The sequence below is a fragment of the Dermacentor silvarum genome, unplaced genomic scaffold (assembly GCF_013339745.2).
Source record: "Dermacentor silvarum isolate Dsil-2018 unplaced genomic scaffold, BIME_Dsil_1.4 Seq505, whole genome shotgun sequence".
NCBI lineage: Eukaryota > Metazoa > Arthropoda > Arachnida > Ixodida > Ixodidae > Dermacentor > Dermacentor silvarum.
Genome location: NW_023606343.1, coordinates 1 through 60,001, shown reverse-complemented (window position 1 = coordinate 60,001; position 60,001 = coordinate 1). Strand labels below are relative to the sequence as shown.

At 44.9% G+C, this 60,001-nt stretch overlaps 2 protein-coding genes and 1 long non-coding RNA gene across 3 annotated transcripts; 1 reads left to right on the top strand and 2 right to left on the bottom strand.

Annotated features, from left to right (window-relative positions):
• Nucleotides 1-8,067: 8,067 nt before the first annotated feature.
• Nucleotides 8,068-53,928, bottom strand: LOC119435180 (uncharacterized). Its single transcript, XM_049659733.1, has 3 exons — nt 53,335-53,928; nt 47,295-47,779; nt 8,068-8,210 (listed from the first exon to the last, which is right to left on the bottom strand). The coding sequence occupies exons 1-3, from the start codon at nt 53,508-53,510 to the stop codon at nt 8,200-8,202; spliced, it is 672 nt and encodes a 223-aa protein (XP_049515690.1). The 5' UTR covers nt 53,511-53,928; the 3' UTR covers nt 8,068-8,199.
• Nucleotides 31,023-58,425, top strand: LOC125941869 (uncharacterized). Its single transcript, XR_007464654.1, has 2 exons — nt 31,023-31,391; nt 57,412-58,425. It is a non-coding gene; the product is annotated as an uncharacterized LOC125941869 (long non-coding RNA).
• Nucleotides 36,262-41,129, bottom strand: LOC119435181 (uncharacterized). Its single transcript, XM_037702107.2, has 3 exons — nt 40,380-41,129; nt 37,666-38,583; nt 36,262-36,998 (listed from the first exon to the last, which is right to left on the bottom strand). Exons 1-3 carry the CDS (start codon nt 40,581-40,583, stop codon nt 36,630-36,632), a joined length of 1,491 nt encoding a protein of 496 aa, XP_037558035.2. The 5' UTR covers nt 40,584-41,129; the 3' UTR covers nt 36,262-36,629.
• Nucleotides 58,426-60,001: the final 1,576 nt, after the last annotated feature.

Genomic DNA, 60,001 nt, shown 5'->3' with positions numbered 1-60,001 from the left:
TCCCAGCGTGGCTGAGGCAACACCTCTCTTCATGAGCTTGCTGTGGGCCGAGCTGAACGGAAGAAGGCCCATCTTTGAGCGAGGAGCATACTCCCAACAAACGTTATCCTGCTTGCACGTTAGCTTGAGGTATAGGAAACGAAGGCTGCCATCCTCAGGATACTCCTTAGTCAGTGTGAAGACATTGAGGACTTCACAGAACTAGGCGTGCAGCAGGCCACACAAGGCTGATTCCACAGCTCTCATAATCTCGTCGGGTTTGCTTGTAAATATTGAGCATATAGTGTCCTTTAATGACAGATCAGCTACCTTACGGTATTTTGCAATCTGCAAGAAATTTGTAATAACGCCAACGTTAATGACTGCACATATCTTCAAAGCACACCAGCTGGCGAAGAAGAGCCTTGTAGAAATACTCCCAGGGGCTTTGCCAAGTATATATTGTAACAAGAGTACTTAGGAGGTAGACTTGAAGAAGCTTGACGATTAAAACAAGCTGGCTCGCTGAAAACTGACCTAGAGCGAACCACACGATCGTCAACGTCTTCTTCCACACTGGCTGGCACAGAGCTGGTGCCGATGTGCTCTGGTACAATCACTCCCCACCCAGAAAGGAACCAACCTCGTGACTTAGGGGAATGACAGCACAGGAGGGTCGTAGCACGGTTTCAGCCGTGCGAGGTGAACTGTTTCACGCCCTCGGCAGCGGTGGTCGGAAGATGGTTCAAGCGGCTCGACGATATAGTTGACGAGAGATGTTTGTTCTACTACTCGGTAGGGACCGTGGTAATTTCAGAGGAGCTTGGTGGAAAGGCCGGGAGTACTGGACGGGATCCAGAGCCAAACTAGCATTCCCGGGGAATAGTGAGCACTAGATGCGGATTCGTCATGGCGAGATGTTTGGTGACATTGGTCTTGCGCGGTAAACGAGCGAGCCAGTTCAGCATAAGCAGCCGCTTCGGAAAAAGGCGTGGCTTCAGAAACATCGGGTCGGTAGGGGAGAATGGTGTCCATGGAACTTGATGGTTCACGTCCATATAGAAGAAAGAAAGGACAGAAGCCGTTGGTAGTTTGTGGTGCAGAGTTATAGGCGTACGTGACGAAGGGGAGCAGCTAGTCTCAATTCTAGAGGTCATCGGACACGTACATCGCAACCATATCTCCAAGGCTACGGTTGAAACGCTCCGCCATGCCATTTGTTTGAGGATGGTATGCAGAGGTGGTGCGGTGAACAATGTGGCATTCTTGGAGCAGTGTCTCGGTAGCGCTTGAGAGAAAGACGTGGCCACGATCGCTAAATAATTCACGGGGCGCACCGTGTCGCAAAATGAGGCGGCGAAAAAGGAAGCGTGCGACGTCTATCGCGGTGGCAGCTGGCAGCGCAGATATTTCAGCGTACCGTGTGAGATGGTCGATGGCGACAATGATCCACCGGTTGCCTGCAGGAGTGTTCGGGAGGGAACCGTAAAGATCAATGCCAACACGGTCAAATGGTCGTACAGAGCACGGTAAAGGTTCTAGAAGTCCCGCGGTGGTATAAGGGGGAGTCTTGCGGCGTTGGAACGAAAGGCATAACCGCACGTACTGGCGAATGTATCGATACATGCCGCGCCAGTAATACCTCAGGCGTAGGCGGAAGTAGGTGTTGAATACGCCAGCGTGGCCGCATTGAGGATCGTCATGGAAGGCGGTGCATATGTGTGAGCGCAGATGACGGGGGATAACAAGCAGCCACCTGCGGCCATCGGTTTGGTAATTGCGGCGGTACAAAAAGCCTTCATCAACGGCAAAGTGTTGCGCTTGGCGACGAATGGTGCGTGAAACAGATTCAAGCGAACGGTGAGTGAGAACGTCAAGCAGAGAAGCAATCCAGGGATCCTTGCGTTGCTCGGCCGGCATGTCGGTGATGCTGAAGGATGACGAATCGCAGGTGGAAGTTTGTAAGCAAAGTAGGTCAGAAGACAGCGGAGAACGGGATAGGGCATCGGCATTTGAATGTTTGCGTCCCGAGCGATAAATGACACGTATGTCATACTCTTGAAGGCGTATAGCCCAACGAGCGAGGCGGCCAGTGGGATCTTTAATAGATGACAACCAGCATAAGGCATGGTGGTCAGTCACAACGTCAAAGTGGCGTCCGTAAGGTAAGTACAGAATTTACCGATCGCCCAAATAATTGCCAAACATTCTTTTTCCGTTACAGAATAGTTTGACTCTGCCTTTGTTAGGGTACGGCTGGCATACGCAACGACATACTCGTCATAGCCGTCTTTGCGTTGGGCGAGAATGGCACCAAGACCGACACCGATAGCGCCCGTGTGAATTTCAGTAGGCGCATTGGAATTGAAGTGGCGCAGCACTGGAGGGGACGTAAGGAACCGGCGGAGCGTCGTAAATGACTCGTCACAATCGGGAGTCCACGCCGAGGAGTCAGCGCTGCTGGCAAGTAGCTGAGTCAAGGGGGCGATAATAGAGGCGAAATTACGGATGAAAAGCCCAAAATAAGAGCACAAGCCGATGAAGCTACGGAGCTCTTTAAGAGTGGTTGGCTTGGGAAACTCGGCAACGGCACGCAGTGTGGCAGGGTCTGGTAGAATTTCCTCTTGTGAAACGACGTGGCCTAGAATCGTAAGCTGTCTGGCACCAAAATGGCATTTTTTCAAGTTTAATTGCAAACCGTCGGCCGTGAGACACCCAAGAACTTGCTCGAGGCGATCGAGATGAGATTCAAAATTGGGAGAAAAGACAACTATGTCGTCTAAGTACTACATACAGGTACGCCACTTAAGTCCCTGGAGGATAGTGTTTTCATCCTCTCGAAAGTCGCAAGCACGTGATGATGATGATGTGTAGTGTTTAATGGCGCAAGGGCCAGCTATGGCCAAAGAGCGCCATGACACATGGTGATGGGTTCTGAATGTATTATAGATGGAGTGGACAGTAGGATGCAAATGGTACATAAAAGGTGGCTGTAAAGAGGCCTAAAACAAATCGCTATAAATTGCGTAAAATATATGAGTGTTAAAATAATGACAAAGACTAATGATGTGAGCTATGAGCGTAAAGGTTTCATTACAAAGCGGTGACATAATAAAGTATATGCAATAGCACTATTGCCTCAAGAGGTCCTTGAAATCAAGGACTGAGTGGCACGTGCTGTAAAATGTTTTTCCACTGCAGCTGCAGCCTGCAAGTCGAGGCTGCGCTACAGATACCCTGGCCAGATGACTTGTAACGTGTTTACATCTGCTAAAAACTTTAAGACGGCATTAAAATCAAAAAGCGGCTCATGGCTAAGAAAGAATGCTGGGTGAAGAGGGATGTGCTCACGATACGCGGGATAAAAGTACTTTTTACGCTGAGCTTCTATTTCTGGGCACTGGATAAGAACATGGAGAACTGCAAGTATGTCGCCACACCTATCACATGTCGGAGGATCACTTCCTGTAAGGAGATACGAGTGTGTTCCATAGGTATGTCCTATCCTTAACCTGCAAAGAAGCACTTCCTTGTGTCTTGTTGTTTTCTGAGATATCCATTTCCCAATTCTTGGCTTGGTTACATGTAGCTTATTTGACACTTGATTGTCCCACTGCCTTTGCCAATATTTCCGTAATTCATGGCGCAGGAAGGGCTTTAGGTCAGTGAAAGGGATGGCTATGTTTGTGTTTGTATGTTCAAAAACTACTGAAGTGGCACTTTCGTCTGCAGCTACATTGCCTTTGATACCTCTATGGCCAGGTACCCAGCATATATTGATTACTTGGTTGTCCTTGTAAGCTGAGCATAGCAAGCTGTACAGTTCGTTATAAACTGAGTTCTTGTGTTTTCGTAGACTCATTAGAGCTCTAACGACACTCAATGAGTCTGTGAACACAATTGCTTTTGTAATATTCATTTGTTTTATGTGTTTGACTGCTGAAAGGATTGCGTATGCTTCCGCTGTAAAAATGCTTGTATGCGGATTTAGTGCCCCGGACACTGTAAAAGATGGTCCCAAAGCTGCGTAAGCAACACCAGTAGAAGATTTGGAGGCGTCCGTATAAAATTCACTGCAAGAATACTTCTCCCTAAGTTCAAGAAAATGCGAGTGTATGTGTGCTTCAGGTGCCCATTTTGATATTTCTACAAAAGAGACATCGTACTGGATAGTCTGCCACTCCCAAGGTGGTGGAAGCCTAGTAGAAGCCATCAGGACATTCTCTAGAAGAGAGAAGCCTGTTTCTTCCGACAGGGCTTCCAATCGGAGGGACATAGGAGGCCTAGTGGCTGGGCGGTTACGGAACAGCCTGGCCGTGGACAAGTCCTGAATAATTGAGTGGCATGGGTGGTCTACTGCAGATTTTACCTTCAAGGCATAGGAGAAACGTAAATATGTCCTTTGGAAGAATAGAGACCATACGTGTGACTCGACGTACAGGCTTTGTACAGGACTAGTCCTGAAGGCACCTGTAGCAAGGCGGATGCCTAGGTGGTGAATAGGATCCAGTATTTTCAAGACACTAGGCCTCGCAGAATTATAGACTACTGCTCCTTAGTCAAGACGCGATAATATAAGACTTTTGTATAACTTTATGAGGCATCTCCTGTCACTTCCCCATGATGTGCGTGACAAAAGCTTCAGCAGATTCATAGTCTTGAGGCACTTTGCTTTAAGATACTTCAGGTGTGGGACAAAATTTAACTTGCAGTCTAAAATGATACCTAGAAATTTATGTTCACGGCTTACAGATAGTCGTTCTCCATTGATATCTATTACCGGGTCCCGCAGTACACCCCTCTTGTTAGAGAAGAGGACACACGTACTTTTTTGAGGGTTTAATTTAAAACCGTTCTCGTCCACCCACTTAGACAATTTATTTAAGCCAAGCTGTACTTGTCGCTCGCAGATATTTAGATTGCATGATTTGTAACCTATTTGGATGTCATCCACATACACAGAATAAAACATACTACGTGGCATGACAGTATACAGCGAGTTCATTTTGACGATAAATAAAGTACAGCTCAGCACACCACCTTGAGGTACCCCAGCCGCTTGCATAAATGGACGAGACAAGACGTTACCAACTCTCACACGGAACGTGCGATTGGAGAGGTAACTCTGAATCACAATCAGTAAGTTGCCTCGAACTCCCATTCCAGAAAGATCACGGAGGATTCCAAATCGCCAAGTTGTGTCGTATGCCTTTTCCATATCTAAAAATACTGACAAGAAAAACTGTTTGTGCACAAAGGCATCACGAATATTTGTCTCGATGCGGACAAGGTGATCTGTTGTGGATCTACCTTCCCTGAAACCACACTGTAAGGGATCGAGTATTTTGTTACTTTCAAAAAAATGGATGAGGCGGCGATTGATCATTTTCTCAAAGAGCTTGCATATACAACTTGTCAGAGCTATAGGCCTATAGCTACTGGCCGAAGAAGGGTCCTTGCCATCTTTGAGAATAGGAATTACAATTGCTTCTTTCCATGCAGTCGGAATGTAGCCGGCAGAGAACATGGTGTTAAAGAGTGACAATAGTGTTTTGTGGGTTTCAGGGTGTAAGTGTTTTATCATTTCATATAGTATTCTGTCACTTCCTGGAGCAGACGCGTTACTACAATTCAGTGAAGCCTGAAACTCCGCCATGCTAAATGGACGATTGTATGCTGCATTGGCTGTGTCTTTCCAACCCAGAGGCTGTCGCTCTGCTTGTCGCTGATATCTTAGAAATGTATCTGTATAATGGGAGGTACTGGAAATATGCTCGAAATGTGCTCCTAGACAATCAGCCTGGTCCTCAAGAGTGTCTCCTTGTGAGTTTACTACAGGTAGAGGATGAGTTTCGCGGCCTTTTATTTTGTTTACCCTGTTCCAGGCTTTGCGTTCGTCTGTATAAGAGTTGATGCTGGATATGTACTTTTCCCAACTTTCTCGTTTAGCGCTGCGGCGTGTTCTTCTACCTTGTGATTTAATCGCCTTAAAGTTAATTAGGTTTTCTGTGGTCGGGGAGTTACGAAGGAGATTCCAGGCCTTGTTTTGCTGTTTCCGGGCTTCCCTACACTCCTCATTCCACCATGGAATACGTCGTTTCGAAGGCGACCCATTTGTTTGGGGAATACATACTGATGCAACATCAATAATAAACGCTCTAATGTATGCTACTGCAGCGTCAATATCAAGTGAACAGACATCGTCCCAGGGCAAATGTGTTTCTTCGCGAAACCGCGCCCAGTCAGCTGAGTCGACTTTCCATCGAGGAACGTGTGTAGAGCACTCAGATTGTTTTGTAAGGTTTAGTAGGATGGGGAAGTGATCACTTCCATAAGGGTTATTGATCACATCCCATTTCAAATACGGCACAATTGTACTGGACGCTATGCTTAAGTCTATGGAAGAAAATGTTTTGTGTGTAGGGCTGTAGAATGTTGGTTGTTTTTTGTTAAGCAAGCAGGCACTTGAAGAGAGTAGGAAGTTTTCTATTAGTCGTCCTCTCGCATCACAACGAGAGTCGCCCCACAGTGTACTATGTGCGTTTAGATCACCAACGACTATGTAAGGGTGATGGAGTTCATCAATAAAGCTTTGAAATGTTGTTCTAGAGAGTTGATAACCTGGGGGGATGTATACAGACGCGATGGTGACTAGTTTATTGAACAGCACTGGTTCGATAGCAACTGCTTCAAGAGGAGTTTGGAGTTTCAGTTTCCGACATGCAACGCCTCTGTCGGCAATTATAGCTGCACCGACTGACGCTGTAGCAGCATCGTCCCGGTCGCGTATTTACAAATGCTAGAAGGTACAGCGGGGGCGTGGCACTGCGGGTCATGTGACTTCCGCTTAACACGGGTTGTCATGGCAATCGTGAAGCTCCTAGGTGCCTAGGGACGTAATCGCTTAGGGACTTTTGAGGCACTGGTCTGGCCCACGCCGACCGCAATTCCTTGGTAGTGACGCCGTGTCCGCCCTTGGACGTAACCATGTGCACTTGCTTGACGGAGTTCGAGGGATGTACTGCATGCTACAAGTCACATATCGGCGATTGCGTCGACGGCGCGCTTCACAACGCGAAATGTGTGGTTTGTGTACTGTGCTTCTTGAAACGAGTGGTGCAGTAATTCCTTGGTAGTGACGATCGAAATATTCGTGTGGCTCGCCGTGTCCGCCCTTGGACGTAACCATGTGCACTTGCTTGACGGAGTTCGAGGGATGTACTGCATGCTACAATTCACATATCGGCGATTGCGTCGACGGCGCGCTTCACAACGCGAAATGTGTGGTTTGTGTACTGTGCTTCTTGAAACGAGTGGTGCAGTAATTCCTTGGTAGTGACGATCGAAATATTCGTGTGGCTCGCCGTGTCCGCCCTTGGACGTAACCATGTGCACTTGCTTGACGGAGTTCGAGGGATATGTACTGCATCCTACAAGTCACATATCGGCGATTGCGTCGACGGCGCGCTTCACAACGCGAAATGTGTGGTTTGTGTACTGTGCTTCTTGAAACGAGTGGTGCAGCCGTGCAGCTCATTGCGTCGACCTCGTGCTGTACAACGCGAAACGTGTGGTTTGTGTGCTGTGCTTCTTGAAACGAGTGGTGCAGCCGTGCAGAGGGGGTGGTGGAGAAGCTTCGGGTCTCCATTTGCGCCTTCACAGACATATGGTCCCGTTTAGGTCTGATTGGCGGCCGGTTGTCGCGAGATTGTGCTGTGTACCTGGCGTAGTATGAAGTTTACGATACTAACACAGCTCGTTCACGTTCCTCCGTTCTAGATGTCATTTGCATGACGATTGAGCTGAAAACGAGACCTATATCTTAAATTACTTTGTATTATACAAGTTATGGCGATCTTATTACGAAGGGAGTACGGGCGTAAATATATGAACATATTTGTGCATGTCTCAAATTTTGAATTATGTTTCTCTGTATGTCGCATGTTTTGAATTCTCCAAAAGTGGGAGGAGGCTGCCATCAATTGCGTCATGCTACGAAGGGTGCAAATAGGCAAGAATTCCCCGCAATTATAGTTATTCTTTCAGGATAATAGAGTACTTATTCGAGAAATCTTTTATTACACAGTTATTGAAATGAGTTCGTCTGTAAAACAAAAATGAAAGCTTGCACCAAGTGGTCGTACAGGCAGACTGGCTGCATTAAAATTGCTGGCTTTACCCCATTGTTCTGAAGAAGACCTCCGAAGTCCATGTGCATTCTTAATCAGAATCTGCAAGGAGTGCAGAATTTGTGCAGCTCAAGACCATGGAAAACAAGGCACTTGTGTAATAGAACATTTGTCATAATTAGCAAAGTGGAACAGAGGCAAATAAGCTTCACCACTGATTAGTTAATTCTAATCAAAATAGAATGAAAATGTAAGCTTCACCACTGATTAGTTAATTCTAATCAAAATAGAATGGGAATATAAACAGCCTATATCCTCCTAGGACCTGAAGAGAGCTTAGGGCCTTCAAGTCGGTTATTACTACTGCGCGATAGGCTTTGCATTGGAGACTCAAGATAACGAACCCACTTGCACTGAGTGAAGCTCCATTGTGCTAGGGCGCTCCATTTTCTTCTATGTCACTAAATAATGCAGTCAGGCATTGTTGGTCTTCCTGACCTTCAAATTCTTCACTAATTCAGCATCAAGCAGCAGAAAAGTGCTACACTTTGTGGCACGTCTCTCTTTACTTATGTAGTTTTTAACAAATTCCAGAAAATGTCAGTTATGCAGGTTCATTACACAGGACTGACCAACACCGTTTGCATGATACTGCTAAACGAGCAGACAGTATTTTCTGCGAAATTGCTGAAGTTGCAAATGGTGCATATTGTCAAACAGTTACAAGAACATGAATATTTGAGGTAATGTTGCGGCTTTCGAAACATGATGAGTGAACTTAAGTTTGAAACACATTTGCTGGTGGTATGTATGCACTGTGTTTCCCAATCCATTTCATTACTAGGTTTGAACATGTCGCATATTCAAATGATATTAGAAATGTCTGTAAGGAAGAAATATAATGCCTTGTGGGTGATCATAGAAATATTTGCCTGAATTAATAAAATGTGCCTTATGGCAGCTTTGAAAGAAAATGTGTACAGCAATAGTTACGTTGCTTCGTGCAATGATGCAACTCACGTGGTCATGAATGGAACAAAGGGGAATTATTTCTGGCGCTAGCCCAGGGGTGAGTCAAATGTAAGATGCACTGTTTTGGGGTCTCTTTGGGCCACAGAAGCAGCCAGCAAATATTACTCTGTTGATCACCACAAGCTCCTTTCCACCAGCTTCTGCAGAAGCCTCCCCTATGGCCTTTTTCCCTTCAGATTGCAGGCAGGTAGCTGTCCAATGTGAGGAACACACCAAACTTCGCGGGAAGTGCGAACATTCCCACGCTCAGGAGGAGTTGTGTGTAGCATTGGACAGCCAGGCACAGGGGTCACGTTGCCAACATACGTGCCGAGACAGCGCAACCATAATTCCAAGTTTTACTTACATTTGGCCCTGGGTAGTCCGACGCATAGTAAGGTGGCCAACGGGTGTGAGTGGCTGTTCAGCTGTTTGGTTGGTTTGCATGAGTGCCACCATTTTCACTTGGCAAGGTCGCAGCCACCGCAGTGTCTCCACGTTTGCCACGACAACAGGTGTTAATTTTAGCAATGCGTGTCATGCTCTGTATTTTTTGTCACTTTATCAAATCTTGTTTAACATTACATACGCCACATTTAGCTTTTCGCCGACTTTTTAAAACCGATGAAAGTCATGGGACCTGCTATGCCGAGCCAGGCCATGCCCTGCTGTGTAGACATTTGGGCTTGTTGGTGTAACATGTTTGCAGATTTTCTTCTTGTACCGCAAAAAACACACGGACGTAGAAGAAGAACGGCAACACACACAGGTGCTAACTTCCAACAACAACGTTGTTGGAAGTTAGCACCTGCGTGTGTCGCCGTTCTTCTTCTATGTCCGTGTGTTTTTTGCGCTACAAGAAGAAAATCTGCAAACATGCCCTGCTGTACTGCCTAGCAATTGTAAAATGCCCACTTTTATTAGGCAGAGGGTGTATTCTGTAAGAGTCTACCTAGTGGACTGTCCATGTCAGCTGTCGCTGATTGGCTGCAGCTGCACCAGCGAAAAAGGAGACTGGCTGGGGGCACCTGTCTCCTGCTCACATGTGCAGCTGCAGCCAATCAGCGGCGGCCGAAATGGACAGTCCACTAGGTCGATTTACAGAACACCCCCCTATATAATTTGCAAGTGAATCTGCAGTCGTAGTAAGCTTCACTGCATGGCAATTCTTTGTTTCACCGCATTACAAATTCATTATTGTGGTGAAGCTTACTAAAGCACATTCGCCATTGTAGACCACATTGTTTACCTTTAGTGCAGGAGCACAATGCCGATTCATGCCTATGCTTCTGGTTGGACTACACATGCTGTTTAAGAATTGATTCTTTGTTCATAAGTGCACAGGTAGTCTGAAGTTTCTCCTTCACCAGGGCACTGCTCATTCATTACATTGATTACTCTATTTGGGAGGGCTGAAGTTAATATAGAAGAGCAATTTTTATTAAGGGGACAAGAGGTTCCTAAGATAGTTGCAGCACAGCTTTTCTTTTTTCTGGCACCTGTCCTGCTAAAAGCTTCCATTTCAATATTTGTAGCCTCTTTTAGCCACCAGTTAGTGTATATCAAACGCTGATACTGATTTGAGCTTGGGAACATCATCTATCCTCTGTGCAGTGAGTGTTATCCTTCCCTTTTGTTTTCTGTTTTTGTGCTTATTTTTATTATGTATTCTGCACACTAACCGCACGAGTGCCGAACTTGAGCTTGTTATTATCGGGTCTCATGGTTGTTACTAACAGAACAGAGTGAAAAACAAGGGCTTGGAGGCATCCAGTGGCCTTGCTTGTCGTCTCATGGTGTCACTCCATGAAAACACCATAACGTTCCTAAAAACCAACTAGGAAGGGAGGTTTGTTAGAATTGCTTCTGAACTGTATTGCCATCAAACCAACAGTGCTCTCAATGACAACTTTTGGACGGCAGAAGGCTTGCACCCAGCAAAGGCTAAGAAGAAAGCATTCAGGATATGCGAAGAGGATGTGCCAGGACAAACCTCGATCCTGGGACAGGTACCTTGCTCCACTGCTTTTCGCCTACAGAGAAGTGCCGCAAGCAAGCCTGGGCTTCTCGCCTTTTGAGTTGATTTATGGTCGACACGTACGAGGACCACTGACGGTGCTCAAGGAGCTGTGGACCAATGAGGATATCGACGAAGAAACTCGTACAACCTATACCTATCTCGTCGATCTTCGAAATCGCCTTGAGGAGACATGCAAACTCGCCCATGATGAGTTGGAGAAGGCACGCGCAAAGCAAAAAACCTACTTTGACCGGAAGAGCCGTCCTCGCAAGTTAAACGTTGGGGATAAAGTGCTACTTCTACTGCCGACTGATTCTAACAAATTGCTAATGCAATGGAAGGGTCCATTTGAAGTCATCGAACGGAAGAACGAGGTCGACTATGTTTTGAACATAAGTGGAAAAACCAAAATATTCCACATCAATATGCTCAAGAAATATGAGGAACGCGAACCTTCACAAGTGCAGCAGGTCTCTGCCATAAGCGAGATCACCAAGCCTTTGACAGAACTCACACGGAAAGGACCAAACAACATTCTCGCGTGGGGACCGGCTCAAGAGCAAGCGTTCAGCATTTTCAAGAATAAGCTCGGCAATGCTCCCATTCTACAAGCACTCAACATGACAAAGAGTAGGATAACATCGGAGCGGATTACCTGAGCCGTTTCTAAATCGCTAAACCATAGAGTTAAAATGTTTAACCTTTGGAGTGCTGAAGGACAAGAAGACAATTACCAACTTTACTTTTAAAGCAACAGTTGTATATGTAGTGGACTCGTTGTAAAAGTGTACCTCCGCGCAACACGTTGGCCTTTGTTTTCCGCCTTCTTCCCCATTAGAAAAGTTGTAAACAACTTTCTTAAAACCGGGGGTTGTCATGATATGGACGGAAGCGCGCGAAAAACAAAAAGACATTGCCGTGTTCGCCGTGCGGGGGCGATGACGAAGTGGTGTGATCGCGTGGCGCGTGGCGCGTGGTGCGTGCAAGTGTTCTGAGCTGCTCGGCGTTGAAGGCCAGCCGGTTCTCGCTGGACGCCCGGTCCAGAGAACCCAGATCGCCCACTACGCCGTCCTCGGACGCAAAGGACCTGTGTTCCTGCTGGGCAACCGGTCCAGGAAGCCAGGCGAACGGGACAACTCGTTCTCGGATGCCAGTGACCTGCGTTCCTGCTGGGCAACCGGTCCAGGGAGCCAGGTGAGCGGGGCAACCGCGGTCCAGAGAGCCAGGCGAGCGAGGCAACCGTTCGAGAGAGCCAGGCGAGCGGGGCAACCGTTCGAGAGAGCCAGGCGAGCGGGGCAACCGTTCGAGAGAGCCAGGCGAGCGGGGCAACCGTTCGAGAGAGCCAGGCGAGCGAGGCAACCGGTCCAGGGAGCTTGAAGGGCCTGTGTTCCTGCTGGACAACGGGTCCAGGGAGCCAGGCGAGGTGGTCGCTTTCCCGGGCCACTGTCACGACCAGCCTGCCGTGCGGAGGCGAGAGCAGTAGCGAGAGCTGTTGCACGGCTACCACGGCTGTGTCTGCTACCGTCGCTGCTGCCACTGCAGATTCCATGATGCCGTGGGTAGGCCCATGGTGACGTCGTCCAGCCGTCAGCCGACCCTTCGGGACCGACATCGGCCTCTACGCGTCAACGGGCTCCACGCAAAAGGAACGCACGGCGAGAGACTTTATCATATATAACAGGACACTCTAAGTAGCAGCTTCGGGACTGCATGCATTAACAAACTTAAGTACGTGTCCATCGTGATGTCTGTACGTCTTTGTGCTGTTAATATATATTCTGTGTTTGTGTGCACTCGAGCGGTCGATTGCGTTCCTTGGTGAGTGGTCCTGGGCCCAAACCTCACTACAGTCTCATCACCAATCTCAACGTCACTACACCATCAACTCATCACAATCTGGCGAGCTTGCCAGGATACCGCTCGTAAAATCATCGAAGGAAATTATCCTCCCTCGAGTGCACGCTCACAGAGAACTAAACGATGGATACAGAAAGATTAGCCACTATTGGATCACAGCTAGGATTGTCCGGTGTGGAATTGCGTACGTGGATTGAGAACGAACAGGCAAAACAAAGAGCGGAACGAGCTGCGGAGAGAGAAGCAAGTAAGGAAGCCGACGAAAGAACTCGACAAATTCTTGAGCTCAAATTGAAGCTTCAAGAAGGAGCTCAGAGTGAATCCGCACGAATCAACACTGATTCGATGTCTCTTCCGAGTGCCGCCTCTTCAGTTCTCAACCCGCAAAAGTTGCTTCCGTTGTTCGATGAGCGACGCGATGATTTGCATGCGTACTTGCAAAGGTTCGAGCGCGTGGCAACAGGACAGGATTGGCCACAAGAGAAGTGGGCATTAGCTGTGAGCATGTGTTTGAGTGGTGAAGCACTCACAGTAATTGGCCGAATGACTGCCGCTGATTCATTAGACTATGAGAAAGTAAAGAAAGCTTTGCTGCAGAGGTTTCGATTCACTGCACAAGGTTATCAGGAGAAATTTCGCAAGGCAAGGGCAGAGGATGGAGAAACCGGGAGACAGTTAGCTGCTAGGCTTTCAGGGTACTTCGACCACTGGATTGACATGGCTAACGTATCCAGAACGTTCGACAGCCTTCGAGATCACATGGTCACCGAACAGTTTCTCTGGTGTTGCCATCCAAAGCTTACTATATTCCTGAAATAACCAGAATGCAAGTCACTCCAAGAGCTAGCTGATGCGGCTGATCGGTTCATTGAAGCTCAGAACTTATCGAATCTCGGGAAGGTTCCGGAGGACGCAATAGACGTCACTAGGAATCCCACCAACGCTCCAAGAAAACCACCACCAAGGTGTATGCTTTGTAAGCGCCTGGGGCATCAAGCTCATGAATGTCGCAACCAAGCTAAAGAAGTGACAAAGTGCAAGTTCTGTGGGAAGGTTGGTCACAAGAGCGATGACTGCTGGAGCACGAAGGCGCATAAAGAAAAAAGTTCAGCCTGCGTGGTCAACGAGAACCGCGATGATTTTTCTTTGTGTCACCCAGCTGGAAAACACAAGAAAGGGAAAAATCGTGACACTTTTGATAAAAAACCGGATCAAAGAAAACCCATTTTTCTGGTGGAAGGAATGCCAGTAGTTGAAGGGCAAGTGCTCGGTCGAACAATTAGGGTTCTTCGTGATACGGGCAGCAATACTGCAATTATCCGAAGAGACTTAGTTCCTGATCAGAGCTTGACTGGAAAGAGTAGCAGAGTCCTGCTTATTGATGGCTCTGTAATTGATGTGCCAGAGGCCAGACTCCACGTAAATACACCCTACTTTACTGGAGAAATCACAGCCTTATGTATGAACAAGCCGCTTTATGATCTTGTGCTCGGAAACCTACCCGGCGTCAGAGGGCCTCACGAGCCAGATATTAACTGGAAGCACGCTTCAGTCGACCAAAGAGACACTGCGTCGCTAAACACCAGTGTGCAAGCGATACCTGTGGAGCACCCTCACTATGTTTCCGCCATGGTCAAGCCACAAGAGGATAAGCCGACTCCATTGTGCGCACCAAAGATAAAGTGGTGTGACGTTACCAAAGAACAATTTTCAGAAGAACAGCAGAAAGACAAAACGTTGAAATCTGTGTTTGCTAAAGTGGACAGAAAGTGCAAGTCACCAAAAGGCCACTGCTACTCGTTCCTTGAAAAAGGTGGGCTTCTCTACCGACAGTACTGTCTTGCTACCGGCAGGACATTTAACCAGCTTGTCGTGCCGAAGATGTTTAGAAGACCTATACTTGAAGTCGCACACGAAGGTCTTATGGCCGGACATCAAGGCATTCGGCGCACGACAGATCGAGTCTTGGCGGATTTTTACTGGCCAGATCTGCATGGCGACGTGAAACGTTTCGTCAAGTCCTGCGATAAATGCCAGCGAACAACACCAAAAGGCAAAATAGGTGTTGCGCCTCTGGGCAATATGCCTATCATATGTACACCTTTTGAGCGCGTTGCGGTCGATTTAATCGGTCCTTTCTCACCAAAATCGGACCGTGGCAACCATTATGTTCTCACCCTCATAGATTTTGCCACACGATATGCGGATGCCATTGCTCTCCCTGCAATTGATGCCGTGCACGTGGCAGAGGGAATGATTGAGATCTTCTCTCGCATTGGTCTACCCAAAGAGATCGTAAGCGACCAAGGAACAAGTTTCACATCGGAACTCATGGAAGAGGTGGGCCGTCTACTTGCCATCAGGTTTCTACGAACAACTCCTTATCATGCCATGGCGAATGGGCTCGTGGAAAAGTTTAACGGGACCCTGAAGACCATGCTGAAGAGGATGTGCCAGGACAAACCTCGATCCTGGGACAGGTACCTTGCTCCACTGCTTTTCGCCTACAGAGAAGTGCCGCAAGCAAGCCTGGGCTTCTCGCCTTTTGAGTTGATTTATGGTCGACACGTACGAGGACCACTGACGGTGCTCAAGGAGCTGTGGACCAATGAGGATATCGACGAAGAAACTCGTACAACCTATACCTATCTCGTCGATCTTCGAAATCGCCTTGAGGAGACATGCAAACTCGCCCATGATGAGTTGGAGAAGGCACGCGCAAAGCAAAAAACCTACTTTGACCGGAAGAGCCGTCCTCGCAAGTTAAACGTTGGGGATAAAGTGCTACTTCTACTGCCGACTGATTCTAACAAATTGCTAATGCAATGGAAGGGTCCATTTGAAGTCATCGAACGGAAGAACGAGGTCGACTATGTTTTGAACATAAGTGGAAAAACCAAAATATTCCACATCAATATGCTCAAGAAATATGAGGAACGCGAACCTTCACAAGTGCAGCAGGTCTCTGCCATAAGCGAGATCACCAAGCCTTTGACAGAACTCACACGGAAAGGACCAAACAACATTCTCGCGTGGGGACCGGCTCAAGAGCAAGCGTTCAGCATTTTCAAGAATAAGCTCGGCAATGCTCCCATTCTACAAGCACTCAACATGACAAAGAGTAGGATAACATCGGAGCGGATTACCTGAGCCGTTTCTAAATCGCTAAACCATAGAGTTAAAATGTTTAACCTTTGGAGTGCTGAAGGACAAGAAGACAATTACCAACTTTACTTTTAAAGCAACAGTTGTATATGTAGTGGACTCGTTGTAAAAGTGTACCTCCGCGCAACACGTTGGCCTTTGTTTTCCGCCTTCTTCCCCATTAGAAAAGTTGTAAACAACTTTCTTAAAACCGGGGGTTGTCATGATATGGACGGAAGCGCGCGAAAAACAAAAAGACATTGCCGTGTTCGCCGTGCGGGGGCGATGACGAAGTGGTGTGATCGCGTGGCGCGTGGCGCGTGGTGCGTGCAAGTGTTCTGAGCTGCTCGGCGTTGAAGGCCAGCCGGTTCTCGCTGGACGCCCGGTCCAGAGAACCCAGATCGCCCACTACGCCGTCCTCGGACGCAAAGGACCTGTGTTCCTGCTGGGCAACCGGTCCAGGGAGCCAGGCGAACGGGACAACTCGTTCTCGGATGCCAGTGACCTGCGTTCCTGCTGGGCAACCGGTCCAGGGAGCCAGGTGAGCGGGGCAACCGCGGTCCAGAGAGCCAGGCGAGCGAGGCAACCGTTCGAGAGAGCCAGGCGAGCGGGGCAACCGTTCGAGAGAGCCAGGCGAGCGGGGCAACCGTTCGAGAGAGCCAGGCGAGCGGGGCAACCGTTCGAGAGAGCCAGGCGAGCGAGGCAACCGGTCCAGGGAGCTTGAAGGGCCTGTGTTCCTGCTGGACAACGGGTCCAGGGAGCCAGGCGAGGTGGTCGCTTTCCCGGGCCACTGTCACGACCAGCCTGCCGTGCGGAGGCGAGAGCAGTAGCGAGAGCTGTTGCACGGCTACCACGGCTGTGTCTGCTACCGTCGCTGCTGCCACTGCAGATTCCATGATGCCGTGGGTAGGCCCATGGTGACGTCGTCCAGCCGTCAGCCGACCCTTCGGGACCGACATCGGCCTCTACGCGTCAACGGGCTCCACGCAAAAGGAACGCACGGCGAGAGACTTTATCATATATAACAGGACACTCTAAGTAGCAGCTTCGGGACTGCATGCATTAACAAACTTAAGTACGTGTCCATCGTGATGTCTGTACGTCTTTGTGCTGTTAATATATATTCTGTGTTTGTGTGCACTCGAGCGGTCGATTGCGTTCCTTGGTGAGTGGTCCTGGGCCCAAACCTCACTACAGTCTCATCACCAATCTCAACGTCACTACACCATCATTCTCATCACAATCATGCACAAAGATGATTCCCCCTTTGAGGGGATTTTTTCAGAGGTTGCTACCTGGCAACAGTGTTCGGTGTTTAATAGTAGAGAAGCTTGTATTTGCCCACTGTCAATAATCCGTTGTCTCCAGAGTCCCTGTGAAGATGCAATGCACTTTCCATGCATGCATACATTTTTAGCTCATAAAGATGTTGATTACTCCTTGCCTCAAGCTGGTCCTCACTGATGTCGCCCAAGAAGGGATCGGGAAGTATGGCGATGCACTTGGCAAAACACTGTTGATACCAGTGAGACCAGATTGTTGGAGCTGTGGTTTTTTTATGTCCACTACATCCTCCTCAGTTATAATGAGCCATTATTTGCTCAACAGAAGCCATATGTACTTGCTTGTGCATAGCCTGCGTACTAAGACCTGTTAGCGTGTTATGACAGCGACCTGCCCGAGAACTTTAGCATGACATCTATATGTCAAAACCTTCTAATACGTTGATTACTTCCTTCTCTTGTTTCACACTTTGCCCGATGAAGCCAGCAACAGGGTCAGCCACATGTTCAACAGGCTTCCCATTAGTTTCTCCTTCACCAGGACACTGCTCCCATTGATATCTACGTTTTCTTGACTTCACGCTGCACTTCAACCATGGCCACAACTGCTAAAACCTATAGCCAGGGATCAAAAAAATGCCGTGTATTATGTTTCTCCAAACTCATGACGTGTGCTATAAGGCCTTGAGGAACACCCTCGTTTATTTACGCCATCATATTGCATGAAGCTTTGCATCGTAAGTGCAATGATTAGCATGTGCTGGCTTTCCAGTTATTACTGTCCAGCTTACTGAAAGCTATCCTGAGTGAGTTTCGGATGCAAAAGACTGCTGCCTGACAAGAAGTAGATAAAGCAAAGGTTGCCATAGCCACATATGTCAAACAAAATGAAGAAGGCCGCCAAGTGTACAGGTGGTTTACTTCGTATCCAACAAGCTTGGTTCTCCCTTTGCAAGTGAGTAAACTCAACTTGCCCCGAAGGCATTCCCTGTGACAAACTGCATGCCAGATGCTGTATCCCTTGCAAAGCCAAAGTTTTGTAAGAGATTCTGACATCCCGCAGTGGCTTCTGCACTGGGCGAACAGGCCACTGTAAAAACAACTGCCCGTGCAAACATGCTAATATCATATACATGGGGGTGTTGCGTTCTTTTCGGCTACTGAAGGGCGATAGGCTGGGCCAGTCCGAGATGGTTCTGTGCTTACACCGTGAATGTAACCTGACGGCAGGTTTCCTTATCCATATTGTGTGCAAAATGGTTAAATGATGTCAACTATGATAGCCATTTTTAATATGAAATGCAACAAAAGAGCAAGAATAGGTAAATTGTAATGCAAAAAGATGAAGACAAACAGTACACAGGATAAGTGATAGACTTTCTAATATTGAAAAAAATGTCACACAAGTGCAAGAGTGGCACCAGCAGTGGGTAACAAACTTTCAAGCGTAGGTGAGAGCCAGAACTTAACAAAATTATACAATCGCATTCAAATGTAAAATGGCCTTGGACACAGAAGACTAACATAGTGTACAGAATGAGGGGGCAAGACTCCATCCATGGCACCACATACTCCCCATCCATAAAAAAACTGCAACAAGAACAAAAGCATAACACATTTAAGATATCACTTAAAGTCAGTGATGTCGGAAAATTATTTTCACTGGGGGAGCGAAAAAAAAAAACACTACCAAGACATCAGCATCAACATAATTTATTCACCTCGAGTGCCCAACATTTACTAAATAAACACAATCAACACACTGACATAAAGGCAATATTATAAAACTAAAATTTTGGTTTACTAACTGCCGCAAACAATTAAAAACGTAGTGCCTGAACAGTATGTTTTGTCTGACGTTTTGTAAAGTGTTTGTTACCGATATTGTATAGATTTCGCCAGACTGTCTTTATATACATTCATCATTTGATGCGATTCTAGTTTACCCCCGGTAAACGAGCTTGTCAAAGAGATTAAACATAAGAAAGCTGGCAATGAGACATATATACATCAACATGGTACGCCTGTCGTCCAGGTAGCGTTGGGAGCGACAGCAAACTAGAGTACACATATGATAACACACGTGTATGGATGTAAGTGTAGAAAAGAGAAAAGTAAACCAATCTGACAGCTTTTCACTTGTACAATCTTTGGCGCCATAATCTACTACAGCAGCAACAATAACATATTCCAAACTACAGCCAAAACATGGAATATTATGACACATCAGAAAATAAGAACTTAAATTTCAACCATGTGAGACACTGCTGGCCAGGGGGAACAAACCACTATAAATCGTAAACGAGCCCGAAAAGATTACGACATGCCTATATTCGTCGTAGGCTCACAATAACATTGCAGAAATAATGTGTATGGATGTGTCAATCGCAAAGTAAATTTAATGGAATCACAAACATAATTTACACATCTTAAACATGCTTTCCAAACACAAATATTAATGAATGCTATAACGATACCATGGACAGCTGCGCTAGTTGGTACGTATTCATACTGAAACAGCGCGAAGAAGACACAGACGAAGCGAGTAAACCAGTAAGAACAGCGCTCGTTCTGTCCAGTTTACTCGCTTCGTCCGTGTCTACTTCAAACTGTATCAATATGAACTATACTGTGTAATCAACCTAAGATCCAAATGTATATTCCTAAGTGATGTTTGAAATGCTACAAAGTTGCACAAACGCATTTATGCGCTCTTGCACGTTATGGTCACACTGTGCCAAACATTGACTTCCTTTCCGAGGTTTTTACAACAAACATCTCAATTACGGAGTCTAAGCTCAAAGTGGCAGTTAAATCACCGTGCACTTGCAAAAGGAGTAGATGCATCAACCTTTCCTGGGACATTGTGCTTCGAAAGCACGTCTGCATATGTTCCAGGACACTAAAGGATCGTTCAGATGTTGCCGACGATGCGGGCACCATAAGAATTAGAAGCACTAGTTTGAGCCATGCTCCCTCATTTGTAGGTGAGGGGGAGCCGTCGCTCCCCCCGCTCCCCTTGTTCTGACACCCCTGCTTAATGTGCAATTTGCCGAGTTCGAAACCAAGAACAAACAACCCAAAAAGGCTTTGCTAAGTTTTACAATGATTAAAATTGTCAAACTGTCTCGTCACTTTTAAATAATGAACCTGAAAGCCTGACAGCAGGGTTGCAGAAAATGGCATCAAATAAACATACCTCGCTTACCAAGGACACCTTTGGTTTGGTTGTTCTCCGATCTTGCACAATAATTGTGTATATGCTTCTCTTGCTTAAAATGGTTTAGCAGACGGGGAAAAATGGCCATTGCAACAGCAGGTGTATGCATAGCCTGTGCACGAAAAGCCACTGCTTTCTTTCTTTTTTGTTCTCTACTACTATTCACAAGTATTTAAGCACCTTAATAGCATAGCACTGCTGCAAACATGCTATTGCAAAACACAGAATTGGGCAAGTTGTGGCATAAAGAAAATTGCAGTTTTGCTCGTAATAGCTGGTGAAATGTAATGCACAGTAAGCCTGATTGATGTGGTATCTGTTGGAGTGAACACTTGCCGATGCAAGTGAGTAATCTCCTTTTGAGACGTAAAATAAGTGCGAGTCATATTTGTTTGTGGACGTTATGCCTCCCAGTGATGAAGTGCGAAGACTCGGCTAGAAAAGCCGAGTCTTTCCACTTCATCACTGGGATCAATGGCCAAGTCTGGATGTGAAAGAGGAGCATTTCTTGCTCCTCTTTCACATCCAGACTTGGCCACTGGTCTCTACCAAAACAACCCTTTATGTTGTTAATGCTGAATTCGTTTTGGTTTTCTCAAATCTATATTTGGGCTACCGCATCAATAGGCCTCACTCTGTCCTTGGGGAAAACAAGACATCAGCAGTCCCATACAGTAAGCATGAGAAGCCAAGCACTGGAAAAAGAATAATGAAGACTAAGCAGACTCATCCGATCATTGTCATTACGTGCAAGAAGAAAATTTAACATAGGACTGCCTCCACAAGTGGGACGGTGACGTGCCACAACCTGAAGGCGTGAACGCCAGCTCTATATACAGTACACAAATATTGAACAGGTGTTAGCTAATCATGGCACCTGTTGGATCGCACTCTCCAGGATCATTATTGACCACGGCTGTAGCTTCAGCAGAGTGGCTTAGATGTAGAATTATGGACTGCCAATCTTTCGGTTGCAAGTTCGAATACTCACAGCACAATGAGAATCCTTTTATTTGTAATTTTCTTGCAGGAAATTTGGGAATTCCAGTGACACCACCAGTAGACATCAGAACAACCAAGGCTGTTACAGCCGCTATTACTGTAAAAAAGATGGCACAAGCCCAAGAATTGAGACAAGTACATTACATGCCTTTGTTCTTGTGCTAGTTCTCCATTACTTTTGTGCTGCAGTTAATGATCTTGAATGAGTTCAAGGTGCAAGATCTTAGCCAAGAAAAACATTAGGCTTAACAGCTGTATCTAGTAGTCTAATTTCACCTATGCAGCTTTATACAACCCTGTGCATACTTACCCAAAGCACAGGAGTGGCATCCTGCAGACAAAAAAAAGAAAATATTGAGCTTTTCTAATTGGTTTGGAGTAAATGCATTTGTTTCGGCCTAACTGGTATTGCATACTGCACGTACTTGCACTTGGTATATGTTATCAGCAACTGTTAAGTCACCTTCTTATCTCTGCAGCAAATCACTCCTGCAATCAAGTATGGCGGTCCAGGTTTACGTGCACTTCCGCCTGTCCAGTTGGTAAAAGTCCTTGGCTGTTTACTGCCACTTCATATTTGAAACGTCTGGTTGCATAAGAAGGCTTTGACAACACTGGCAACCCTAACAACGGCAGGCTTCACTAAAAGCCACCAGTACCGCCTCGTTGCAGACTGTGTTGAACATCCATCTTGTCTACTGTGACTAGGATCCCATCCCAGGTACTTTTCTTCCGCAGCGGCTGGTACTGGTGGTGCTTTCAGGCAGAAAGAAGCCATAGTTGCATAAATCAAAGTTGGGGCAGAAACCAATCTGGCACAGGTGGAAACAGTCCTCTTTCTCAGATGGTAGTTCAGCCCCTCTCGCGAGGCACATTTGTTCAAGCAATTTGCATGCTGTCAATGTGAATGAGATTGGTCGAAGGTTGGCTATAGTGTCTGGTTTCTTGCCTGATTTCGGTAATGGCATCACCATCGAGTGTTTCCACTACATGGGGAATTAACCAATATTCCAGATTTCATTGATTACAAGCTGTAGTGCTTGCTTTCTAATTTCAGGGAGGATTCCTCAACATCTGCCAAGTGACTCCATCTTTGCCAAGTGCGTTTTAAGTGTTGACATGCTCGAGAGCAGCAACAGGTTCTGCCATCGTAAAGAGGCTTTCAATTCCTTCCTTGGCAAGTGGTGATTAAGGTGCATATAAGTCTGGGGACGGTCGGTTGCTGTGAGGTGGTTGGGGAAAGCATCTGCTGCTTGTTCCTCAAATTCTTCAGATGTGCACTGTAGATTGAACGTCGTGTTTTAAATAGTATTAGAGTTTTTTAGTTCATCCTGTTATAGTCGAGAATGTGTCACAGCTTACTGAGGGCTATGTGTGCAAATAACGTGCAGCGGTCCATCCACTGGTCTTAGGTGAGTTGCTTAGCACAACATCTCGCCTTCTCAGTCTTGTGTAGAATATTGATCAGGGCTTGTTGCTTGTGGCCACAATTTAAGTATGCAGTAAGCAGCTTGGCTTGCTCACCCCAAAGTTGCAGCAGGTGCTTGTTTGGGTTAGATATTACGCCAGTAAGCTCTGTTCGCATGTCGCTCCTTACATTGTTGCTAGCGATTCTTCAACACCTTCACATTCTGCAGATTCAAGTGAGTCACGGAAATTCTCCCAGCCTGTAGCCATGATTTTGCAAATGTGGCACATTTTCACCTACACTTGAAGTGTTATCTAGATCAGATAACGGTCACTGCGTCTTGGGTCACAATTGCACTGACACTCTGAACGAAGGCTGCAGTCGCCCAGGTTAGATCAGTGTACTGTCCTTGTGGTTTGAGTGGTGGGTGTGGCATTGGGATAGTTGCTGTCATTTGCTAACTTGTTCTTGAAGGTGGCATCCTCTTGGTCATGTGTCTTTGTATCCCCAATGTGAGTGATGTGCACTGAAGTCACCTCCACTGAGTATTCTGTGCTGGGGAAAGTGAATTTGCAGATGTCAAAGTCAAGTGAAGTCTCCTTGAGTGCAGCGGTTGCTTTTGGGACAGAGGTAGACCAATGTCAAAACGGCTTCTTTGCACTACCTTAGCCTGCAGCACACTGCAATTTTCTCATAAGAGGTGCAGTATAGAATAATGTTCAATTATATGTGCGGAGCGTCTACGCAAGGAAATGTGGCCGTTTGAGCCTGCTCTATTGATGCCTCTCCTCACTATGCCCGATGCTCTATAGTCGCTTGGAGTTAGCCTTTGTACCCTTGTATGTCTGGCGTTGTGCCTCTGTTTTCCTGGAGTAGCAGGACGACGGGTTGGCCCTCTTGCTAAAATAGCTGACCCAGCTATTTCAATGGGTTGCATTATTGGGTCGCATGCATTAGGTCGCACTAGCACTCCAGCAGCAGCTTCCGCCGTATAGTAGCGGCCGTCTGTAAGGTTTGAGGGAGGTTAGCAATAGGGTATAGGTGTTGTGGATTTCGCAGTCTTTCAGAATCTCATGAAAAAATTGAGCAAAGATGACTCCGATTATTGAATGAGGATTTGGAGGAGTTTTCCATGCTAATCCATGCACACTGCCATCATCTGTTGTTGCTGCTGGCATTGTTACTGCTGCTGAATGTGAAGCTTTAGCTATTTTGCCTTGTTCTATGAGAACCTGTTCGAGCTTAGCAACCAGAAGTGACATGGCTTCTTCAATTGTCATTTTCTTGTGCACAGTTTATCTTGAGGGAGCACAGCCCTCATGGTACCTGTTGACTGGCGCAGCCTCTTCTGTTGCTGCTTCTTGCTGTGTTTCACTTTCTTTTTGCGCACCGAAGAAGCAGACTTGCAGGATGTGCACCTACTATGAGAATTTCTTGGCTCCAGCGTGGCTGACTGCAGGCGCTGCCAGCTTTCCCCACCTCCTCGGGCTTTCTTCTGCAGCTTGTGGTGCACTTCTTCCCTGCTGCTCATTTTCAAGTGCAAGGAGGCGTGCAGAGAGCAGCTTGCTGCTTGTCTAGCTGTTCTGTTTGATGCAGTACGTCTACTAATGTCACTCTCAGTTTGAAATATTCCATAATCGTTTCAGTGCGATGTCTCAACATACTGCGGTGGCCAAGTTTCCATTTTGATTATTCAGACACTGCTTGTGTATAGGTCTTGTATAGCAGCTTGTTCTGTCTGTATTGTGCAGCATGTTCACTTGATTGTCGTCTGGTGTATTCGCATTCATGGGAGCTGGAGGACGACTGTGCAGTGATCGGCTACGCGGCCACTGCTCTGTGTGCTTCTTCAGTTCTTTTTTGAAACAAGCTTTTTTGGGGTATTTTGGGCAAGGTGCCCATCTTCGCTGTAAACGTACAATGAGGAGCCGTGGTGAGGCAGTCTTCAGGTTCGTGTGTGCCCCACTTTATGCAAACAGGTGGACGCATGCATGTCTTGTTTGTAACCAGTCCCGTGGCATCTAAAGCATGCCAACATTCTGGGTACGTACAGTGACGCAGGCGTCAACCAGCTGCAGTACTTCACAATACGATGACGCCTAGGCGTCGGTAAAGTGAGCAGCGTCATTTGGCTTTCACCCACTAGTAATGCTGCTGGTATCGTGGCTCCTTCCGAGTCCAATGCTTCTTTTATTGATTCAGCTGTTTCTACTTGCATATTACGAACTGCACCTCGAGACATGCCTTTGCTGGGCTGCTGGTAGGCACTGACTTCAAGAGAATCATACAAATCAAATACAATCAAAGTAATGCGAGTTAGCGGATGCAAATAGTGTGTTGCCAGTTGTAAGTGGTTATGGAAAGTTTTGAAAGTTTCAGTAGGTCACGTTGGCCTGCGTGAGCTGTGATCATCTTGTGGAGGCTGTCAGAAAATACGTTTGACATGGCTTGCCTAGCTCTGGCCAGTATAGAGAGCCCATATTCTTCTAGCCCTTGACGTTCTTGCAGGCGTGGTGTTCACCTATATGCCTTTGTATAATGCAGTTGGGTTACATGCAGATCAGCTGGCTTGAATGCCACGCAGAACAATGTTGTCTTCACGCTCGGGAGGATCATTTGCACGTCTGTTTTTTGCTTTAGCGGAGACATTTTGTCCCTCTTGCGCCAGAGGGCATTTCCTTGACTTCATGGTGCTAGCTGAAGTCTAATTGATAGGCAAAATTCATGCAATATTCCATGCCCAGATCACACACAAGCCATAATTTTCCACTCAGTTCTAGGCGTCGTCACACTGCATTGAAAGTGTGCAAAGCAAATGGAAAACAAGATAGTGTGCACAATTGGTCTAGGATTAGAGTTACTGTATTTGCTCCTGGCGAGAGCACCTAGCTCCATCTTGTACTTGAACCATAACTATGAAGGAAAGCCATGCCCCATGCTTGCAATAACTAGAACCAGTGCAACATCAGCAACAGGTGCATGCGCGGCCAACTTTGGGACACTTGAGGATTACCTGATTACAAAATAAACACATTTGAATAACTGAACAATGGTAGGTTGCTGCTTCACAACGAACAGAATAATTTTGTATTGTGGCAGGGGTACCTTTTCGTAAAATTACTTTGCTGTAGACAGTAGAGTAAGGGCACCTAACAAACATGTACGTACATGCCAGCAAACCGGAATGAGAAAGGAAAAACCTCCATCAAATTGACTTTTGTATATTGCATAGAAAAGACAACGCAAATTTCAGAAGCACTTGTGTGCACTCGTCCACGCACAGAAGCTGCAAGCAAGGCGCGCTGTTATCCCCCTATTTGTTTATCTGTGCTAGCCTCTATGTCAGTGCCTTAGGGGTGGCTTCTCTGCATTGCATGACTTGGGTCACCTGACCACACTGGGCAGATAAAGGATCGAGCGACGCATGAAATAACACATATACACCCGCTGCCTTTCCAAAAAAATAATTATGACCAATTCTGCCTCGCGGACAAGCCGCCGGATTTGTCGCAGCCAATTAAACGGGCAGAAACCAAAACGCGATACACAAGGAGGCGCTGTATGCGCTTGGAAAAATGGATGGATGGATGGATGGATGAGGCTGAACCCTTTAAACCGGGCGGTGGCATACGCCACCTAGCCATGACTATTAACATATTTTGTACTTTGTGGTGGGTGAAATTTCACCCCTGCCTTGATTTTATCCACCAATCAGATAACCTCTGTTTGGTTATTTCTACCCGCTTAAAGTCTATTTTGCCTTCACTGTCCCTAAACCCCAATGCTTTGAAAAAATCAGCCCCGTTGCCTTGCACTGTAGGGTTAAGCCCTTTACAGAAAAGTATGAGGTGTTCAGCCGTTTCCTCTTCTTCTCCACACGCACAGCACAACGTGTCTATACCTTGGTACTTGACTCGGTACATCTTAGTCCGCAATACTCCCGTCCTGGCTTCGAACAACAAAGAGCTTCCCCTAGAATTATCGTAGATATTTTCTTTGGCAATTTCTTGCTTGAAAGTTCGGTATGTTCCCAGTGCTGATTTCGTCTGCATCCCTGTTTTCCACAGACCCCTCTCTGTTTCCTTAACTTTTTTCTGAACCGCTGTTTCCTGGTTTGCACCCCTACTGCAGTCCAAATATTTCATTGACAGTTTTCTGGTCAGCTTCCTCCATTTTGTATCAACATTCCTCATGTACAAATAACTGAAAACTCTCCTTGCCCACCGCTTTTATGCCATTTCTCTCAATCGCTCCTCAAATTCTATCTTGCTGCTGGCTTTCCTGCCCTCGAATGACGTCCATCCCATGTCACCCTGTACCCCCTGATTTGGTGTATTTCCGTGTGCTCCCAGAGCCAGTCTACCTACCCCTCGCTGCTTAACTTCCAACCTTGCTCGAACCTCTGATCTCATGCACAGGACCGCATTGCCGAAAGTCAAACTAGGGACCATCACCCCTTTCCAAATCCCTCTCACCACTTCGTACCTATTGTAATTCCACAGTGCCCTATTTTTCATCACAGCTGCATTTCTGCTACCTTTAGCCGTCACATATTTTTCATGTTCCGTTAGGTACTCAGCCCCATTGTTTATCCACACTCCAAGATATTTGTACTTATCCACCACCTCCAGCGTAACCTCCTGTATCCTATGCTCGCTGCCCTGATTATCATTAAAAGTCATGACTGCCGATTTTTCTTTACTAAACTTCAAACCTAAGCTATCTCCCTCTTTACCACAGATGTCCATTAATCTCTGCAAGTCTTCCTTGCTGTCAGCCATAAGTACAATGTCATCCGCATACATCAGTCCTGGTAATGACTGTTTAATCCATTCTCCTTGCTTGAAATAGGAAAGGTTGAAGCCAAGTCCGCTCCTCTCTAATTTTTTCTCTAATCCTTGTAAATACAGCATGAACAACAGAGGTGACAGAGGGCACCCCTGCCTAAGCCCCTGCTGTATCTCTATAGGCCCAGATACCTTGTTTTCCCATTTTATAAGCACCTTGTTACTTTTATAGATATCTTTTAAAAGATTTCTTACTCCATCTTCCACCTCTAGAGTGCCCAGTATGTCCCGCAAATCCTTTTGGATTACACTGTCATAGGCTCCCTTGATATCCAGAAAGGCAAGCCATAGGGGCCTGTGTTCCTTTTCTGCTATTTCAATACACTGTGTCAATGAGAACAGATTATCTTCTAACCTTCTTTGTTTCCGGAACCCATTTTGTAGTTCCCCCAGCACCTCCTCGCTCTCCACCCATGCCTGCAGTCTGTCCTTTATAATTTGCATCACCACCCTGTAAACCACTGACGTCACTGTTATGGGACGGTAGTTGTTTATGTCGGCTTTGTCCCCCTTTCCCTTATATATCATGCTCATCCTGCTCAGTCTCCACCCGTCGGGGGCTTTACCGTCCATTATCATTTTGCTCACTGCCTCTCTTAATGCTTTCTTAGATTTTGGGCCCAATGTCTTTATCAACATAATTGGGATGCCATCAGGACCTGTCGACGTGCTACTAGGAACCCTCTTCTCTGCCCTTTCCCACTCGCTTTGTGCCAGTGGAGCCACTGCACTGACTAGTCCATCCTCACCTGATTGAGCACATGCTATGTTTCGTTCTTTAAATTTTTCTGCCATCATTGTTCTTATATGTTCCATTGCCTCATCTCCCTCTAGTCGAACACCTTGAGCTGTAACTATAAACCTCTGCTCTAGGCTAGTCTTATTACTCAAGGAGTTGAGATGTTTCCAAATTTCTTCGCTGCTTTTCTATCCTTTTGTTTACTTCATGACAACCATTGGCTCCCCTTTCTTCTGATCTTCTCATTGATCAAATTGGATGCTTCCCTTCTACAGTTTAAGAAGTTATTCATTTTCTGCCTACATCAGCTTCTGGTTCACCCCTCTGCTTTGAATATCTGTGTTCCCTGGATGCTTCCTGACGTTTCTCTATGGCCTTCTTAACCTCCTCATCCCACCAGCTCTTGGGTTTACGTCTTCTGTTCCCTTTTGTCCTGACTCGTACCTTAGTAAGCTCTAGCTCAAATAGTCCTGTTAAATTTGCATATGTCCATTCTGTTTTTGTATCCTCTGAAATTACTTCCTCAATTTGCTGGGTTGCTATTTCAAGCTGCTTTTCCGAGTAAAATATCCCACCTGGTTGTTCATCTTGCCTCCTACCTACTTTCATTTCCCTTCTAAAACTCACTTTAATACGTTTGTGATCACTACCTAGACTTCTGGAGCCATATTCATCTATGCTCATTACATTTAGCCTATCGTGCATCCTATGTGACATTAGTGCATAATCTATCGTCGACTGCAGGCTCCCTACCTCCCATGTTATGTGCCCTTCACACTTCTCAGTACTGTTGCATACAACTAAGTCATGCATTTCACACATATCCAGCAACATGTTGCCTGTTGAGTCTGTGTACCCGTCCATGTCTTCTATGTGTGCGTTCATATCTCCTAGTATAATAATCTCGCACCCTTCTCCTAGCTCATTAATGTCACTTGATATGCATTCCAGCATTTTTTTGTTTTCCTCTTTGGCATTTGCTCCTGTCCACAGGTATACAAAGCCAAGGAGTGTCTGCTCTCCTGCAACTTTCCCTTTTAGCCATAAATGCTCCTTGCATTCCTGTTTGACCCTTTGCCAGTTCATACTTTTATGAATGAATGCACCAATTCCACCCCCTTTTCTGCTGCCCTCTGTTCTATTGCAATATTCCCATGCATAGTCAGGATTACAGGGAGGTTGCTCCATGTCCCTAAGATGTGTCTCCACCAACCCGTATACCATCAGCTTTTCTTGCCTTAGTTGCTCGTCTATCTCCTCCCACTTCAGCCTATTCCTGCCACATTGCATGTTAATGTACCCTATGTCAGAATGACCTTGCCCCTGGTGCTTACGTCTATTTCTTCTACCGATTCTACGTTTCTTGAATCTTGGAGCCTCTCTGGGTCCGTCTTCGTCTACACTGGTGGTCTTAGGGCTCTGGGTCCCCCCAAAAAAGCCGTAGCTTGGCGCCCTATCCTACTACCTACGCTCCCGCCCGTGGCACCACTGTAGTGAATGCCATCCTGTGTTAATTCAAGCGCCACCTAGCCATGTTAATAGTCATGGCTAGGTGGCGTATGCCACTGCCCGATTTAAAGGGTTCAGCCGCATCCATCCATCTATGTAAACCACGTGATGTAAACATTCGGCTCGCAAATGGTGTCCGGCATGTTCGTTTCGCGCGGTGATTAGCTTGTTGGGCTGCGTACGCGAGTTCGTTCTTGTGTGTACAGTCGTCAACGAATGAAATAGATTCTGTGCTCAATCCTGTAATCGTTGAAACATGGCAACGCGATTAAGATGGGTTCCGATCCATATGCAACTCGTGTGCTTTCAGTTACTCGGCGTCGTACGTTTTGCCGCGTCAGAATATGTGCCGCGGTTAAACAGCGCTCGCATTATCGTGTTTCATTCGCTGACGACTGTAAGCGAATCTTGTACCGGGAATCGCTGAAACGTAAGAGGCGTGCAGATTCATGTGCAACACACGCGCGCGTGCTTTCAGTTACTCTGTAGTACGTTTTGCAGCGTGTAATGTGCTGCGGAGAAACAGCACTCGCAATATCGTGTTTCATCCGCAGACGACAACACATAGGAGCTTGCCTCAGGAGCTTGGAGCATGCCACAGGAGCTTGGACAAGGGTATGAAACAGAAGGTGATTTCTGCTTCATACCCTTGACACAGAAGGCACACTCGTGTATGCTTTCATCGAGCGGCCGTGAGAGAGGGAGAGTACAATGAATACAGAGGAAACGCAATAAATAATTATTTTTACGCTATGTTATAAATACGAATTATACGAACCTTTAAAACTGATAGCAGGATAAGAGCATGCTGCATTGAAGACGGTTACAGTATGAGTACTGTTAAAGTAGATTGACCATATTTACCCGGAGGAGTCTACGATGTTTACCATGCCTGTCATGCCCCATGAAATCCTGGCGCTTATCCGTCGGCAGCCAAAGAAAATGATATCGCGCAAAAAAGATGGCGACAGCGGGGGCGTGGCATGGCTTGCCAAAGCAGGTCCCGTGACTTCCGGCATTTTGAAAAAGTCAGCGAAAAGATAAGTGTACTGTGGTGTATGTAATGTTAAACGAGATTTTATAAAGCAAAAAAATACTGCACGACTTGCATTACTCGTCTTGGAAAGCTGCGACAGTGTCGCCACCGCAACGTCGCCCTTCTGTTGTGTGCAAATGGCGGCGCCCTAGGACGAGCCCTACTGCTGCGCGTCGGTCGAGCGCCCCAGCCTGCAGATGGCGAAATGTGAGTAAAGCTTTACATCATTATGCTGTGCTTTCTCAACCAATATGCTTGACTGCGCAACTAGAAAGCGCTACTGTGGCCTTCTTGCTATTTTTATTTATGTCGCGTTCGTAGCATTTATTCTGTTGACGTAGGTACGCTCTAAGCAAACGTGCTCCGCTGAGCACTCCACCTGCTGCAATTGCAAGTTGGAATTGTTGGTCGCTGCGAGCGCGGGTTCTAGGAAATAAAGTTGCATTGTTTTCTACAGAAAATTGGCAATCTCAGTGGCATACAACAAATGCAATAGAGTCAATGTATGTAGCTGCTTATTTAGATAGTCGCTCACTTACCATGATAAACTTTAAGTAGGATGCTGGGCAAACTTTGCACTTCTCTGTTCGCGCTTTTTAAGTGTGCGAAGAGGACAACGCGCGGATAATGGGACACATGCATGCAACATTACGAACTATTTGAATCAACTTTAAACAAAACTTTGACGGTGACGCTTTGCGTTACCTCCTGTCTCTTTTATCCGCATTATGCTTATTGGAGGTTTGGTGGATACTTCAAAAAGAAAAGGAAGAACCGCGAAACTCTCCGCTGCACAGTTAAGAATTTTTGTTGGCTGCATAAAGATGCTCTATTCCAAACTCCAGAAGCTTGTTTGATAAGGCCCTGGATGAGCCAATAGACGAGAATTGAGTGACTCTTCGCGATATGGAGACTAAGTCACAAAACACGATGAAAACACAACACAGGGCTACCTGCCTTCTCGGGTGGTTCACCCAACCCAGAAAAACACATCGACCTATGGTAAACCTAAGTTCCGCCAGCAGGAGCCGTTGAAGTTCCATGGGAGTCGTCGATTGTGGCACATGTCTTGAATTAACTTCGAGCATATGCCATTCACAATAACACTGACTTCACTGTAGCTGATAAATTTAATTACCTCAGCTTACTTGTTACTTGGATCAGCTGCATTGGCTATTTTAGAGATCCAAGCAGTATGAAAGGATGTTAAAGACACAATTAAGATTCTATCGAGAAGATGGAAAATTTGCAAGATCAGCTGCAAAGCCTGCTTCAATGGCAGCCAGTAGCTAGAGGCAAACATCAGCCTTTGCCTGATGACGTGCAAAGCCTGTGCGCCGTCAGAAGCTTAAAAGCCATTGTTACAAGTCTCGCCACATACTGTTAGATGGGGTACTGTGTTAAAGTTCTGCAAACAAATGCAGTCCTTTAGTTTATGAAATACATTATTTGTCATGAGTGGGCAGCAAGGAACTCGTAGAAATGAATGAGTCTGCCTGAACGAAATCTGCAGTGTCCTCTGATGTTCATCAGCACATAACTTTGGGTGCAGGTATTTTTTATTTATTAGTAATTTCTTAGTAATATCTACATCGCCCAAAGGCATTGTTGTAGGCGGGTCAAAAAAAAAGCAGGTACAAACATTGGCAGTTATAGTCAACTGCACTGAAAACAATCTATATGAAAGCACTTTTGAAGAAAGAGGATAAGCACCAAAAGAAAAGAGGATTGCTTCAGGCTGTACGCCGTGGCCGAGACCAAGGTGCATGTAGCTCAGAAGAGCAGTGGTACCCACATACACTGACATTTCAAACAAAAACATCAACCACAGCGGCCATTAAAAGCGCAGTATAGGCAGAAGCACCCTCTTCTTTTTATGAGTCTGCGGAACCTAGTGCATCAAGCAAAAAAAAACTTTGCCAACTAAAGCTGGGAGATGTTTGTACCACCTCGGAGAGCAAGGGCCTCTGTCAAGGAAATGAAGAGACGTGTGTATTGCAGTCTATGTTAGAACATTGATGGTATTAGTACTGCAGCAAATAAATGTTGAAGCATGGTCGACCTCGCTCAATCGTGAAGGTGGCACAATGTCGTACAGTTTCTACGTAGCGTTAGGTGGTAAGAGGAAAGTACTAGAGAATGTGAGCCAATCCCGTGCATTCTAACACAGCGCCTCAAAGCACGAGCTCCCAAGAAACTACCATGTGGCACACTCGCCACACATCTCAAAGGGCTAGTGGGCTTAGCACGCTAGGGGTATCTGTGCGATCATGGCCTACTGATTAGAGCATTTGGGCTACTGCGCTCAAAGGCAGAGATTTGATTCCATTGTTGGTCCGGCATTTCTAATTATGGAGGCCCAAGTAGAGTAGACATTGCAACAAAGCTAGTGCATCTATGCTAACAGCAGAGTAAGCTAGATCTCCTTACGCAATGTTTGAGGATGCAGATGCAGAAAGCAAATCAATCATTCAATGCATTAGTGTGGATAAGGTGCCCGAAGATGGAGTTTGCATTCCTGAGAACAGTAGAGACTGCAGCAGCGTTGGAGCAACAGCTGTGCTAGCATCCAACAAGGGTGTGTCAGCATAAAACAGAGGCACTCCGTGTAAAATATGACAAGGCAGCTGTCTGCCCACACCGTTCCCTATGTTTATGTCATGTGCCTCTGAGAAACATCCTTGAAAGATGACCCGCAAATATTGCACGCTCGGTTGGCCGCAGCACGGTCAGTGACGCAAGGTTCAGATCTGTCGAGGAGCGGATCAGAAGAAACAGGAGAGGCAGTCAGCTCTGAAGCACAGACAGCATATGTCTCATCCAGTGAGCAACCCGAATAACGAACTATATAAGTGAAATTCCAGCATGTAATTATTCAAGTAATACAGTTTTGTGATCCTTTTAAATGAACAGACACTTCTTTTCTCTGTCAACATCGAGCAAGCAACTAAGGGAAATAATTCACAAGCACAAACAAGGGTAATTTCTAAAGCAGAAAAGTCTACACGACAGTGTCTACACGACACTGCCGCCAAGCAGTGTCGTGTAGAACAGGGCCCAACTTATTGATATTTATTGCGGAGTAGTTTATTCAAGAGAAACGAGATGGCGCTTTCAGCGGTGTGCCCTATGTGATCTCAGTGACCGCGCACGAATACGAAGCCTTTTCTGCTTCTACCTTGCTTCTATGCGATCAGCTGTCGGAAATGCAACTGAGTTTTTGCTAACGCATTGAGGTCCAATCATGGTGGATTGAATCCTGTGGGTTGAAGACATGTGCACTAGTTGGCTGCAGAAATAGTGACGGGCATATTAAGGAATGTAATGAGTATGTGTGGCTAAGTTCGCAAACCGCTGCTGCAACTGTGAACTTCGAGATGTATGGCTTTCTTTGAGCATACAGAAATTTTTTCATCCGCTAGCCGCTTCCTGTCATAGTAGGTTTTGCGCACAGTATCCACACATCTACCCCAACCGGTGGGGAAACTTACACCCACTCTTTTTGCCAACGTGTCAAGAATAATTGAATAGGCACACACTTGAATATATGCGCACTATATACGCACAATAAGTGACAGTACTACACCGATAGCACACGAATGTTTCGTGATGGTCCACAAAAGTAAGCAATAATACATCTTCACTGCAAGATATTACAATGTACAAAGTAGCTACCTTTGAAGCCTTGTGCGCAGCAAGTACAAATTTATCGGATTGACCACACCCACGAGCTATTAGGCAGAAAATAATCCTATAGTGACCGCACCGAGGAACTTTACTGAGTCAGAAACATGACCAGCCGCTTCTTCGAAGTTGCCATATAAATTGCCATATAAACAACGAAGATCAAAACACACTAATCCTGATTGAATTTATGAGCGGAAAGTTTGGGATAGCTTCGAATAAATAGCCCAGCCTTTAGAGTAAGCACCATATACACTGCTCGCCCTGCTTGGACGTAGCTCAATCAGCTCCGAAAGCGCTTTTGCATCTTCTCTGAAACTGCGGCCAAAGCTTCGTGTCGTCCACCCAGTCACTATCTACGATATCTCCCGAAACAGAGGTTTGCTAAGCTGCACTGGCATCAAGTACATCCATTGTAAACATGAAGGCAGTTGAGGCAAGCAATGAACGCGTCACCACGTGATCAAAGATGGCAGCACCCACGGAATCGCCGTGAAAGGGGGTCAGTAGAGTAGGGGGTCTTCAACCAATTGCTCCCACCAAAAAGCAGTATGTTCTGCTATCTTTTAATTGATCCTCCTTTGCCGAAAGCTGCTCTGCTTTTAAGATGGCTTCTCAAGTGAAATTGTCAGAAACAAGATAAGGTATTTCTCGCCGTGAAAGGGGTCAGTAGAGTAGGGGGCCTTCAACCAATTGCTCCCACCAAAAAAGCAGTATGTTCTGCTATCTTTTAATTGATCCTCCTTTACCGAAAGCTGCTCTGCTTTTAAGATGGCTTCTCAAGTGAAATTGTCAGAAACAAGATAAGGTATTTCTCACCTAAATTAAATTTCTGCTAATGAAAATATCAGGTATTGGACACATAGTGACAAAATAAACAAAAGGGGAAAAAAACTTGGTTAAGTGATGGGATTTTTACAGTTCTTACATTAAAAAAAGAATTGGCTGCCCTTATCCTGCATTATATGGCACCCAGAAAGTATCAATTAAAAAAATGTGCTATATTTTTGAAATGGCTGACAACTCTCATGCTCAATACGATGAGCATAACTTTGTGCCAGATTGATGAAAGTTTTGGAAAATTCAATTAAAATAGGTTAAATGGTTCGAAAGTTGACCTTTCAGCCTTGCATCCCCCCTTCAATACAAAGATTTTTTTAGCTGCACCTAATTTTTAAAAATCACCTGTGGAATATAGTACAATTCTAACCCTTAAACTACATTACTCGATGAGGCAAACGTTGCTGCTACAAATAATGTAAATGCTCAAATAATTTTGTAAAGATCACTAATTGCTTACTTTAGTTCACGGCATACGTTGAAATTTACAAATTGTAGCCTGGTGAGTTTGCAAGGTGTGTCCACTTGGAACAAACTCTGAGGATGATGCCATTTTCGGGGCATTCATTTTCAAAGTGTTTGACAAAATACATGGCTGTTCCAATTACTAGTTTGACAGCGTAAAACGCAGACCGATACCATCCTCAGAATTTGTTCCCAAGTCGATATGCCTTGCATACTTGCTAGTTGCAATATGTAAATTACAGTATGTGCTGTAAATAATTAGTAAAGAACTAGTTAGCAAAATTGTGATAATTAGTCGATTGCACATTTGATTGTTCGGGGGATTATTGTCTGCCTCATCAACTAACTTAGTTCAAGTGTTAAAATTGTGCTATCTGCCACAGGCAGTTTTTAAAGATTTGGTGCAGCTAAGAAAGGGGGGGGGGGAAATGCCTGATATGTTAGCTGTCGTCAGCTTTAGTGGCTCTTAGCTGCCGGCACATTCGCACGAACTGAATCACTTAATTTGTGCCCGCGTTTAGACTTCCTAGCATTGCCAGCTTTGGCTGGCCGACCAGGAGGAATTCGGGTGGATTTTCTGGTGACTCCGGGTCGGCGCCTTGCCAAGGCTGTTGGCTGGACCCGGATTTTTTTTCCATGGCGTCTCTCTGCTCGAGCAGCAGCATTTAGCCTCAGGAGCATGCTGTATGCTCCACTGCTGCTGGAAACTTTTCCTATTCCATCGGTAAAGCTCCTCAGCAACACTGTGTAGGCGGCGTTCCCTTCTGCAAGCTTGTGCATTTTCCTGAGCGCCTTTTCCAATGCACTGTACATTTCTTCGGGGTCCTGCAAAATAATTTGTAAAAGTGTTTGTTTAGCATCTATACATTAAAAAATGTTACATCCTACTGCACCATTTGTTCACACAGGCTAACAGTAGAAGAGATCAAACATCAAGCGTTCAGAATCAGACATGCAGCTACACATAGTCAACTATTGTAAGTTCCATCTGTGAAGGCTGTAATCTTTAGTTACATAACATGTCTACAGGCTATTTGCATTATGGGTAAACCTTGTTCTGTCTTTGCGCAGACGAACGTGTTATTCATATTGATGTGGCGTCACATTGTGCAATGTCCCTGTACATGTTTTGGTTGCTTGTTGGAGTTGTGTGCTTTCAATACTGAACATTACTGCCAGCCATATGCTGTCTGTATCAGTGGCAAAGGTTGTGAGAAATAGTCACCCTGAAATAAGCTTGGATGACATACTACACAAGTTGTGGCTTTGAAGTGCCCATGTGCTTTCATGTATGTGTGCAGCAATATGTAAAGAACAGTTTTGTGTTCACAGCTGGCATTGCACACAATCGGACACAATCTTATCAGCTGCCGTTATACAATCTGGACTACTATTACTGTTCTAAGCATGGGGCACTACTGAATCTGGGATATAAAGCATTGCACACAGTCATTCACACCTCGAAATGACATGAGAGAGAGAGTCGGAATACCTCTGGTTGTGCACTGAAGTCAGGAGCAGTGCTTGGCCCTGGCTCTGGACAGTAGTCAGGAGCAGTGCTTGGCCCTGGCTCTGGACAGTAGTCGGGAACAGTGCTTGGCCCTGGCTCTGGACAGTAGTCGGGAACAGTGCTTGGCCCTGGCTGTGGACTGAAGTCGGGAGCGGTGCTTGGCCCTGCCTGTGGACTGAAGCTGGAAGCGGTGCTTGGGCCTGGCTCTTGTTGTGATGGTACACCCGAGTCGCTTTCCGCTATGTTGACACCTTGCTGTGCTGGCCTCATTGGCAAATAGAATTGGAGTGGGGGGCATCGCTCACCTAGTGCAAGTTGCCCGAGCTGCTTGCAATCTGCTGGTGTGAGCATAGGGCTGTTAGGGAAGCACCCTCCGAATTCCCTCTGCACTGCAGCCTGGTGCTTACAGAAGGCACCTCGGCTGCCTACCCAACAGCTGCATATACCCACATCAGCTTGTACTTCGTGTGTCACCGTGCTTGAGGAGCTGGGCACATAGTACGTTTCACCAGATTTTCTGATGCTCCCTGCGGGCAGCTTTGGCAGGTCTTGCAGCAGGTGCTCAAATGTCAGGCGATGCGACGCTTCTCGATGGTGCGCATGCCGCAGAAGCCTGGTCTCAAAATACTTTTCCCAAGTTGAGACTACTATTTCGACCAAGGCAACAGCATTGAATGCTTTTGTCCGGCAAAGGACAACATCTTTTAGGATTCTTATCGATGCTTCCGAATAATTATTTGTGTTGTGCCCCCTTGTCGCTAGATTTGTTCGGTACATCTGTACCCACTCCTTTTCACAGCAAAGAAATGCCTCTACTCGGCGGATGTAGCCTTCATGCCCAACAGTGCGCAGGTGCTCCTTTGCTGCCTGAAGCTGGCTCAGGTCCTTTGCATACAGTATCTGTAAATTAGAAGGCAAGTAGGATCTCATAATTTTTCATGTTCAGGACATTCACGATTACACCCCACCCTCAATGGGGATTAGGAGGAGAAGTAAGAAGGTGCACCTAGCAAGCGAAAGTCTTTGGTTAAACAAAAAAGGTGAGGAAGGAGAAAAGGGGGAAGGGATGGTGGTTTAGCATATAGAAAAATTACACCATCTTCCCGTAGGGGAACCCTGAGTAGTATGCGAAGCAGCCATGGGGTCGACTCAAGGTAGTTTTATCAGCTGTATAAACTTGGACATGCAGCAGCACCAGCAACGCGCAGAACTGTTGTCGACACCGTCGGCGTTTTGCCCGCGTTCGCACCGAACGCGTGCGGCGTTGGTGACTGTTGCCGGTGCCTCTGGGGCGCCTACCATCGCGCCTCTAACCTAAGCTGCTTCGCATTATCGCGCGCGGAGCCGCAGGTGTTGCCATTCGTTGCGCAATCCGGAGAGGAGAGGAGGATGCACAGTAGGGGTGTGGACACCGCACGGCAGATGGAGGGAGCTAGGGAGTGACATAGCCCCGACCATAAGCTGCTTCGCATCTAAAATGACAGGTATGGGTCCTGCTGTTATCTATAAGCAGGGCTGACAAAACTTAAAACAGGTTCAAACACACAAGCAGGGGCTGACAATGCACTAGGCTTACCTTCCTGCAAAGCAGAAAATAAAGGATAGAAGATTAAAATAAAACTGGTAGACGAAACCAAGTTTCCTGAAGGTGTGTTCAGTTGGGAGTAGAATTACTAATGTAAATCTTTTCAGGGGCGAGGGAAAGCGAAATGTGATTGACCAAATATGAAATGAAATAAACTTATACTTGGTAAAATAGCAGAATAGTAAAACATGCCCGTGCGGTACCAAATTTAAGAAATCTAACATCGTAATAAATTAAAATAGAAAGGGGGATATGATCAGCTCTGGTCTAACAAGGTGTCAGACCTAAAGGCATGATTGTTTCAAAGGTAGCTCATGAGTCCATTTGTTACACTAACGGAAAAAATAACCAGCAGCCCTTCATTTTTTTGCAGTCTGTGGATGGGCTTAGGAGCATTGAATCATTGAACACATAACCAAAACCTGATTTTTTTAGTAATATATAAGTACCTTTTCTTCTTCTTGTAGCAACAAGCAATACTGTTCACAAACAGTAGGTCCCCTTTTCCCTCTTGTATTTCATTTCTTACTCGACCTTTGGAGTGGAGGCACAGCTGATTATAGTCATTAGCATAAGCAGATGGACATGTTTTAGCAAGTTCCCATGGTGAGTGTTCTTGTTCCAGATTTATTTTAGCTTATTTTCCTCTCTTTTTGAGCTCAGCAATAAGAGTTGCATTAGGCAATTTTTTTATATATGAACATATAATCAAGTTTACTGAAACGCAAGAAAGCCTGGGACAGCTACCATTGCAAATGCATATATGCTCCAAAGATGTTTTTTTTTTTTTTTTTTGTAACGAAAACGTATGCAGTCTCACTGTCAGCACAGGATAGCTGTCAAAGTCTCGAGGCTCGTACACCTGAATACCTAAGGACAGCCACTGCTGTAAGTTTATTGTTAGTGGACTGTAAGTATGCGACAGTAGAAGTAATTTCTGCTGCTTAGATCAGTGTCATGATGTATGCCAGGCAAATTTCTTTCTACTCAGATGTCATCAAAAAAAATTTTTTGAAGTACGCATTTCCATTGCACTTTGCTTCATTTCAACACCTCTTAGTATGTACGACAGTCATCTCGTCATGCAATTTTTAAATGGCCATTTCTTTACCTTTTGGAAGGCAGCCATCAGCTGACGTCGGTCTTCCTTGGGGACTTTGTTAGCAGTTGCAGTTAGCCAGCGCCATTCTGCTTGCAGCACATGAAACTGGCATAGGAGCTGCTCTGCTGTGGGCCATGTCTTTTTAAGAGCATCCTTTTCAGGACGGGAGTTGTCCGTCATCAGTACTAAAGGAGCCTGGAATATGGATTGCATAGATTGCAAATATATTCCAACATTTTGATGTAGATATCTAAGTAAGCTTTATGCTGCCTGTTTACTGCTCATTTTCCTCCATAACCCTATATCATTAAAATGAAATACTGAATGAATGGTATAAAGGATGATGTCTAATGGATGTGTTATGTCTGTGCTTGTACACAATTTATAACATTTTGAAAATTTGCTTTTTCAATGCATTTATAACACCACAAATTGGCTGCCCAGGCTCTAAAGTTTGTTAAATACATCACCATTACAAAAAGAGTCTCCGCCACACATTGCATGACTTAGCCACCTAAATGGCAATAAGACAATAACCAATTGCAGTAATAGTAGTCAAAAGTATGAGTGACACCTGCAAGTCTGTTTCCCTCAACTGCTATGAATTCATTTCTCCATGCCAAATGCTATAACACAGCTGGCACCAAATTTAGTAGGCATGTGCCAGTAAAACTATGGTCAAAACATTATTGTATCAGCTATTTCTACTGCTAACTGCTGATTTAGGTAATTTCTGTTTACAATGAATCAAATTATTGAAAAAAAACACACACACACACACAAAACAAATAAAACCGTAGCAATCTTATTGAAGCTATATTCACAGTAGCAACTGCTGTCAACACTAAGGTGAAAGTTGGCAGTGTTGTGAACACTTGCATCATGCTTTGTCCTTCGTTTCTTATGTCACTCGATTGAAAGTTAAACCGAAAAGCTTGCTCTAATGCCCAGAGTGTTTTATCTGGCCTAACCTTTGCAGAACTTGACAAACTTAAGCCATTATTCAAATGAAGAAAGCAAAGTGAAAAGAGTGGGAGAGCATAATTTTGTAACCAGGTGCCCTTGGCACCAGTTTAATACAATGGAGTGGAGATGCATCTTTGTTGGACTGCAGTGCATTGTTTGGTTTATGGGAAGCACTGTTACACTATGGAATTGAGGGGCAGCTTCAATGTGGGTCCTCATTCTTTCCGCTGTCCATGTTTTATTTGCGCTTTACTTGCCTTAACATGTCGCCATACTGACCAGCTCACATGCAGACTCTAGTTCAATGGGGCAGCTTCAAGTCAAGGCTCGTTTGAGAATGTGGCATTTGTATGCACTCCTAGTGCATGCACTTATCCTCATTTACTTAACAAATCGCACATCATAAGTCGCTGATTAACATTGTGGTTGATGCTCATGTGATATCAGATTTAAGTGCCTGTACATATTACTACACAACAGTAATGTATACATTGGTGATCCTCACCATTATTGTTTCTAAAAAAAATAGCTCCTCTATGAGGCTTCAGTAGAAACAAAACATTCGGCCATCACAACATTGCTTTCTTATAGTCTTCCCAAGGTAATTGTGTTAATTTGCAGTTTATTTGTTATTCATCTGGCAGTCCCTAAAATTCTCAACTCTAGGGTAGCACCAGAGCTAAAAAAAAAGTTTCTTTCAAATTCTGCAAGGTCCACGACTCGGCCACACATCGGCGCAGGAAATACTTGAGCATTAACAACTGTTATTGGGCTAACATTTGTATCTGTCGTAATCGTTGAAAGTCAACCCGTTGCTTACTTCACTAAAATAAATTCTGGTGTTATGTGTGCCAAAAGCACTATCTGATTAAGAGGCACTTTGTAGGGGACCCTGGATTAATTTTGACCACGTGGGGTTCTTTAACACTCGCCTAAATCTAAGTATATGAGCTTGCGGCTGCCACGGCCGGGATCGAACTCACAGCCTTGCATTCCGCACGGCAATGCCACAGCCACTAAGCTACCTAGACAGCCCTGCTTGTTTCCCAGTAGTATTGTTCTTTGCATTTTTTTTACTAGAGCTGCCGTATTTACATATTCTGGATACTAGGAAAAAAATGTTCTACAGAGCCTATTATGTCATTGCTAACCCTTTAATAATGGCACATATAAATACCCAAAATATTTCCAGCCACATTTTTTGGAATATGTGGCCTGTGGACAACACTCATCAATAAAGGGTTTTAATCTATGCAGCAAAAAAGGGCCATGTATGAGTCTATCTTTTAGTTGTTTCTAGTGGTTGCCCTGCTAGCCTAAAACACTACTTGCTCACTCAGTAGTCCCTTTACAGTGCAAATAATAGTCTTCTGTATGAGACAGCACTGTTGCTCAGAAGGAACACTGAGATTATGATTTTTTGCCATGGCTAACAGTGGCCTATAATATATCTCCTTCAGGACGTCTCAATAAATTCTATGTATAGCTAGTGAAAACAGAGAATGCGGGAGATGGAAATTCAAGACAATGAGCAACATGAGAACAAGGTGAGAGCAGGAGCCAACGTTTCAACAACTGCTACTCTTACTTTTTATTTAAATAAAGTGTATCATCATCATCTTCGACAAGTGGACTTGGTCTTCTTCAAGGCGACATCATATGCTCTCCTCGGCACAGTATATATATAGGTAGGGTTCTTCTAAAGGGGAGAGAAGGTAAGGCGGGTGGGTGAGGTAACGAGCGAGAGTGTGTTAGTGGTGAGAGTGTAGAATTGAAAAGAAAGATAATGAACTACTGTTAGTCGGTAGAGTCCTCCACTGACTATCAGTAGTTCATTATCTTTCTTTTCAATTCTATACCCTCACCGCTAACACACTCTCGCTTGTTACCTCACCGACCCGCCTTACCTTCTCTCCCCTTTAGAAGAACTCTACCTATATATACATACATAGAGCATATGTTGCCTTGAAGAAGACAAGTGCACTTGTCGAAACGTTGGCTCCTGCTCTCACCTTGTTCTTGTGTTGCTCATGTATAGCTAGTGTCACTTAATATGGATAGCTACAAGATTCAATTTTTCATTAACAGGAACCTGTACCTGTCTGTTGCCGAAGCATGATGGGCAACTATCCTTGAGCAGTTCAAAGGCAAGGCTGTAGCCCTCCGTGGTTTGAGAGCTGTGCAACAACACAGCAATAGGCACGGCACCTGCTTTTGTAGCAGTAAGCATGATTGTGGCTGTGCTCTTTGTCACATCACATGAGGAGGTTGAATCCACAAAAATTATCTCCTGTGCGGCGTCCAGAGACTGAGCTCGCTGCATGATAGGGGTAACCACAAGCACCGCCCAGCAGTCTGGTGTGCCAGCTGTGTAGATGCATGTTCCTGCATAATTGGAGCATTTTGTATGGTCATGAAGTACATTCCATAATGTCAAGCAAGGGAAACGGTGAATAAAAAAAGTTTCTATGACATACGTAAATTTGATACATTGTTACAAGAAGAGCTTTTCAATTGCTATTATTGCACTGGTACTGAAGTTTTACTAACAGCTGCAATGATGGGAAAGCTGCTACAATTGCTCCAAGGTGTGGCCTCCAAAATTACCTGGCACCGTGCCGCGCAGCCTCCGAGGCCACAACCGAGAGCACTTGTCGCCGACACCAGGAGGCAGTTGCCACCAGCCCTATGCACAGGTTGCCTCTGCATCTGCCGCCATTCAAAAACCAAGCTAATCCAATACAATCCAGTGCACAAGCTGTGCCAGGCAGGGTTGCCAAGTTTGGCAACTTGGCTACTTTCTGGTTACATTTGGCGGTGGTAATTCATATAGGTAGAGTCCAAAGCGCATTTCCTTCAATGGCTCCCTCGATGCGACAGCCTCAAAAGCCAGGTATCCAAGTCCATGATTTTGTGGTTTGCAAGCATCGGATGCAAATCCAGAAGCTAAAACATATCACAGCCACTAACCATATGGCTAGTGGGCCTCTTCGACTTGTCGTCCCGGGCTGCCCAGAACTGCTCGAGACGCTTCATTCGCAACGCGCATTGGCTGAAATCACTTCCTCAGGCAGTTTGGAACTATCAGTGATGGATAATTTAACCTCTCCTTGATGAAGTAACAGTGCTCAGCTTGGACCAGTTAACTGCGGGTTCTGATATGCCACTTGACAGATACTGGCATCAAGTTTTAATGATGGATGCTCAAGGTGGGCCGGAATATCCACTTCTGTCAAAGCTAGTCAAGGCACTTCTATCTCTTCCACATAATAACACTGATGTCGAGCGTGGGTTCAGTGAAAATTCAAGAGTCCTGCATGACAAGTCAAATCTTTCTTTGTCGAGCATAAATAGCATGCGTCACATCATGTCATATGCAAAGAGGTTTGACAGCAATGCATGCCTGTTTTCATTTAATGCACATGTCATCATGGCTGTCAAGGGGTCATGAAAACGATATGCGGAGCACCTTGCTGTTGAACATATAGCACCATAGCGCCTTTGTACAGATGCAGAGCAAAAATCAAGTTAAGAAGGAAGTGGCTGTGGCAGACCGAATGTTCAGAAATGCCGAATTGTTGATTCAATAGGGCATGAAGCTGAAGAACTTCTCAGACATTGAGTGGCCAGGCAAACATGAGTGAAACTATTTCTTACTTGGATGCTACAGATAAGGGGAAGAAAGCAAAGTGATGTTTAATGCAGCTGACATTCATGTTTTGTATTTTTGTTCCTATCACGTTTTATGCTTTGGTTTGACTTTGATAAAATCTTGCATTAATTATGCTGTCAGTGAACTCATGCTCACACTGTATTTAGCACTTCATTTTAGCCTCCAACAGATCCTAATGTTCACCACTGCAAATCATAGTGTTATAATCGGGGACCCAAATGCTTTTGGGGTGCAAGAAAATAGTGGCCCCACAACTGTGCACATGCAGATCTGAAGGCAGCTTTCTATTTTCTTTTTAGCTCCAAGAAAGAAAGAAAGACAGGCATGGCTGTTTGTATTGTTCTCAAGAGGAATGCAAAATTGCATGAAATCTAACATAGACAGAATGAGCTGGTATTAAGTCGTTTTTTGCCATGGTGCATTGTTGGTGCAGGATGAACTTGATACATTGAGGTCACATTATTTCACTATCCAGTAGTTGGTCAGAGGTGTAAAATAACTGTGTTGTGTCTAAGGACCCATTTTAGTGCCGAGTCAGACAAGCTATCAATAAGTAAAAAAAAATACGGGAGTATTTATACACAAAGGCATGCGTTACTTTTTGTGCATCTCAATGTTTATAAAGCAGTTAGAAAAGATGCATCACAATCGCATAGGTAAAGCTCAAGGCACTCACTAGAAAATTCATACACGCACACTGACACACAGAAAGAAAAAAAATTGTCGTCTTGTCTCTCTCACACACTCGGAAAAGTATGCATTCCTTGCTGACATTCTGTGACTGCACTCATGTAACACCTTGTAAACAAATACTATGCTGCTTCAATTCTACATGCCAAGTAATGCAATCTCACTTTCTACCTATGACTAAGTAAGTCTGGCTTTGAGAAGAAACCTTAATTTGTGGCAGTGCTTTGTCCGCATCGCTGTTGTTTTAAGAGGGGATGGCCGAGTTAACTGCCAGAAAAACGTTTTAGGTGTTCGCAGCAAAAAATTAAAAGTACCCTGAGGAACGAGACGGCACAAAGCCAAGAGTGGAATACCACTGTAAACCATTTAAAAAAAGGTACACTGATATTTAAGAAGACAATTCGTACTTGCATGTCACAATAGTTATGTTGGTTGGTTCATTTTTTTTTAGAATAACCGAACTGTGCATGCAAAATGTATTCAGTTTGACACATTTGTAACGTTTTGCACCAAATCTTTATAGTGTGCAGGCTGTTGTAGTGTATTGCTAGCATAACCTTTTAAAAATTAAAGTTGGCCTCCCTGAACAATGAATTCATTGTCCTTTTTTTAATGTTTGCCTGTTTTTACATATACCAGCCAATTTATGTAGTCATCCTTGTAATGTCTCATGAGAAAAGTAAGCTGAAATACGGAACTCTAAAATGTGGTACAATATTGCAGAAGCTCTTAGAGGTACCGCAACAGAAAAATTATTAGAAGTTGAGGTCAAGGGCATATACATTCAACATGATTTGTGGACTAGGGTGTGATCAGATAAGGACAAACTTGGGGGGCGTCCCAACGATTTTTTTGTTCGCAGTAAAACTTTTATATGAGGTGGGCAAATAACTCTGTATAAAGGAATCAATCTTTGTTTTGCGAGACATAGCGTGGATTTCCTCGAAAAATATTGTAATTGACTAAAGTTGAAAAAGATCATTTTTGCAACATGCAGATTTTACAAGTTTAAAGACCTGTCACTCCAAAACTAAATCACTGTACACCATGAAACATTTTTTTAAATTTTACATTATTAGAACTACTAGCCCAAGGAAACTTAGACCTATATCACCCACAGTATTTTTTGAAAAATTGCCAAACTTTGCTTTTTGAGCAAGCGCTTCACTGACCTCGAGATCGGTGGCTTTTGGGGACCATTTTATCTAATGAATGAAGCAGAAAGATTTTCGGACAAATCTTCAAATAGTTTTTTGCAAATTAATGCAAAAAATGTGCAGTTAAATCATGTGTTTATTTCGTAATAAAATTTAAAAAATGATGAAATTTGAAAACTAGTGCGAATTGGCCAATGTTTAAAAAAAGTTTTGTCAATATTGTGTGAGGTGCACCGATTGAGGAAGAAAAGCTGTTTTGCTTAGCATAATGCATTTTTTTACCCTATGTCACTGAAAATGCTTTCTCTATTTAGTTCCCAACCAGTAACCATTACTTTTTTTTTGTTCAGGTTTTGTTTTTGATTCAGATGCTCAAAATTACTAGTTTGGTAATGTTCTCACTTCAGGTTCAGTTCGACAGCTGGTATGAAAACTTACCTTGTGCTGCATAGTCTGCCAACTTTTCTTGGAGTTTCGGTAGAGGATTCGCTAGATGACCATACTTTGCTACCCTCCATTCTTTGTGCCAGTGATAAACAGTCCTTTGTGTTGGATTCACCATGCTGTTGGCAAGCAAAATGTGGCTGTTGTCTTTCAGTGCCAGTGCCTCCTCGTGGTGCCGAATGGCAGTTGCAGGCGTGAAACCAGCCTCGAAATACGCTTCGAATGTGGCCTTTGTTTCTGGGCTGGCACGCAGTAGCTTTAGCGAATCAGCACACTCTGTGCTGTGATTATGTGTTGTGGCCAATTTGATCACAGCTGGGAGGGGAGTGCTTCTGCGCAAATACTCATCATTTTTTTGGGTGTCGGGGTTCACTTTTTTAATTTTTATGTCTATTTTTGCTGGGCAGTCAGTGGTGTGCTGTACGGTCGTTTTGTTTCGGTGGTGGTGTTGACACCGCCACATCTTGCGGAAGACCATTCTGTAACAAAGTAATGTGAAAACAGATACAGAATTAAAATTTTTCACTTATATTCGGATGGCTTCTATACATAACAGTTCTGTCGCACAGCAAAATCGTGGTAGCCATAGAACAGTACTAATGGTCATGCTTCATTATGTTATAGGCGAACATAGAACAGCACAGGAATCGGACAAACAGCAGGCACACATGAAGCCCTTGCTGTCGTTGAAACTTTTACACGCTAGGCATTATATAGAGGTGCCAGAACAGGAGAAAATGGTAGAAAAATGAAAATTATAAAGCAACCTTTGCAGGGTTCGTACAGAATGTCCGACGCAAAATTCAAGGACAATTTAATGATTACCAGGTTGCTGAAAGCTATAATTTAAGGAGATTAAAACAAATTTGTCATTAATAAAACTAATATATACTGACATCTCCTTCTTGGTTATAATTCTTTATAGCTAAGCACTCACTCAATCTGCACACGTTTCAAATCCTTTAGGTGGCTTTTCAGTCTACTTTTCCATTGTATAACAATGTCAGTCGCTTTGTGACACATCAGACACTTTGCTTAATGTGAGTTAGTAGTGTCCGGCTTCACCAAAGTATGCTTGTGTTAAAGCCAAATTGCTGAAACCTACTTTCCTTCGGGCATTTGTACAGCTCAGGCCTCAATAATGGAACCATGATGGCTGCAACGTAAACCAACTAGAGGAACAACAAAAATACTGGTACAACTTTGTCACTTCATCTGCCTTCATCTAGCACCATGATGGCGATGGTGATTTAAACAAGCCTGTTGCCAGTTACTGCAGATGTGCTAGATTACAATTACTTAGCAAAACTCTGCATTTGTACAGCTCAGGCCTCAATAATGGAACCATGATGGCTGCAACGTAAACCAACTAGAGGAACAACAAAAATACTGGTACAACTTTGTCACTTCATCTGCCTTCATCTAGCACCATGATGGCGATGGTGATTTAAACAAGCCTGTTGCCAGTTACTGCAGATGTGCTAGATTACAATTGCTTAGCAAAACTCTCACGTCAGATTATGGACGATTGTTTTTTCCCCAATGGAAACGGCATAGCACAGTGTGGTGTTTATTTTACATGTTCCGAAGTCGCTTCCAACCCCAATTTTCAAGGAAATCAAGCAGTGCACTTATTTTAAAGTCCTGAAGGCGCTTGAAATGCAAGGGTTTTCAAGGAGCTGTACGAACCCTGCGTTTGGGTGCCACTGATACAAATGAGTCATGAGGGAGGTAGTGGCCGAATACTGCACCAGGGAGGCCAATTCCTGTTCTGGTGAGGGAGTGACTTTGATGAAGCTTAGTGGGCCTGCCTAGTTTGGTTGTATCTGAACTAGTCGGACAGGCCCCCAATGGAAACTGAACCTTGCAACGTTCACACGCGCACCCTCTCGAGTGAGGCTAGCTTAGCAGGACTATTTCAGGAATTATCAGACATTGCCTGGGATATTATTGGCCTTAGTGAGGTTAGAAGAACTGGTGAGGCTTACACAGTGCTGACTAAAGGCCACGTCCTCTGCTACAAAGCTCTTCCAGATAAGAGAAAATCTGGGGTAGGATTTCTAGTCCATAACAACATAGCGGGCAACATTGATGAATTCTACAGCATTAATGAGAGGGTAGCAGTCGTCGTAATAAAGCTGAATAAGAGGTACAAAATGAAGGTAGTACAAGCATACGCCCCAATCTCCAGTCACGATGATGAAGAAATAGAGCAGTTTTATGAAGATGTTGAATTAGCAATGAGAAAGGTGCAAACTCAGTATACTATAGTCATGGGCGACTTCAATGCAAAAGTGGGGGAAAAGCAGGTTGGTGAGCAAGCAATTGGCAACTACGGCATCGATTCTAGGAATGCCAGAGGAGAGATGTTGGTAGAATTCACGGAAAGGAATAGGCTCCGAATAATGAATACCTTCTTCAGGAAGCACAGCAACAGGAAGTGGACCTGGAAAAGCCCTAATGGAGAAACAAGTAATGAAATAGATTTCATACTCTCTGCCGACCCAAGCATAGTGCAGAATGTAGAAGTGTTAGGTAAGGTAAAGTGCAGTGACCATAGGTTAGTGAGGTCTAGCATTTCTCTCAATTTAAATAGAGAAAGAGTGAAATTAGTGAAGAGGAAACAGGCCAACCTAGATGCAGTAAGGGTAAAAGCAGACCAATTCAGGCTGGCACTCGCAAACAAATACACATCCATGTCATCAATAAGGTAATCAAGAAATCTGCAGAGTACAATCAACCTCTCTATATGGCTTTCATAGATTATGAAAAGGCCTTTGATTCAGTAGAGATACCAGCAGTCATAGAGGCATTGCGTAATCAAGGGGTACAGGAGGCATACGTGAATATCTTACGTGAATATTCCACAGCTACCTTGGTTCTCCACAAGAAAAGTAGAAAGATACCTATCAAGAATGGGGTGAGGCAAGGAGACACAATCTCTCCAATGCTATTCCCTGCATGCTTAGAAGTATTCAAGCTCTTACACTGGGAAGGCTTAGGAGTGAGGATCAACGGCGAATATCTCAGCAACCTCCGGTTTGCAGATGACATTGTCCTATTCAGCAACAATGGAGACGAATTATGACAAATGATTGAGGACCTTAATCGAGAAAGTGTAAGAATTGGGTTGAAGATGAATATGCAGAAGACAAAGATAATGTTCAATAGCCTGGCAAGGGAACAAGAATTCAGGATCGCCAGTCAGCCTCTAGAGTCTGTAAAGGAGTACGTTTATCTAGGTTAATTACTCACAGGGGACTCTGACCATGAGAAGGTAATTTACAGAAGAATAAAATTGGGTTAGAGTGCATACGGCAGGCATTGCCAAATCCTGACTGGGAGCTAACCACTGTCGTTGAAAAGTAAAGTGTACAATCATTGCATTCTACCGGTGCTAACATATGGGGCAGAAACTTGGAGGTTAACAAAGAAGCTCGAGAACAAGTTAAGGATCACACAAAGAGCGATGGAACGAAAAATCTTAGGAGTAATTTTAAGAGACAGGAAGAGAGCGGTGTGGATCAGAGAACAAACGGGGATAGCCAATATTCTAGTTGACATTAAGCGGAAGAAATGGAGCTGAGCAGGCCATGTAATGCGTAGGATGGATAACCGGTGGACCATTAGGGTTACAGAATGGATACCAAGAGAAGGGAAGCGCAGTCGAGGACGGCAGAAAACCAGGTGGGATGATGAAGTTAGGAAATTTGCAGGCGCAAGTTGGAATACGCTAGCGCTAGACAGAGGTAATTGGAGATCGCAGGGAGAGGCCTTCGTCCTGCAGTGGACTTAAATATAGGCTGATGATGATGATACAAATGAACCTACTCTACAATGGCGTGGAAATTTTCATGGGGTAATACTCGTATATGCTACATATATGATGCAAAGCGGCTGGAATGGCATCTGTTGTTGGGTGCGTCTTAGGAGCACGCCAGACGTTGTTTGCGCCCGTCTCCGCTTTGCTGAAAGTCGTAACAAGTGCTAGGAACAGGTTCTTCTGGGCGGCCTCATGCATACTAAATATGTAGCGAGAAAGCACGTCATGCCCAGAAGAAACACGGAAACTATGTGTTTTAGCGCTACATTTTCACCACGCTTCCTCACCTACTGGCCTAGCAATGAGCCTATCATGCATACTTCTCAATCAATCTATAGGGGATATTCAATCTATCAACTTGAGGCAACGCATCATCTGCCATCTTGTTTAGGGCACGGCAAAACGAAATTGCTTGTTCGACAACATAGCTACACGCGTAGCTGTTGCTTTCATCCAAGTTCTGTGATGTCCCACTGCTGTTCGCTACTACAAACGAAACAAGTGGTTTGTGGTAATGCCGGTAACAAGCTAAGCTTGCTTTCTTCAACAAGAGACTAAAAAATCTGCAAATAAAATACGCGTGTGAAGCATCGGCCAACATAGACAATGCTTCCCATCTTGTTCCCCCTTGTTTGTTTACTGTGACGCGTTTCCACCACCCCTTAATTTGTTTTTGTTTTTTTCACCACGTTTCCTTTACATTAGCGCCTAAGGGCAAGTCTTGTTCCTGTACGAATAATTGTTTCACAACGCAAATGCCTGTTTAGCCTATGAGTGCAACTATTTTTGTTAGATTTTTATGTGAAGGCACTGCTATTTTCTATTCAGTGCACTTCGATTCTTTAACGTTTTAAGGAATTTAGCTGATAAAATAATATTGCGAAAGGAATGAAAAACACTGCATGGGTTGTTGCAGGACACATTTTGCTCTAAATATTTTCCAGACAAAGAAACAATCGAGAAAGCTTCTGAGAAAACAGCGCGATAATCGCGAAATCGTAATTTTAAATCGCACGGAAAACCAAAAAAAGCGCGTTGACACATTAGCATAAACATGCAGATACAGCATTTATTATGCTATTTATTGACTTAGAAGTCTAGACAGCTCAGAAAAGTCCATCAAAGCAAGTTTCCCTATACGAGAGAAAGTGGAAGAGCTGGTACGATTGAGTTGCACATCGCCCTACACATTTTCGAAGCAGTTCATCAACGGCATAGAGAAGGCCCGTACGCTCTGTCCTCAAACTTCACCACGCAGCGCGCTGTGTAATGGCATGTGCGTTTGTTTTCCGTATTTCCATTTGTAATTTAATTACCGTGTGTTTCTTGCGTTTTCGGCTCCGCGCTATTAGTGCACCGAACTGTGCATTTGCAGGGCTGCTCAAGTTACCGCTTGCTCATGATGTGCTTGAAACCGGGGTGCCTGTAAATAGCTAAGTCCACAATCCACACACGAACGCCTGCAGCACAAAGGCAGTGCAGGACACGAGTCGGCGAGAACATGCGCAACGTCCTATCCTGCGAAAATTCGATACTTGCAACGGAGAACGGCAGAAAACAGCCCACGGAACAAGTTAATTACGACCGTCAACTCGCAGATCACGTTTGCCCTTCGTTTTCACGGGACGTGCATGTGCGATCTGACTCGCAAAATTTGCCAACGCGAACGGAGCAACCACATTGAGTGCATGAAATCCGCTTCGACGAACAGCACTAGTACCGCGGACCTTCGACTTGCCGCAATGCCTTTTCACATGAGACGCGTTTTCTTGCGAACGCAACGAAAGTGTGGGAATATAATGCAGTGCAACATTGTTTTAGAGGCTTCAGTCGAAAATTAGAGAGCGTATAAGCAATTGTTTATGGGGTACTTAGCTCAGATTCGAAGCGCAGTCGCTGCGGAAAGATGCTCAGCGAATGTTTCGGTTTCAAAGTAGTACGCTTCCTTGAGATGCCGTCCGGACGGATATCCGATGGTGCAAGAACCAGCGGACAGGGCTCGATTGATAGTTAGGGGCACAGTAAAATAGACTATTCATTAAACGCGACTGTTGCATTTTAGTTCTGAAAAGCCACACAGCGACGACCGCCGATCCGCGATGCATGCATGCGCTTCGCAACTACGCCCCAGAAAAGACGGCGGACGCGGCCAGTATTACCAGATCACTATGCATTTAGAAAATTCACTATATTTTCACAAGCGTAGCTTACCTTGTGCATTTTGTGGCCACGTAGTCCACAATCCACGATGTGTTGGTTTCGGCGCTGTAATTGCGTATCCACTGTTCCGCTTCTGTTGCATTATTCAAGTTGCAGCGAAGCACCTTAATTTCCGGCGTGGACAATTCACTGATTTCAACACACTCGGGAACGTCGGCGTCGCACATTGTGCAGTGGCAAGAAATAGCGAGCGCAGGTTGCTAAGGTACAACTGACATAGACGGCCGCAGGTCAAATAGGCGAGATCGCATCCGTATTTCGTGCCGGCGCTTTTGCGGCTAGGCTAGAGGAGGAGACGCACAGGAAACAAAACTAATCATGACTAATGGGCAGGCATGAACCGACCGTGGCACGTACACACACTCGGTCACTATCCGTTTCCGCATCCCTTCAAGGTCGGCTGTGTGCAGAAGAGTTCGTTGAACGGCAGGTACGACTGTGTCGGCAGGGCGATAGCACATAGCGTTGTCGCGGTCATTCCCACGCCAAGGCGTTGCGTTATCAGTCACCTGCGCCGCTCGTTTTCGGGTTTCCGGACACCCCTCTCGGCCCGACACCCCGTATCGAGGAAGACCCAACATTCACAAAAAGAAAAAAAAAAGGGGGGGGGGGGGGTCCTAAAAGTGTACGTCGCCACAGTATTCAATTCCAACTCGCCCAAGAAGCAGCACTCGTAACATTATTGCACTTCATTCAAAGTTCTCGTTCTCTGATGCAATGTCAGAAATTTCAGCCAGCAGTGTCCTAGTTATTGGCCTCTGAATTGTAGCTGGGTTCCACTTCAGTGTTGCACTTGGGTGGACATGCAATTAGGGCAATTTTCCTGAAGCCTGTAGTTATGGTATACAGCATAGGCGCCGAATACGGGGGGGGGGGGGGGGCTCTGGGGCTCGAGCCCCCTCCGGAATTTCCCCGGGGGGGCTGAGCCCCCCCCCCCCCCTGCCCCTAAAATGTAATTACCGGAGTTCTGTTACCCACATAACTTGAGGATTCTCTTGCGGTGCCTCCACATTTTCACTTTTGTTGTGGCTAAAAGCTTACGGCACCATTGTTTGCGCGGACGTGCACGGCTTTTAATTTATACTTTCGCTTTATTTCGGCAAATTCTGACAATAGGAGGGCAAGCACATTAGAAGCACCATCGGCGGATACCTCATCCGTGTTTCCTCACTTTAACATTTTTTTTTTAATTTCCCCTGAGAACACCACGCACAGACACAATATATTTAAATATATATAAAGGACAAAGTTTATTATATTTTTTAAAGAGAAGGAGGTATCCAACTAAATGGATAGGCTATACCTAGAAAATGAATATGTTGATGTATGTTCACCTCACTTCAAATTACTTTGCATGCTTTTTTGACCCTGAAAAAAAACCTGCAGACTTCAGTGACCCCTTCGGTAGAGTCTTCTATCAACGGCGTGTGAAAAGCACGTGAGGGATATGTGTCTCAATATTGATTCTCTTTCCAGTAGGCAATGCTAACGACTGCCGACAAAATAAAAGAAAAAAAAGCTCTTCTAATTATTTACAACTTTTACGCGTTAGGGATGGAAACATCGCTTCTTGCATGCAGAGGCCATAAATACGGGGTGTTTCAGCAAACACTTTCAAAAAAATTTTAGAGGTTGCCTGTGGCAGATAGCGCAATTCTAGTTCATGAGCTGGTCTACTCGAAGAGGTGGACATTACTTGCACAAAAAATTGAAATGCATAATCAACTAATTAAAAAAATCACCAATTAGGTTTTTAACATAGTAACTTATGGCCCGTGTTGCAATTTACAAATTCTAGCCGTGGAATTCGCAAGGCGGATGCTCTAGGAACTAATTCTCAGGATGGCACCAGTTTCGAGATAATTCCCGAACATTGTGGAGAAATGCATTGGCGTTCCAGTTAGTTTTGCGCTTACCCGCCGTGGTTGTTTAGTGGCTATGGTGTTGGACTGCTAAGCATGAGGTGGCGGGATCAAATCACGGCCACGGCGGCTGCATTTCGATGGGGCGAAATGCTAGAACACCCGTATACTTGGATTTAGGTGCACCTTAAAGAACCCCAGGTGGTCTAAATTATTCCAGAGTCCTCCACTACGGCGTGCCTCATAATCAGATCGTGGTTTTGGCACGTAAAATCCCATAATTTGTTCTTTTCATACTTTTGTGCTTTGATGCATAAAACGACGTTTTGTTGAGAAAGTGACTGGCACGCTAATGTATTTCTCCGCAAAGTTGGAGAATTAATATCTCGACACTGGTGTTTGCCTGAGAATTAGTTCAAAGTGGATCCGCACTCCACGGCTAGAATTTGTAAATTGCAACATGGGCCACAAGGTAATTAGCTAAACACCTAATTGGTTAATTTTGTTAATTAGTCGATTATTCATTTCATTTTTTTGTACAAGTAATGCCCGCCTCTTCGAGTAGACGAGCTCATGCACTAGAATTGTACTATCTGCCACAGGCCACCTTTAAAAATTTTGGAAACTGTTCGCTGAAACACCTTAATTGTATATAGAATTCACTCAGTAACCGAAATGATGCCAAGCTGGATTCACTCAAAATGAGAATAAATAGAAGTCGTGCGCAGCAGCGCTTATACTCAAAGTACTAAAGCAGCTCAAAGTACTAAAAAAATAAAAAAAGAGTGCAGTTCGGCCAGGAAGGCGAAGTAGTATTAGTGATAGCGAAGTAGAAGACAATTACACGAAGGAAGATTCTTAGAGTGTAAATCCGTGTAAGGATCGCACCCGTGTAAGCTCCGCACCCATAACTTGACAGCCAATATTTAAAAAAAAATACATCCAACTGAGAAGCAATCGCGTCCCGTGCGTTCATTCTGATCGGGCTCAACAGCGAATTGTCGCGCGCAGCGTACTTTCGCGCGTCGCTACTGGATGTCGAGAGGAGGCAATCGCGGAGGTTTACGGCAGATTTCATACGCGTAGTTGGAAAAACGAGGTCACATGGCCCGGTCCCATGAAAGACTCGTCAAAATCGCGACAGAAAAGTGTGGCCCTTACATGAGTTATAGTGGCCATATAAATTGTAATAAACATTCACCTAAAGTTAAAATAGTAAGCATAGTGGACATAGTGGACATATAAGCATGGACCATGTAAACCTGTAAATACCTCACTGGATGACCTCGAACACTCGCTTTTACAAAGCAAGCATTGTGAAGAACGCCGGCAGCGGAGGCAAACGGTTCATACAGCCGCGCGCGATTCACTGCAACTCTGAAAATTAGATTCATCATCATTATCTGTCTATTTTTATGTCCACTACTGACGGCCTCTGTGAGTGATCTGCGATGACCTCTGTCTCTTAGCTCTGCAACACCAGGGGCGCAGAAAAACAGCCCAGCAAGGAAGACAGCAGGCATGAAGTTAGCAGCCATCCCTGGTTGCCCTTTATCATTGCATCCACCAACGATTACCAACAATTAGATATGGCACGCGGGCCCCATAAGCGTCAGCCGCGCACAGTCATTCACAGCTACGGCAGGGCTAGAGGAGAAGACGCGTGCTCTCCGTCCCATTCGCGTTTGATTACGTGACCTACAATTAACTCGAATATTGAGCGCGTGGGAAATAATGCCCATCAAGCCGCCAACCTTTTCGGCTCCCTGTTACGTGCTTTTGCCCGCACCCACAGGGTATGGGCCGCTCATGTATATGGCTTTTGGATTTAATGCGGAACATCACGGCGACGATAACCGCGACAATTTGCCTGAAGTGTCGATTTAATTGCTTTCGCCATAAAGCTAGAACCAGAAATTCGGAAAGCTGGTCGGGCCCCAGCCCCCCCCCCGGAAAAATGACAACTTTCCGCCTATGGTATACAGGGGCACTCTGGCTCAGGCTTGGTGGACCCATTTGGCTACTTTGTCAAATGAAGCGGGCCTCATGCGCCAAGAGAAGCTGTAGCTGTGCTCAGTGTCTGTCATTCGTAACTCCCAGTGGTGCTGTGGTTGGCAGCAGTATCAAGTGGCTGCAGCATTTTTGTCCTTCCACAGGGAATAACCATAGTAGCACGAGTAAAGGTTGTTGCCTTATTTGTTTTCAGAGTTGCAGCTGTGATGCGTCCTTATACTACCTCTTAATAGAAGGCACTTTCTAAGACGGACAGAGAGAGAGAGAGAATAAGCTTTATTGGAACCAACTTTCTGCAATGGGAGCGGGCACAGACGACCAGCTGGCGCTGGCCTTCCAGGATGGAGCTGAGCAGCACAGCCTCTTATTGGGATGTGCGAGGCATAGGAGGTATTGTGGGGTTCCGTTGGCATTCCCATACAGTGTGGTACAGATTGGCATAATTCGCACAGAATGGGCATTCTTTGCTGTATTGTTCAGGGTATGAGTGGTGAAGTAGGCTTAGGTGTCTCTGAGCACCAGGTGCCAAATGTTAAATATATGGTCATTAGTGGCAGTTTCATTCTGTCCACATAAGAGACATCGATGGTAGTGTAGTGGGGTCTTGTAAAGGGACTTCGTCCATGTTTATAACATGACCAGGGCAGGCATTAGGATCGCCAATTCATTCTTGAAGTGAAGTTCTCAAGCTTCTACTCACTTGACTGGCAGCATCTGGCACATGGTTGTGCAAGCTTGAATTGCTAAGTCGTGCATCATGAATGTTTAAGACATGAACCATGATGGTCTGCTGACTAAACCCACAGCATCCATATATTTCACCAATGTCCCTTTCAACACAGCTGCACTGTTGAGTCCCCTGCCTTCAGCCCATTGTGCTGGTCAATTATCATTGACCGATAGTCAATGATAAGCTTCCTTTCTGGCCATTCTGCCTTTTTACCTTGGTCCACGATCTTTGTGCTCTTGGTGGAACTGATATTTTCTCAAGTTATCTGTGAGTCGCAAATCATTCTTTCCTCGACGGTGGAGTGCCATCCTGGTGCACGGTTATCATTCTTGACTACGTGGGCAATAGCAGACAATTTAAACTTGGCGGTATAACCTTTACCGAACCTTTCTTGTCATTTGTTGTGTTCAGCAGCTGATAACAGTAACAGCGGTAGTGTGCCAGTGGCTGAGCCAGTGAAGGGTGAAGAATATGAAAAATGAAATGTGTTTTAAAAAAATATAGCTCCTGTACAAACCTTTCTTTTTTAAAAGCAGTTTCCTCAACTCTTGCTAAATAAATTTTGATTTGAACACCTCTACTTCGGGTGTGTCGGTAGGCCTACACTACCACCAATGCCAGGATTGGTTTAAAATAAGAACAGCACGAGAAATGGCGACAAATGATGAAAGACACTCAGCACTGACTTCCAACCTGGTTCTTGCTCTGTTCTTATTTTAAACATGAACTACTAACATGCCCAAGTCTCTACCCTTCATATAGCCAGAATTTGCTTCCTAGTGGAGCAGGAACATGCTCACATTCATTTGTTTTCAGCACTGTGAATGTTTTATCTTCAATTTTTAGAATATTAATATAATGCTACCTTTCGCAACTGTGTAGTGAGCAGATGTGCCATTTGTGCCATCAATTTAGTGACAGAATGTAGTGTGATGTTTCGCTACTGCAAATTGTCACAGCAGTTCTTTTACATTATGTTGCTGAAAGAGCACATTTTGCAAAGGTGTACTTATTTCTATTGTACTTTATTGCTCTGTTCTTATTTTAAACATGAACTACTAACATGCCCAAGTCTCTACCCTTCATATAGCCAGAATTTGCTTCCTAGTGGAGCAGGAACATGCTCACATTCATTTGTTTTCAGCACTGTGAATGTTTTATCTTCAATTTTTAGAATATTAATATAATGCTACCTTTCGCAACTGTGTAGTGAGCAGATGTGCCATTTGTGCCATCAATTTAGTGACAGAATGTAGTGTGATGTTTCGCTACTGCAAATTGTCACAGCAGTTCTTTTACATTATGTTGCTGAAAGAGCACATTTTGCAAAGGTGTACTTATTTCTATTGTACTTTATTGCTCTGTTCTTATTTTAAACATGAACTACTAACATGCCCAAGTCTCTACCCTTCATATAGCCAGAATTTGCTTCCTAGTGGAGCAGGAACATGCTCACATTCATTTGTTTTCAGCACTGTGAATGTTTTATCTTCAATTTTTAGAATATTAATATAATGCTACCTTTCGCAACTGTGTAGTGAGCAGATGTGCCATTTGTGCCATCAATTTAGTGACAGAATGTAGTGTGATGTTTCGCTACTGCAAATTGTCACAGCAGTTCTTTTACATTATGTTGCTGAAAGAGCACATTTTGCAAAGGTGTACTTATTTCTATTGTACTTTATTGCTCTGTTCTTATTTTAAACATGAACTACTAACATGCCCAAGTCTCTACCCTTCATATAGCCAGAATTTGCTTCCTAGTGGAGCAGGAACATGCTCACATTCATTTGTTTTCAGCACTGTGAATGTTTTATCTTCAATTTTTAGAATATTAATATAATGCTACCTTTCGCAACTGTGTAGTGAGCAGATGTGCCATTTGTGCCATCAATTTAGTGACAGAATGTAGTGTGATGTTTCGCTACTGCAAATTGTCACAGCAGTTCTTTTACATTATGTTGCTGAAAGAGCACATTTTGCAAAGGTGTACTTATTTCTATTGTACTTTATTGCTCTGTTCTTATTTTAAACATGAACTACTAACATGCCC

What these genes read in the sequence shown, in the direction of transcription:
- LOC119435181 (XM_037702107.2), bottom strand. Translation starts at nt 40,583, where the DNA reads ATGCAATCCATATTCCAGGCTCCTTTAGTACTGATGACGGACAACTCC. An exon ending in TGATGGCTGCCTTCCAAAAG is followed by an intron (nt 38,584 to 40,379) that starts GTAAAGAAATGG and finishes TCTAATTTACAG; the next exon opens with ATACTGTATGCAAAGGACCT. An exon ending in ACTTCAGTGCACAACCAGAG is followed by an intron (nt 36,999 to 37,665) that starts GTATTCCGACTC and finishes ATTATTTTGCAG; the next exon opens with GACCCCGAAGAAATGTACAG.
- LOC119435180 (XM_049659733.1), bottom strand. Translation starts at nt 53,510, where the DNA reads ATGTGCGACGCCGACGTTCCCGAGTGTGTTGAAATCAGTGAATTGTCC. An exon ending in GTGGCCACAAAATGCACAAG is followed by an intron (nt 47,780 to 53,334) that starts GTAAGCTACGCT and finishes ACTTTGTTACAG; the next exon opens with AATGGTCTTCCGCAAGATGT.